We start from the raw sequence: 72,089 nt of genomic DNA, 5'->3' as shown, positions 1-72,089 counted from the left end.
AACTGTGAATTTTCCAATAAAATGGTTATTTTCCCTCCAATTTGACAGGAGGAGAAGGCCATAGATCTTGTGGAGATCATAGCGGTAAAACTGACCATCGAAATCGAGATCTGCTAGTTTGAAGCAAGTGGCCTTAATTGTCTAAAGATGGCCTTAATGCTTCTTTGAATGATGGTTCCTGGTGAAGAATTAAGGGAAGAGGTAAGCAAAAATGAAATACTAGAGGAGGTCTAGAATCATCCTCACCCACGAAGTCAAACATGGGGATTATGTGGACATAAAGTATAATATTTGATGATATGGTATCAAACGTCAACAATATGTGATGTGCATATAGCTCACTTGAGAGGCCGGTAGGAAAAACTATCAAAGGAATGGGAGGATAATCAACCATACCTAGATTCGGTGCGATCTAGGCCGAGAATTAATTAAGAAGATGGCTAGGGGAAAACTGTTATAGCTCCGATATCACTTGTTATAGATATAACCCAGAAATATATGATAATAGAAATAAACCCAAGAAATAACAAGATAGAAATAGATAGAAATTCTTCTTTATTGATTAAACCCTTAAGGTATGGAAGCACCATACATTCACTCCTTAAGGAAGGAGAACACTCCATAAGCCATATGCCTGTTCATACAATATTCCTTGACATCTTTCAATGGGGAGTCTCTAGCCTCTATATATGCATCATGCATACAATACCATGGATCATTACCATGGTTCCCTCAATACCATCTATCTAATACCATGGGCTTATTCCATTATTACTAGCTACTTGTGGTCCCTTACATGATACGGGTTAACCACCTTATTTATTACTATGGCCCATCCCATTATTACATTAATCCCTTGGGTACCTCCCTTTGTACCCCATATTATCCCCCCTAGGTATAATACATTTTGGTTAACCCTTGTTAACTTAGTCAAGGAGAGTAAGGTGAGGGGGAAAACCTTAACAATTATGTCAAAGATATATATAAACATCCTTCTCTAAAGGGACAACCTCTTCTACACTCAATAAGTCAGGATCCTTCTTATGCTTCATGAAATAAATAAGTGCCTATGCATAGTTATTTGAAAAATGAAAACTGAAAAAATAAATAAAGGCAAAAGAACAGAAAGGCTTCCTTTGTAGGGAGGTGAAGAAAGTAACTCTGTTGGGGTGCTATCCAGGCTCGTTGGCAGTGGAGAAATGCTTATGTTCCTGAAGTGACTTTGACGGGGCATTTTCTAGGCCCGTTGGCAATGGAGAAACATTAGAGATGAAACTAAAACTCATACAGTCTATATTACTTGTGCATCAATATACCCCTCACCTCCAATTGAAACAACTTAGTTGACTTGTCTTAGTATGTGTGTTGTCGATAAAGAGAATGGTAGGAACTACATCTTTAACTCAAGCTAATGAAGAAGCCATGATGATCAAAGAATCAAAAAATACTTCTGGAAGAGTTAGACTCACTTTACACAAGACAAGGTCCATATAGAGAGATAGAGTTCTACACACTTTGTGTCACCAATGTGGTAGCGTCCAAAACCAACCTCCAAAATTTTGCCTATGCTTCATTTTGGAGCCTCCCTCCTTAAATCATAGTAGCACATCTTACACTAACCCAGATACTCGTGCTTTACTTAAGTTTTATCTTCTAATTATGGATTCTATTTCCTAAATTTCTTTATTATCTAGCCCACAAGTTTGTCTCTTAACATGGTTTCAGCCCCATTGCATGCTTGCCTTAGTGAACTGTGCAATCCTTTAGGGAAACTAGCCTTCTGTATAAGAATTGTGTAGTCTAAGCCCAGAGTGAGCCTTTGAATCCAAAACTATAGGGAGCCATTTGAAAATTTTCCTTTAGCTGGGAAATTGTGTAGATCATGATAAGTAGCCTGAGCCAATCAGCCTAGGAATTGCACATAAGATTTCCCTCAGCAGCTACCTAATGCATGAGTTAGTGAGTTGTCCAATTTCCTTGGGAGCTGCGCAATGTCTCCATGAATGAATGGAAGATTTTTCCTAAAAATGAAAAAATAAAAAAGTGAAAAAACATCCCTATAAAACAAGGATCTATTTTAGCAATCAGAGTTACACTTGAGTTAGTTTTGGAAACTGCCACCAAGTGTCGCTTTTTCCTAGATTTTTGGCCTTCATGTCATAAACCATAAATCGACCAAATATATTTAGTGGATGCACTAGAGCTCATTTGTGCATTCAATCTTGGAGCTCTGACATTCTTGATGTGATCTAGGAACCTTCGGCACGGTCATCGCAAATTTTCTGGCTAAGTCTTGCTTTTCTAGTCTGTTGCTCCTTTTTCTGTTGCTTTTGTGTGCTTGGCTTGTGAGAGTGTTTTTTTACTCGTTTTATTGAATGACTGTTGGTGTTTTGATTTCTTTTATCTTATAGAAGTTTCATTTTAATTATTTCATTTCCTTTCCAAGTGTCACATGCATAACCCATTTTTTGCACTAATAGTTGTCACTGTGGCGACTCTCTCCACATGCTTCATTGTTCCTCAATTTGGTTGATTCCTACACTTGATTTGTTTGCATGCATTATCATTCACTCAAATCTACACCCACCTTCACTTCTACTTTTAGATATGCTCATTTAACGTTTCCATTGCAAAGATCTAGGCTTCCTTGACCTAGATCTAACTCTTCCTGGCATGCACGGTGCAGTTATGGATCTCAAGGCTCTGCCTTGGCTCCAGGAATTGCATAGAGGCTGCCAAGGCCTCGCTCCAACTACACACTACATAGATTTAAGAGAAAGTCCTGATCCTTGGTCACTGGGATTGCACAATGCAAAATCCAAGCTACACTGAACCTGACTGAATTACACATTGCTTAGTTCCAGTCACGGGTACCTCCCCGCTGATAGTTGGGACTGTGCAATTCATAGAACCAATTGGCAGTCAGTCACCTGTGAGAGCCAATTTTGTGAAATTCTTCCGAGCAGTTTCCCAATTTGTTATTTGGTTTGTTCTTGAAGTTCTTTTGGTTTCGCATTAATATTTTCATGCCATGAGTGTCCTCTTTGTCTCTAAGTATAATAGTTCTTGAGAAAATCTCCACACTTATAGGTAACATGGCTTCCAAGGGAGTAACATCGAAGGATACATTTGAAAATAGCATTGGGGATGTAGTTGAGTAGGTGTCAATAATTTTACCAGTTTATGTAGACACTTCATTGAGAAGGGAATGAAGTTAACATGGAAGGAAATCAAGGATATCTTTGTAGGAGACTTCAAGGAAGATCTAGAAGATCAGTAGTTGTATGTCAATATACACTGGTCAGGCTTACACAAGGTTGCATGAAAGTACCCAGCTTTCCCTTGTGTGGACATCATCCACTGGATGGTCTCACACATAGATCCTAAGACTATGACATTGAGTAGTGCTAGTGGAACACAACTTTCTACCTTCAAGACATAGACTTATCATTCGATGCACCACATACCTCAGCTGGTAAGCCGCATGGATGAACTTTTCTTTTCCACCTATAGATATGTAAACAAAAGAGATATTATAAAGAATGAGTGAAGGAGTCGTTAAAGTTCGTATACATGCCCAATCATGTTTACAAGACGAAGTCACTCAGAAAGGCCTACTAGTTCTTGATCATCTTCACATGCAGATTATACGGTCCAGAGAGCACAAAGACCTTTCTGTAAATTTGGGTGGTTACGTTCGACCAGTTGGTGAATGATGGAAAACCATTTAACTCGGTGCATCTGTTGGTTCATCAGTTGAAACTCCATGTCACTAATGTGTGGAATCCTCCCAAGGATGAGCAAGCGATATTCTACATGTCCTAGTATTTACTTGATGCAATTTGTGCCCAGCATCAGTTTCCTGGCATGGGTTGGATGTGGACACCACAGGAACATGTCGTCAATATTTATTGCAAGTTGCTTTCCAAGTGCAACTACCGAGAATTTATGGCAAGGCTATCTAAACATTTCATCACCCCCGTGTATAAGTTGAACTTTAAGCATGATCCACCTTGCATGTCCCGAGAAGTGATGGAGGCATTGCATAACATTGCAGATTAGTATGCCTTACCCAGTGGCAACTTCATCAATATGTTTTACGGAGAGAAGCCTCTGCATGATCTACCAAGGTTTTCCATGGATAAGTTGGTCATGCAAGAGGTCACATATCACATCTCCATAGGGTTATCAGTAGGGCTTCATAAGAGGAAGAAGGCACCATAGCCTGATCTTCCTTTGTGTTTTGGATTATATGAGATTAAGAGCTTGAAAGATGCATATGTCGAAGCCAAGGACATAGTGGAGTTTAGCACCAAATATTACAATCTGTATGATCCACATAAGATTTTCAATAACCACTGTGTGAGAGTGTATTATCCATGGATCCACGAGGCATGTCATTTGGTAGAGGAGGGCCCTTGGAGGTATTGTTACAACCACTCCAAGCTCAATGAACCAGTCCACATAGCCACAAAATGGAAAGTTTCTCTATAGGCATCAGTGGTTCAGGAAGAAACAACAAAAAAAACAATAAGCAGCAAACTGACGCATGATAAGGGTAAAAGGAATCTTTCCTTGAACCAAGAGGTTGAGCAAGCTATAGTTTAGAGAAGATCCTCTCATTAATAAAGCAACTTTGGTAGTGGGGGGAAGATAGAGAATGAAAGGTTGGAGGAAGTAGAAAGGAATTTGTAGGAAACAAAGAAGACTTTGAGAGAAGAAGAAGAGTTGAGAAGGAGAGAGAGGGAAGAGAAGCAGAAATGGGAATAGGAGAAAGTGCAAGGCATGATCATAGAGTAAATTGCACCCATACAGGTTGAGGAGTCAGAATAACCATCACATGAAGAAGAGGGTGAGAAGATGCATGATCAGGAGATTTCTTAGTAGATTGAGAAAATGGTTGAAGCAACAAACATGGAGTTGGGACAGGAGCCATAGGACCAAGATAATGACCTCATACCGAGAGCATCTAAGGCAACCCCTCTGTTAGGTCCCTATAATACTAGTGATTCCCCAATTACTATTGTCATTGTAGCCCTTATTGTTATTATTGTGCCCCTATTGTCCCCATATTGTTATTAGTGTGCCCCATAGAAACCCACTATTGTTATTGTTGTGCCCCTATGTTATTACTGTCATGTTGGCTTGATTATATTGTGACCCCTTAGACTCCTATATATAAAAGGGAGGTTTAGTCATTTGTATCATGCAAGAATTTTTCATTTGTGTAATTTAAAGGAGGTTTCCCCCTCGAAGAGGCTGAACTCTAAGGCTTTATCTATCTTTTCTATCTTTTTGTGAGATGGTTTCATAACATTTCGTATCAGAGCTTTGGATTCTAGGGTTTCGTTGCTCCAAACAGGTCATTGTGGAATTTTCGCTATACCTTTTTTTATGAAATGTTTTAGAAGCTAAAAAAATTCCATTTTAACAGAAATCATTCGGAACTTTGGGTCCAACTTTCAGATCTTGTCTCGCTATATTTTAGGAGATATGATTTGAGGAAGTTAGGGTTTTTGCAGACTCTTGAATACATTCCCAACAGGTGACCTGGGAAAAATCGTCATAACATTTTTTCTAAGCATCAGATTGAAATGTCATAAGAAGTTTCAGAAAGAGGACGGCTTGTAGTTTTCTGTATATCAGTTTCAGGTACTAAGGTCGAAACAATGACACGTGGTACTTACATTTGTTCTGAGCATCAGATTGAAATGTCATAAGAAGTTTCAGGAAGAGGACGGCTTGCAGTTTTCCGTATATCAGTTTCAGGTGCTAAGGTCGAAACAATGACACATGGCACTTCATACAAGTTCGCTCTACTGAACTAGTCTATAATCATGTCACCGTGGGAGATTTGGCGTAACTCTTCTTTGGAGAATCCAATATTGATTAGACTTGCGGGGTTAGAAATAGGACTCAAAGGGATACTTCACGATGCAATTTTAAAGTTTCAAGATCCACAGTTAGAGATACAATAGATTGAAGATCGAGCTCTTACAAAGTGAAAAAAAAAAGGTGTGTAGTTTTTTTTTAAATTTTGCATAACATTGGTTTGAAAAATTAGTTTCAAGGAATTCAAAGGGAATAGTGAAGAATTATTAGCATTAATTTATGCCCCAAAGAAGGAAAATGGAAACACCTAGTAAGCAACTTGAAAGCTCTAGCATGACTCGTGAAGAAGAGAAAGAAATGCAACATGATATATCAAAATTACAAGACCAAGTACAAAAAATTTCACTCTCACAAAAGGTAACTGAAGCCAAGGTGAATGGCGTGGAAGCTAATATGAATGGCATGCAAATTAAGATCGTTGGCATGGAAGCTAAGATTGATGGCATGGAATCTAAGATGAATGGCATGGACACTAAGATGAATGGCATGGATGCTAAGATGGAAGAATTGAAGATAAATTTGAATAAGTTGCTACAAGAAATGGTTACTAATGGTGAAAGGGTAGTAAAGGAAACTCATGATGAGAACAAAAGAAATGTTAATCATGATTTCATAGACTCTAATGTTGGATTGAAGACCCACCAAGTTCCAAAAATAAATATGAGTAATTTTGATGGAAAGGATCCTGGAACATGGGTACTACAAATGAAGCAATTTTTCGATCTCCATAACGTGAAAAACACACAAAAGGTACGTATTGCAACTTTATATTTGGAACCAAATCAGTTTGTATGGTATCGATGGCTTTTCTCTTGTAAACAAATTGTCACTTGGGCAATTTTACAGAAGAAATGATGGAAAATTATGAGGATACAAAAAGCAACACCTTTTTTAGCCAATTTATAAATGTCAGACAAAAGGGTTCTATGATGGAGCACCTTGAGCACTTCCAAAAATTGAACATAAGGGTAAAAGATATTCCATAGGAGCATGGGATTGATGTGTTCATAGGGACTTTGAGGTTCTCCTTTGTGAACTTGATTCAATGGAGAAGGCATTTAGGTTAGCAAGAAAAATGGAAAGAAAAATTATGGCAACCAGGAAGCCTACCATTCACAACTATAAATATGGAAGTGTTGTTGCTCCTAGCCTTCCACAACCTAAAAGGTTGACACCACAATAATTGGAAGAAAAAATATCAAAAGGGCTTTGTTACAGTTGTAATAATAAATACACTAAAGGTTATAAGTGTGCTGAGAAGAAATTATTCTACATAGATTGTGAAGAGGAGGAAGAATAGGAACAAAACAATGTCAAAAGAAGAGGATATATTCCAGGAAAAAACCCTAGATAAAGAAGAATTGAATCCGACCATATCTTGTAATGCATTGACTAGAATTACCACTCCTCAAACTATCAAGATAAAAGGACATATGAAGAAGAAAAAGGTAATAGTGTTGATTGATTCAGTAAGTACCCATAATTTTATTCATCGTATGATAGACAAGGAATTGAATTTCTTCCTATATCCAGCACCAAAGTTTCAAGTGATGGTTGCAAGTGGAGGAACCATAAATTGCTCTGGAAAGTGCCATAATATCAAGCTATCCATGGGAGAATATGTATTGAATAGCCCAATGCTTTCCATTCCAATGGGTGGTGCTGATGTTGTATTGGGAGTTCAATGGCTACAATCCTTGGGTACAATAGCTTTTAATTTTCAAGAACTTTTCATGAAGTTTTGTGTGGAAGGAAAGGAAGTTGAATTAAGGGGTATTGCAGGGAAACTGGGAAAGATAATCAGCTCTAACAGTATGACAAATCTTCTAAAGAAGGAACAACGAGGCATAATTGCACAATTATGTTCGCTAGAGGTTCCTACATCGAAATAATATCTTTCTCTAGATCTCCAAAAAGTCTTGGACAATCATTCCAAGGTATTTGAGACTCCCAAAGGCCTCCCACCTATTCGTGATCATGATCATGCTATTCATTTGATTCCAGGAAGTGTTCCTCCAAAAATCATGTCGTATAGATATCCCTATGCCCAAAAGAGTGAAATTGAACGTATGGTTGGAGAAATGCTAGAGGCTAGTATAATTCAGCCTAGTCAAAGTTCTTTCTCTGCTCCAGTAGTATTGGTGCACAAGAAGGATGGATCATGGTGAATGTGTCTGGACTATAGGGAGATCAACAAGCTCACTATTAAAGATAAATTCCCATTCCTGTCATTGATGAATTATTGGATGAATTGCATGGATCAATTTACTTCACCAAGTTGGATCTTTGTTCAGGATATCATCAAATTAGAATGAAGGCTGAAGACATTTTCGAAACAACATTTAGAACTTATGAGGGTCATTATGAATTTTTGTTCATTCCTTTTAGTGTTACCTATGCACCTTCTACATTTCAAGGTTTAATGAATTCCATTTTCAAACCCTTCCTTAGAAAATTTGTGTTAGTATTTTTTGATGATATACTAATCTACAACAAGTCTTGGAAGGATCATGTTCAACATGTTGACAGGGTGCTCAAACTAATGGAGGAGAAACAATTATATGCAAAAACCTCCAAATGTTTCTTTGGAGCACAAGAGGTGGAATATTTGGGTCATATTTTATCTCATGAAGGTGTTAAGGTAGACCCTAGCAAAATTAAATCTATTAAGGAATGTAAAATCCCCACATCCATAAAGAATCTGCGAGGATTTCATGGGTTGACAGGGTATTATCGCAAGTTTGTTAAGAATTATGGGAGAATAGCAGCACCTCTAACAACATTATTGAAGAAAGATGCATTTTCATGGACTCTAGAAGTAACAACGACCTTTGAACATCTTAAAGAGGCAATGTGCCAAGCACCGGTCTTAGCTACGCCGAACATCACAGAAACCTTTATTATGGAATGTGATTCTTCAAGAAATGGAATTGGTGCTGTTTTAATTCAAGATGGAAGACCCATTTCGTTCGAAATTCATCCAATCAAAGGAAAGTATTTACACAAATCAATTTACGAGAAGGAAATGTTGGCAATAATACATGCATTTAAGAAATGGCGACCCTACCTAATGCGAAGACACTTCAAGGTAAAAATGGATCATGATAGTCTTAAATACTTTTTAGAACAAATATTATCCTCTAAAGAGCAACAAAATGGGTCACAAAGATGTTGTGTTATGACTTTGAAATCATCTACAAAAAAGGGAAGAAAAATGTTGTGGCAGATGTACTCTCAAGAAAGGATGAGGATGTGGACGCATTGTTGTGCGCCATTTTTATTATCCAACCATATTGGATAAACAAAGGGATGAATGGAAGAATGACGAAGAAGCGTGGGCACTCATTCAAAAGTTACAACAAGATCCCAATACATCTGATACATTTAGCTAGAAAAATTATTCATTATGGTACAAATATCACTTATACCTATGTAGGAATTCCCAAATCAAACAAAAGATTCTTATGTAATTGCACACTTCTCTCTTAGGACGGCAGTCAAGATTTTTAAAAACTTACCACAGGGTTAAGAAGCAACTTTTTTGGGATGGCCTTAAATCAAATATTCAAAAGTTTGTGGCGGAATGTTTGGTTTTCCAGCAAAATAAAGTTGAAACAATTAAGACCCCAGGTCTATTACAACCTTTATCCATTCCAAACCAATGTTGGGAGGAGGTTTCAATGGATTTTGTCATAGGTTTACCCAAGTCCGAAGGAAAGAGTGTCATCATGGTGGTAGTTGATAGACTTACCAAGTATGCACACTTCTGTGCATTATCACATCCATTTAAAGCCAATACAGTTTCTACTGCATTTATGGAAAGAATTCAAAAGCTACATGGAAACCCAAAGATTATTGTAAGCAACAGAGATCCCATTTTCACTGGAAATTTTTGGACAGAATTATTTTCTTGTCTCGTTACTCAGTTAGCTCATAGCTCATCTTATCATCCTCAATCTGATGGGAAAACTAAGATAGTAAACAAATGTTTGGAAGGATATCTTCGTTGCTTTGTATATGATAAACAGACACAATGGGTCAAATGGTTGCCTCCAACTGAATGGTTGTGTTATCACTGAAAATTCTGTTGCCAAATTTTTTTAGCCTAGCTTAAAGGACAAGGCGTTTTCGCAGCGCATGAATCCTTTTTAGCAGTTTCGCAGCGCTACCTATTAGGTGATTTCGTAGCGTGCTACGAAATTGGGGATTTGCTCGAGTTTTCAGTGGAGGCCCAAATCCTAGCATGCCTATTGTACACTGGCTACAACTGCTGTGGATGAGGTTGATGTGCTTAAAGGTCTAATGTCAGATCTTTCAGATAAGATTGAAGATATCAAGGCGATGATGTCAGTTCCACCGTTGTCTGAGGTTCTTCAGGCTCTTTATAATGATAAGAACGTTTCTCAGGATAAAAATGCTTGTATAAGTGTGAATTCCTCTCAAGAAGTAGAAGCTGGTTATCGACTAAAAGGTAGTGCATATGTCATCTTCAAGTATACATGGTTGTGGGATCGTGTACGTGTCAGTGATGAGCTTTTGAAATGTTAAGATTTGGCAAACGGTACTAGCTGTTCGTTCATTAGTTCTTCCACCGACAAAGGACATTGCAAGGAAGGGAAGACAACTGATGCACTGGCACTTTTCAATTTGATGTTTCTGAAACATTTGCGTCCCTATTTGAGCAACTTCAAAATGTTGATCCCTATGTTATGTAGGCAAGACAGGGTGGATGAAGCTTTCAGGATTAAAAGACGAAATGCTGACTAAAGGATATATCTCTGGTGTTGTTGCATACAATGCTCTGATCTATGAATTTTGCAAAACAGGGAAGGCACAACAAGCAACATTGCTGTTAAAAGAAATGAAGGTGAGATCTGTCTTTGCTGAAGACTATACATATGATGTTTTGATTCAGGGACACTGTGTGGAAAACAATGTATCTATGGCCATGGAACTTTTACATTAAATGTCACGACAAGGTTTCACTCCCTGTCTTTCGACATGCAATTCCCAAGCGATTACACCTACTACATGCTCATCAATTATCAATGCGGTAATGGTGCTATCAACAAAGCTCTGGAGCTGCATTACTTAATGGAAAAAAAAAGGGCCATGTGGCAGGCAGTGTTTCTCTTAATGCCTTGATTCAAGGGCTTTGCACCACAGGCAGAATAATGGAAACAGAATATTTTTTACAAAAAATGTCAGAAAGGAGCTTCATTCTAGATGATGTCAGTTGTAATCTCTTAATTAAACAATATTGCAAACATAAAAGCTTGGGTAGAGCAGTCGATATGCGCAATATGATGCTGATGAACGGCAGCACCGCCAGTGATGGAGACAGATGTCGACAGAGAGTGTATTCCATTATCTTCTTTATTATTAAATGTTTCTCCCAAGATATTTCTATTGTTGGAAATCTATAAAATACCAATTGTGTTCCTTTGGAGAAAGATTTTCTACTTCGTAGCCAGCATTCGAGCATGTTAAATGGATTACAGGGTTTGTATCCAGTTTATGGGCCAACTGTGCGGCTTGCCAAAAGATGGATTTGTTCGCATATGTTTTCTGGAATTTTGGCAGATGAAGCGGTGGAGCTATTGGTTACATATCTGTTTGTCAGGCCATTCCCATTCTCTGCTCCTTGTTCACGAGTGACAGGCTCCTTAAGGTTTTTGCGCCCTGTTGCTTATCATGATTGGGCCTTATCTCCTTTAATTGTTAATGTCAACGGAGACTTAACAATGAAGGAAGCTCCCTTTTCAAAGGATGCGGCCTAAAAGAGAAAACGAAAAGAACCTAATCCAACAATTTTTGAGGTGAAATGTACATAATGCTACCGGGTTTCAAATCGATATGAGAATATGATGGATCTTAATGTTGAAATTCAAGGAGATGTGGCGTCTTTGGAGGACGCACTAGAGCAATTTACTGCACTTGAATGGCTAGATGGGGAAAATAGATACAAGGGTGTTGGATGTGATGCTTATGTGAAGGCATTGAAACGACTTACTGTCCATCAGGCTCTTAATATTCTTACAATTGCACTGAAACGATTTCAGACTGGGAGGTTTGGCAAGCTGAACAAGAGGGTAACATTCCCTGAAACACTAGATTTGTCACCTTAGATGAGTGGAAAGGGAAATGGTTTGCTTATATACAAGTTTTATGCTGTTGTTGTGCACGTCGATATGCTTAATGCGTCCTTTTTTTTGGGCATTATGTTTGTTATGCAAAGGACCTGCATGGATCATGGTATAGAATACTGCTCAGTCATCAGCGGCAGAACCAAGAACACTCAGTAATGATAAAGACTTTGTTGACTCCCAATTTAATTTGGCATTAGCAACAGATAATGATGTAATGTCATGTGAATCAACTAAAGATGCAGAGGAATTTCCTATTGAGGATGGCATGGTGGAGGGACTTGCAGATTCCACATCAGAATTAAGGTCATTTGAACACCAGCACTTAAAGGAACACAGTGATACATGTCAAAAGGAGCAGAATGGATGTCTGGAAAATACACAGGGTGCAATGTTAGAAGGTTCTGCTTCTACTAATGAATTTCCTGTTGGTCCACTAGATTCTGGTAAAATTGTCACTACCTGCGGTAATGGTAAACCGATCAGTACACAAGCAAAGGTTACAGCAAGAAATGCAGAGCTATTTGTTATTACAGCAGAAATTGAAGGATGATAATGAACTTTGTTTTAACCTCTTATGTCAGGCAGCTATTGAAACTCCAAGGATTCTTAATCTCTCAAGCAGTGAACACTTTAGTGGACCTTATGGGGAGGGTTTTGTTTTCATGGCCAATGATTGGCATACATTTCTTCTTTTAGATTTTGAGGTGAAACTGAAGAATGGCAACAACAGCTATTCAATTTTGTGAGGAGTTTAGAGGAAGACTGTGTTTTTTAAATCACACAGAAGTTTCGTAGCGCGCTACGAAACTGCTGTAGGGGATGTTTTCAATGCAGAATAAACAGTTTGACCGGGAATGTTAGAAGAGAGACACCTGTACATCAATACAGCCTACAGCTCAATCTGGAGACATGGTGTTTGGTAGCAGCGTTCCATACTTTGAGTTATTAAAGAGTTGGGAACATGCTGCTACATTTTCGGAGGATGGTAGGAGACAGGGACCTTAAAAATAGGTGTTTTGATCCTGATGATAAATGATCCATCAGCGCTAACAGGTATCCAAAGTTAGCATTCCTTGCATCTGTAGCTCAATCATCTTGAGCCTAACCAACAAAAGACAGATGTCAAAGATCAAGGAAGGAATCAGGCATACGAGGAGAGGAAGTTAGAGTTTTAGTGTGATTAGGACTCTTTGTAATTACAGCTCAATACTTTATGTATTTAATGAGTTTGTTTAAAAATAGATAAGGGTAGTTAATGATAGGTCATCGAGCTCCCCTCATGCTAGATGAGGAGACTCAAAGTAGTTTAGTTTGTGTTCCTATATATAGTGAAAACTCTGATGTAATGGGGGTTGGAGATTTATACAAAAAAACAGAGTTTTTATATGGACTGATGTAAAAGACTTTTGACAGTAATAGAAAGATTACTTTTTCTTCTCAAGATTCATCTTGTGTTTAAATGCTCAGAATATTTATGGTTGTGTCTCTTCCTTTCTGTTTTACAGCTCCATAGATGTGCAATCACTCTGAATTCACCTAGTGCTCAGATTTCCTGTGTATGTTTATGAGTTGAGGTTCCTTTGAGTGTTTAGACATTATATGCCTTGACTTCCATGAATGAGTAGTTGGTAATTTACTGCAAAGGTGTTTGACTCCATGAGCCCAATGGAAGAAGTCTTATTTTGTTGTTCCAACCAGCTTATTTTCATGTACTATTTGAAGAGTTAGCCATCTTTTCTCGTTATTAATTCATATCAAAAATCTGTGAGAGAGCCCTCTCTGACTAAGGAGGCTAAGCCTTAGTCTAAAGCCTGGTTTGAAATAGTTGCATGAGATCTTGCTAAGTAGCAGCCCTTAGTACACGATTTTGTGATAACAGGTTGTATAACACTTCCTTCCATACTCCAGCAAAAATGACCCCATTTATGGCACTTTATGGATATCATCCACCATACATCACATCATATTTAAGAGAAAATTCTAAGGTTCAAGCAGTGGAACATCACATTGAGTAGCAACAACAAGTTCTCCAACTCTTAAAGGATAACCTCACGTTGGCGTAGAATAGAATGAAACAATAGTCATATCAACATCACAGTGAAAGAGGTTTTGATGTAGGTGAGTGGGTATTCCTATGCCTACAACCATATAAACAAATGTCCCTCAAGCAAGCTAAGAAGGATAATAAATTATCACCAAAGTATTATGGTTTGTACAAGGTGTTGCAAAAGATTGGTACTATGGCATACAAATTGGAGCCTCCTGCAGCTTCCCGAGTGCACCTAGTTTTCGATGTTTCATGTTTAAAGAAGCTTATAGGTGACAAGCTCCTAGTTCAAACAATATTTCTAGAACTTGCTGAGGAAGGATAATCATATTGGAACTGGAATCAGTCACAGAAACAAGAACTCGACAGCTACAAAATTGATTAATTTCGGAGTATCTCATCAAATGGAAGAACTTATCCACTGAAGATTCCACATGGGAGGATGAGAATTTTATACGAAAGCATCCAGAACTACTCAAGCATTGAGGACAATGCTTTTCGGAAGGAGAGGGGCATGTTAGGTCACTATAATACTAGTGATTCCCCCATTACTATTGTCATTGTAGCCCTTATTGTTATTATTGTGCCCCTGTTGTCCCCATATTGTTATTAGTGTGCCCCATAGAAACCCACTATTGTTATTGTTGTTCCCTTATGTTATTACTGTTATGTCGGATTGATTATATTGTGACCCCTTAGACTGCTATACATAGAAGGGAGGTTTAGTCATTTGTATCATCCAAGAATTGTTCACTTGTGTAATGTAAAGGAGGTTGCCCCCTCAAAGATGTTGAATTCTAGGGCATTGATCTATATTTTCTATATTTTTGTGAGTTGGTTTCATAACACCCTCAGTCTCCACCACCTCCAGTATTAGAACCAATCCCAAGCAAGAAAGGAGATATTTTTATCCTTGATGATGATCCAGTGATGGATATGCACAATATGTCATTTGATGAGTTGCAACAGAGGATTGTACATGCACAGAGAAAGCATTTCTCGGATGATCACTCATCACCTTCATTTATGAATGAAAGGGTGGTAGTTCCAGATGTCAGGAAGCATCCAATCACCATAGTCAATGCCACTATGGGTGTTATGCTCTTAACCTGCAAAGTAATACCGAACATAGAATATGCGAAGAAAAGATACCCAGAACACAGAATATGCGAAGAAAATATACCCAGAACACAGAATAGCAATGATTTTATTACTCAGAGAGAAATGTTCACAGGCCTCTTTGAGGGGGCAACCTCCAATAGAGTAGAGCTCGATTACAAAACAAGACACGATAATCCTCGCAGGGAGTCTCTATCCTTTATATATGACTCATACATGCGATACCACGGGCCAATACCGTGGGTTTTATTAATACCATCTATCTAATACTACCGCCCATTTACCATCTATCTAATACTACCGCCCATTTGCAACTAACTGTGGTCCCGTCATTAATTGCGGGTTAACCACTTACAAATATTAATATGGGCTTTATTGACTCTTGACTATGACGTGATCCCATGACATAAATAAGGGGGTTAGGGTGGGACCCTAACATGCCCTCCCCCTTAAGACTAGCCTTGTCGTCAAGGCTGAAGCTGCGGAAACTGCTGAAGAATAGTGGCTAGTTCCCAAGTTGCATCTTCCGGAGAGGTGTCATTCCATTTGACGAGGACCTCCTTAATCATGCGGCCGCGCAGGTGCTTTTCTCGTGTGTCTAGAACCTGTTCAGGTTGAAGCCAGATTGACCCTTCTTCGTCCAATTCAAGTAGACTGGTTTGAACTCGGAAATTGTTCCCAATCACTTTCTTGAGGCACGATACATGGAAAACTGGGTGGATTTTTGCTGTAGGTGGCAAAGCCAACTTGTAAGCCACTTCTCCAATGCGCTGAAGTACTTGGTATGGTCCGTAGAATTTTGGAGAGAGCTTTTGACAACCCTTGTCTTTGACTGATGTTTGCTTATATGGTTGCAGCCTCAAAAAGACCTGATCCCCTTCTTGAAATTGGCGCTCTGAGCGATGTTGGTCAGCCTGTTGCTTCATACGGTTCTGAGCTTGATGAAGATTCTCGCGCAGATGGGCGAGCATGGTTGCGCGGTGTTGTAGGAGTTGATCCACGGCTTGTACTTTGGAGCACCCCGTGAGATAAGAAGTAGGGGAAGGCAAAAGTTGACCATAGACTGCTTCATAGGGAGTCATTTTGGTGGTGGCATGATAGTTGGTGTTATACCACCATTTCGCCAGAGGTAACCATTGTACCCAAAGGTGTTGCTTTTCTGAAGTGAAACACCTAAGGTAGGTTTCTAGACATTTGTTGACGGCATCGGTTTGACCATCTATTTGCGGATGATATGAAGTACTGAGTTTGAGTTGAGTGCCTTGTATTATGAAGAGCTCCTGCCAAAAATTACTAGTGAAGATTGGGTCGCGGTCAGACACAATAGAAGTGGGCATGCCATGCAATTTGAAGATCTGATCCATGAAAGTTTGAGCAAACAAAGTTGGTGTAAATGGTTGGGGTAGGGCGCAAAAATGAGCATACTTCGACAGTCGGTCCACAACCACCATGATGACTGACTTGTTCCCAGACTTTGGAAGACCTGTAATGAAATCCATGGAGACCTCCGTCCAAATTGACGCCGGAATGGGCAATGGTTGTAATGTGCCTGGTGTGTTGACGGTTTCCCCTTTGTGGCGTTGATAGACGTCACATTCTGCTACGAAAGTAAGGATGTCCTGTTTCATGCCGGTCCAAAAAAATGATCTTCTGGTGCGAGCATACGTCTTCTGAAAGCCCAAATGTCCTGCAATGGGAGATGAGTGCAATTCTGCCAAAATGCGACTTTTGAGGGTGGATGTTGGTGATATTACGACTCTGTCCTTGTAGCGAAGAATATCATTCTGCCACGAGTAGCCCTTGCTGGAATTAGGATCTACCTGCAATTGAGAAATGAGTTGGGAGAGCCCTGGATGTGAAAACCATTCCCTGCGAGCCTCTTCAATCTAGTCTGGAATGGGGAGGGAAATTGCGAGCAGAGTACTTTCCTCCTCAAATTGGCGCGACAATGCATCTGCTACACGATTGTCTTTCCCTTTCTTGTAAATGATCTCATAATCATATCCCAGCATTTTGGCTAATCATTTATTTTGTTGTGGGGAAGATAGGCGTTGCTCCAAAAAATATTTAAGACTGTGATGATCTGTGCGGATTTGGAAACGTCGCCTCAACAAGTAAGGTCGCCAGGTCTCGACCGCATGTAAGATGGCCATCATTTCCTTCTCGTATGTAGATTGGCCCAGATTCCTCCCACTTAGTTGTTGGCTGGTGAAGGCCAATGGTCGCCCTTCCTGCATTAAGACCGCTCCAATACCTGTTCCCGAAGCATCACATTCAAGGACAAATGATTTGGTGAAGTCCGGTAGTTCTAAGACGGGAGTGGAACACATGGCGGTTTTGAGAGCGGTAAATGCCTGTTGTGCTTCCTCGTTCCAGAAGAAGGAATTTTTCTTTAGGAGTTGCGTTAGGGGCTTCGCTATGCGGCCATAGTTGCGGACAAATTTACGATAATAGCCTGTGAGACCCAAAAATCCTCTCAAGCTTTTCAAGGTCTTAGGTTGAGGCCATTCTTGCATTGCCTGGATCTTTTTGGGGTCCACCTTGACACCTTCACGCCCCACAATGTGGCCCAAATACTCAACTTCTTCCATGCCAAACGAACACTTAGACATATTGACAAATAATTTATGCGTGAGGAGTAGTTGCAAGAGTAGATCTACATGTTGAAGATGTGCCGCCCAAGTGCCACTATAGATGAGGATGTCATCGAAGAAGACAAGGACAAATTTTCTGAGATATGGTTTGAGGAGGTGATTCATAAGGCTCTGAAAAGTAGAGGGGGCATTACAGAGACCAAATGGCATGACCAGGAACTCATAATGGCCTTCATGAGTTCTGAAAGCCGTCTTGGGAATGTTGACTTCCTTCATGCGAATTTGGTGGTAGCCTGAGCAAAGATCCAACTTAGTGAAGAATTGAGCCCCATTGAGTTTGTCCAGCAAATCGTCAACCACCAGGATGCGAAATTTATCTTTGACTGTTAACTTATTGAGGGCCCTGAAGTCGGGACACATCCGCCACTCCCCATCTTTCTTGAGGACCATGACCACTGGGGATGAATAAGGACTAATGCTGGGACGAATGACACCTGCTTCCAACAATTCCTTGATGATTTTTTATATTTCATTCTTTTGGGTGAACGGATATCTGTATGGCCGCACATTTGGGGGTTGGGCCCCTGGAACCAATGTGATGCTATGATCATGTTCCCCTCGCGAGGGTGGAAGCTCATGAGGCTTTTCAAAGACCGTCCGATGTTTATTTAAAATCTGTTGCATCTCAGGATGAATTGGCAGAGACATGGTGTCGACTACCTGGATGGCATTAAATTGAGCTACCACTCCATGATGGCCCTTTTTTAACAATTTTTCCATCCTATGCGAGTTGATGATAGAGGGGGCTCCCGCCTGTAGTCCACGGAGGGTATGTGTGGAGTTGTTCTGCTTAAAACTCATATATAACTCCTAGAAATACATTGTGATTGGCCCAAGAGTGCGGAGCCATTCCGCGCCTAGGACAATTTCGCAACCCCCCATGTGTATTGCAAACATGTGGGTTTTCAATTGATAATCCCCCATTTCAAGTTTGACATTTTCACAGCGACCTTCACATTTCATTGTGCCCCCATCTGCAATCTGGACTTGGAAGTTAGAAACTGCCCAGACGAAACAATGTGTTGCTTCAGCGATCTTTTGATGGATGAAATTATGGGTACTTCCACTATCAATCAAGACTACTACTGGGCGATGTTTAAGAAAACCCCTAATTTTGAGAGTTTGAGGGGAAGAAATTCCTGCCAATGCATTTAGCGAAATAATTGGTTCATCAGACACACTCTCCTTTTGGTTATCTTCTTCGATCGCCTTCGGTTCCTCAAGTGGTGGATCTTCCTCGGTGGAGCTGTAGTCAGTGGCATCTATTTGAAAAAACTTGGGCTCTTTGCATTTATGACCCGGGGAATATTTTTCATCACAGTAGTAACATAGTCCTTGCTTCCTTCTTTCGGCCATTTCCGCAGGTGACACCTTTTGAATCTTAAGTGTCTGAGTCGTATTGGGAGCCTGTGAGGGACGACCTTTAGCGGTGAAGTTGGGGCGGCTGGATTGGGCTGTTAATGCACGTTCCACCTTACGAGCTACCTGGCAAGCCTCTGTCCATGTGGGAGGGTGGTGGAGTAGAACCTGAGCTTTGATGGCTTCTTTAAGACCGCTGATAAAGCATTCCATGTAGAACTCATCTGTGAGACCCCTAGTGCGGAAGGCTAAGGCTTCAAAAGCAGTAATATATTCCTCCACTGTACCCGTCTGTCGGAGCTTAGTGAGACGCCCCAAAAAAGAGTCTTCCTGTTCAAAGCGACTTCGAAGAGCTTTGGCAAATTGGGCCCAATTCTGAAAATGTCCATTGCAATGCTGATGCCATTCCTTCCATTGCCATCGTTCATTGTCCAAGTACATGGTGCCAACCATAAGCTTAGTCCCCTCATCTATGATATGATTCAATTGGAAATACTGCTCCATTTGTGCTAGCCATGCGGACGTGTGAGAACCGTCAAATTTATGCATATCCAACTTGGGAGGTCGCTGACTGGGTGGTGGATGGGTGTGCCAGACGTGATGAGAGTGGCTAGACTCACCCTCATGGTATTCATGGCCATTATACGCCTCCTCGTGGGCTGGCTCCTTGCCCTTTGGGAGTGCATCATGTATCTGGAGATTTATTCCTTTAAGCTCAAGTTCAATATTCTTCACCGCAGTTTGGAGGGAGTTCACATGGTCTTCAATTTTGTCTATCCTTTCATTGGCCATCGCTTGAGCGCGAGTTTCTACCATACACTAACCTGATGAAAAATTGGGAGCGCCTAAAAAATTTTTACTAAGAAATTGAATGGTACCACCTTGCTCAGCTTGTCGTCCTAATTCTGATGGGCTAGGTCACCAATAAGCGCCCCGAAAGATCTCAGACTTTTTTTTTTTGGAAAACTCCTAACGGAGTTTTACTCCTTCCTGATCAATACTGCAGTTGCCAAATCCTCAGAATTTCAATGCCGCCAAAAGTCCTACGAAAATTATATCCAGGGACAGGAACCCTTCACAACTACTCCGATCTGGTGGATCTGAGAGATCTGAATGGTGGAACAACTGCTGTTGTTGATCTGATGGAGCTGCGGGACTGATGTCGGCTGCTGCTGCACTTGCTGATCTGGAATAGGTGATGTGTGATCCCCCGATAGAAAGGGAACTATGGTCTTGAGGAGTGTCAGGTGCTACAGATCACAATATACATAAGGGTCTGAGAGTAGTACTCGGCCCAATGTTTCAGGGCTCTAACTAAGGAGGATCGACCGTACCCTTAGCCGTAGAACCCGACTACCCTATCGTACGGGTGAGTAATCTCTTCGAGTGTTGTTCTCGGTGTACTGTAGCCACAAGACGACCGAAGGTTTATCTATGGCGAGGTTTCAAGGGAGCTAGGGGGCTTCCTATATACCTAGAGGGTACGTGGAAGACAGTCCGTGCGCGGTTCTGTCTAATGCACTACTACTCGAAGGGGTACCCACAGGGGTTACAAGGGAGTCCAACAGACGTGACCACCTCTTGTATTTCCTGCGTGCATGCCTCCCCAAATCCACAGGTTTATGCACTTAATGAAAGATCCCATGGTTTAAAGACGCCGTAACACGTCTCTAACCAAAAAACGATTTGCTAAAATTTGGAGATCCCACCGAGCCCTGGAAAGTGCTCTGATACCACTTGTTATGCTCTTAACCTGCAAAGTAATACCGAACATAGAATATGCGAAGAAAAGATACCCAGAACACAGAATATGCGAAGAAAATATACCCAGAACACAGAATAGCAATGATTTTATTACTCAGAGAGAAATGTTCACAGGCCTCTTCGAGGGGGCAACCTCCAATAGAGCAGAGCTCGATTACAAAACAAGACACAATACTCCTCGCAGGGAGTCTCTATCCTTTATATATGACTCATACATGCGATACCACGGGCCAATACCGTGGGTTTTATTAATACCATCTATCTAATACTACCGCCCATTTACCATCTATCTAATACTACCGCCCATTTGCAACTAACTGTGGTCCCGTCATTAATTGTGGGTTAACCACTTACAAATATTAATATGGGCTTTATTGACTCTTGACTATGACGTGATCCCATGACATAAATAAGGGGGTTAGGGTGGGACCCTAACAATGGGTTCTGCAGGAGCCACAAGCTCAAATGTTAAGTTATTGTTAGCAGAGAATGAACAGATGGCTAAGAACTTGTTACTGGCCAGGCAGAAAGCAAAAAAATCTGCAAGATCCATAATGGAAAAAATGAGGAAGGAAATAGTTGCTGAAGTATTATCTCTTGAGGCCACCAAGTTGAAACTTTATGACATATTTGTCTCTATGCATAAGGCAGTTGTCCCTCTATTTGTTTTTCAGCAGTGAAGCAGAAATATTTTCCAAAATCTTAAAGGCATACACACCGTTGTCGCCCATGTGCAAGAATGGACAATGAGATACAAACGAGCCCCACTTCACTTACCCAAGATGATGAAGCCACATGCCAAGCTAGAAAAAGAAAGGATCTAGATGTAGATCCAGAACTATGAGTAGCTCGCCCCATTTGTCATTAAAATACATGATTCATATGCACAGTTGTTCAAGAGTTTTGATGTGATGGTGAGGATGCACAGGATCCTGTCAATCGTTCCCTCACTGTAGCCAGGGAGAAGAACCAGGTCCGAGTAGATATCGATAAGTACATGGAGCAGCTTAGCAAGAGGCTAGCAATGATGACTTGGAGATGAGCGTAGAGAGCATGAAGAAGTATATTAGTGGTCCTGTCATAGTCAAGACCATGTTCCACATGCTTCAGGATGAGGTGGACAAAGTTTCTCAGGTCATATACCCATAAGCTATGGAGGCAAGAGTTCTCTTCTAGAAAGAAACCATCAAGTAGTATGGGGAAACAATAGCATAGTACCAAGCTTGGTATTACTACGTCACCAATAGTCATCTAGTGGATGTTGTTGAGTTGGTCTTCCCCCAGACTTTTGAGTCACAGTGTTGTGTCTTTTCTAGCTATCTCTAGCCTATTTTGTCTCACATGGGTACATGTGGAAATTGTATATTATTTGTGAATATATTGTAAGTGAAATTCCAAGTGTCTTTAGTGGAATGTGGACATTCACTATGTAATGTAATGAGTTATTTGTAAGAAGTTGAAGAGTCATGAGAGTAGTCAAAGAGTCAAAGAGGAATGTGAAGGGTCACCCCACCCTTTGTTATAAATAGAACCTCATAACTCATAGAAAGGGATTTTGGGAGCCAAGATATTGACTAGGTTTAGGCTTAGGGAAGGCTTACGAATATTGTTACAAGCCTTGGCTTCTCCATAACATATAGTGAGTATAATTTTTTGGAGGAGCAGGCAGTGTTGACTATAATGTTCCACTATTGGGGCTACTGGTTGTCAATGGCGTATGTATGGATGGAACTTTGACTTAATAATAATAACTGAGCCAACATGTTTTCATGCATATGTTGTTACTATAGTTGGACTATTTCTAGTTGCTTTAGAAATATATGTTATTTAACTTACACACTTGCTTATGAACTATTTGTTTTCAATTGTATGAATTTGGTTGAAGGTGTGTTGTTGGATTAACCCGTCATTTTTGTTTGTGGACTATTCTATTTCCAGATTGTGAGATCATACTGCTTGTGTGTTCCTTTCAGATGCGTACTGTTATAGGATTCTAAGGGACACACTTCCTTTTCCCCTCTGTGTGTTAGAACCCCCATGCATCTCACTTGACTTTCTGCAAGGTCGCACACTTTCTTCCAACCAAATTCATCATGCTTATCTCTGCACACTACCGCGGTCAAGGAACTACATTACCACCCACTATTGGGACTCCTACTCCAAACATTCTAAGGTCTAGCTGGGACTTCTTACTGAGGAGATACCGTTGAATTTTGGCGGGTACATCAGTGTCAACATTACCAGAGTTGGCAATACTGCATCAAGAATAGATGAGCCCAAAACACTCCTAAAAACCAAGAAGGAAGGAAAATTTGATGGCATTAATACATGAATTTAATACACAGTGAGTATTCACACCATAATCAAAAGCATACATGGCTAGATAAGCACTTATCTTAGAATAAAGGACCTAGAAACTGAGATTGAGACTTCAAATCTCCACCAAATATTAGATTACTCTAAAGTGTAGTATATTTTTTATAGAAAATCACCCTTGAGATAGATTTCATAGCTTGACTAAGGGTGCTCAAGGGATTATTTTCACAATCAACACAACTAGGAGTCCAAAGACCCACCTGTCACCACCCAGGAATCACTTTCTCCTAGGAATTACTGAGATCAACCTCCTATGAATTATTCCTTCCAAGAGTAATATTGCTTTGTCCTTAATATTCTACCTATGCTTTAATCCTTCTACAATATTCCCTGTGCAATTCTTCTCTCAATCTCCTTTGGAAGTTAATGCTCCTCTTCCACGAACTTCCTTCTTGTACTCTTCCCCCTCTTCTCTTCATCTAAGCTCATATTGATTCCTTGTCTCTATGTTTCAACTTAAATCTCCCTGAGTTCTCTGCTTCCCCTATTGATGAGTTCAGAAACTCTCAATGAATGGATGAATGAATGTCCCCTCTTCCAATACATATCATCTCTTTCTCCAACCCCTCCATCATGTTGTTATGTCTAGAGTGGTGATGGGTGTGTTTCTTGCCAGCGCCACCCACTCTTTTGATTAATTCCTTCTCCTTTTGCTTATGGGATTGCCCAAATAGGTTATATCTCTCTTCCATTTTTTCCTCCTTCCATAATATGCAGTCAACCCACTTATGACCTCCAATTAGCTTCCCATAACTGGCACTAGAAAACCAACTTCCTCTAATTTTCCAAGAAATATCCCTCCCTAAGATGTGAAATATGTATCCCATGTTTTAGTTGGTTTACATTTTTAGAAATATGATTACAATATTTACAATAGGGGATTATTCCAAAAGGGATATCACAAACCCCACCCCCATGGAGGAACACCGTCCTTGGTGTTCTAATCCCCAATCACAATTACATGACATGTTTGACTCAATCATAAATCATTGTTTTCTTTATAAGTACACATCAATTAAAATTTGATATTACATACGTAATTTCTTTCCCAACAACTCAATAAGCATAAAATTCTTTAAATAAACCATCTTTGAGTGGTTTTGTTGTAGTTTTTGGTGCTTTTTTGCATCAATCCAACCTAATATCCTTACCTTTCTCCTAGAGGGATTCATACTTCCACTATCTTGCAATGTTGCCCCTTGTGCTCCTTGTTATGTCAGTGAACAATCCTTACCCATTGCTTCCTGAGACACACCTAATGTGATTTTGATTCCAATTAGTGATTCCCATGACCATTTTTAAACCAAATTTCTTTCAGGCATCCCCTTCTCTAAATCCCAATTCCTCAGATGATTTGGTTCCTCTTCTATGTAGTCACTCACCTTCCAAGACTAGACACCCCCCTTCCATTGGCAAGGTTTCCACACATCCAAATATCTTCATAACTGAGGAAAGTCCCTACCTCAACACCTTCATACATGTCATGGCATGCTTCATGGTAATTGGTGGACACTATTGGGTGCTAGTGTCCCACGATGGCGTTTTTCATAAAATCTTTGACTCCAACATACTATTACATCTTTTGATACCTTTATTGTTTCTATTGTTTAATCTTGCAACCAACTCCATTCACCCAAGCCAACAGTTCTCATGCTTTCCTCATGTGCAATTTATCCATAATTTGAACCTTGCACTTTGAATTTTCTTCCTATCACAAGAAGACCAAATTAGGTCATAAACCAAACCATCTTAAATCATAATATCAAACTATGTTCAAAATTTATAAATTCATAAATGTAGGGACATGTTGATACTTATATTTGGTTTTCTCTTTGCTTCTTAATCCACAAATACTAGATTAGTTTCCAACCCTGACAAGAACCTAGTGGTATTATCTTTTCTTCTTCTCACATGCACATAAGATCAGTTTGAAGACTCGCTAAACATCCAATGCCATTCTCTTATCTTCTTCTTTCACAAAAATTGTATCAATTTCCAAACCTAGCAAGCATTCAATGGAATTCTCTTCTCTTCTATTCTACTCACACTCACTGGATCAGTTTCAAAACCTAGAAAGCACCTAGTGGTGGAGGTTTTCCAAAAAATATTTAGTCATTAATTGCTATGTACTATATTGGTTGTCAAAATTGGAAAGCATCTAGTGGAAAAGATCTATAAATCAGCCCATTCTCTTCAACGCAATTATGTGCAGTGCAAACTCCAGTTGTATTTTATAAATAGGAATATAGGTGTGTTACCACAACTTCATAGGCTCGAGAAACCCCTAAACTTGGATGGTTTCCATGTCCCAAAAAACATAGGCCCAAATAGTCCCATACCTACTGTTGTGGAGGTAAATCCTCTCTACGGACAGAGACGATCCCTACTAGCCTAGACCGGGTCTAGCAACAATCACACAATGCTATCACACAAGTTCCTAATTGAAAATACAAAGTAGATGGTGAGAACCTACTTGGATTCCAACGCTAGTGTTCGTAGAAGAGATGTCGCCCTTGTTCCTTTGCTTTGGCCAGTCACGATCCCCACGATCTCCGTGATTGGACACCTGCACATGCAAAGAACAACACAAAAACAAGCATAAAATCTAGTAGATGCAATTATATATCAGTCAGAAAAGATATAACTCAACATCAAACATAGGACAATGAGAGTGGAACCATAATGATAGTCATCTATTATTAATAAGTAACAAAGAAGAATACAACCATTGTTCTGACGTCAAATCCTCCTTTGGCTGGGTAGTCAGCTACACAAGTCTTGCAAAGCTTGCTGGGATGAGAAACAAGCCTCTCTCTCTTTGGGTGACAAGAATCTCCTTACTTAGATTTGGCCTTATGGGTGCAAAGAAGGCTCTTGCAGCTTCAAAATCTCTATCACTATGCTGGAATTACTGACTAGAACTCCTAACTAGCTTGCTCAAGGCATAGAGGCAAGATTTTATAGATAGAGAAGAAAGAGATAGGATCAACCACATTATTCATGGGATTGGCTTTATCACTTGGAAACTTCCATGAAAGGTGGCAAACCACTTTCCCTTCTATGGAGATTCGAAGCCAAACCATCCTAGCTCAACATAGATTCGGTTGGTGAATGGGTTGAAGAGAACCTTCGAGAGTTTATTGGTTGAAAACTTTACTCAATTCGGTTGGCGCGAGTGCGACTCTGAGACAGAGTGCCAATAGCGCGCCCTTTTTAGAGGATTTCCCTCATTGGCGAGGGCAGTGAACCGAGGACCTGCGCTAATGCAAAAAGAGCTATTTTCATGGAGATTTTGCAGGAGATGTCTTCAGGGAAAATGAAGCTCATACTTAGAGGAATATGATGCAAGTGGTTTCAGGTCATGCCACTTCTCACAAGTCCCAAAATGAGTCCTCCAGTGTGCGGGTGAGGGGTAAAAGGGACGGTGACAAATGGTGACAAATTGCTATGTAACAGATGCCCCCTAAAGCATGAAGCCCGAGAGAGAGAGGGGTGAAATGCTTTACAAGAACATGCGTGACTGAAAACACGGCCGCCGGAGAACTTGCGTAAAGAAGTACAACTGATAGCTCAAGTACATGATGTATGTGGTATGGGCGCAGCCATCCATAATAGAGTACATAACGATCTAGATCCAAGGTATGGACGCAGCCATCTAGAGAGGATCGATAAATAGACTCAGACATGGTTGCAACCATCCAGTGAATGAGTCATGTAATAAACATAATAAGCCACAAATCGCAGCCTGGATTCCAATAGACAAAATCCAGGGTCTCGCGCTCCATCTCGACCCGAACAGAGTACAAGTTCAAGCATGCGAATACATGAGTTGAAGTCGAACATGCATGAACATCATCTGATTACCAGTCAATGATGAAAACTGTTAACAGACGCGAGAGGTACCACCAATAATGACAATGGTCCTCAAGGTACTATAGGTACAATCTACGACGTTTGAATCAATGAGATGGCATCGAACACCCGTAGAATCATTCGATCGGAGGCTAATGATGAAAACCTCTCATCGAACACGAAGAACCTGCCATTGAGGCATGCAGGCTCCAAGGCAACGAAGGGAGTCTCTAGATCAGCTTCCTGGATAATGAGCTGAAGTCGACAGGAAGTGACCTTGATCAAAGGTGGACCATAATGTTTCCCACATCATTGACACGAGACAGAGGAAAGATGTTGTGGTGATTCAGAATTATGTGAGGTATCAGAGGGAGGTTGTAATTCTGCAGAGGTCAACTTCTCTTGAACATATCGGCGGCACGATAGTGGACTTGGCAGTATTTGACATCAAATGAGCAGAGGTCATGGTGACAAGGAAATGAGCAGATGAGAGGTCAAATAGGATCACCCAAACCCACGGAGGCTAATGTGAAACAAGACGAGATGTTCCCACCCAGACACGAATGCAGACTAGTGCCATGTTCAAGAGCGACTTACTGCCGACACGACAATGATTATGGATCCATTTTCCCCACCATTTCTGGCGAGTAACCCAGTTATTTTTAACAAGATTGACGGGGATAGAATATGCTTGTGGGCGTCATTACGACGGAATCCGATGTCATTAAGTTTTAACGAGTCTAACAAAGGAAGAACTCAGCGTCTTTTCCTGTTTAAAGAGTCTGAAAAGACAACAAAAAAGTAAACTCTAGGGGGGTCCTTTTTCGTAAAGTTGTGTCTCCCGAGCCCGAAAAAGTATAAAACAATGCTCGAAAGAACCGCCCGACCATTACGATCGAGGAGTACTTTTCATGAGTAGTGATATCGATCTGAAAAAGTAAAAAAGCGATCAACATCACGTCATTTCGTAACCATTAACGAACCCGAAACGACAAGGTTCCGACGATCTTTTCGTTTTTACATGGTCGGAAAAGGGTTTAAAGATGACCGCCTCTTATTTATGTTTAACGAGTCAAGAGGGGAACTCGACAATCTTTTCATTTTTAGCGAGTCAGAAAAGAGCTAAAAGATGACTCCATAGTGACTTTTTCATGTATTTACTGAGTCTGAAAAAGTATAAAATACAACTCGTTCCACCATCGAAGTTGCAAAAAGGACCTGTCATAGCACGAATAGCAAGCGTAAAATCCATTTTCAACCAAAAATATATTAAAATATTCAAAAAAGAACTCTTTAACCCTAATTACAAGTCAAAAATTCTATAAATATGGTGAAAATGTAAAAAATAGAATTACTTTTACTTTTTACCTCTTGCATAGTGGTGGTGGTCCATTTGGGGAGCAAACTTCGAGCAGCGATTACCGCCAATCCGGGCAACCATTTGAAATTCCGCCAGTTCCAGGTAAGAGGCGCTTCCTTTAGCTCCATTTCCATACTTTTTTTATGCATTTTGTTCCTTAATTGAGCCTCTGCAAGGGGGATTTTAAAATTTAGGGTTGCGCCCCATTGGTGCGGGTATCCGGCACGGGTCCACGCCAATGGGGTCATTTACCCAAAGGTGCCGCGCTATTGGCGCGACTGTTTTAGAAACAATCGCGCCAACCACGCGACCTATTTTTTATTTGAATTTTCCCATCATTTTTGAAATTTGTCCGGTTTGTAAGCCTACCAGGGTTTCATTAATGATGTATTCATCCTTGTGGGTGCAGGAAACAAGAAAGAATGGTGGTGGAATGGAAAGAAAGGGAGCATGATGCCGTAGATGCCTTGGCCATAGCGGATGAGGGATGTATGAATGCTTTGAGAGACTGTGGTCTCAAAAAGTTCTTCCTCACCTCTTATCTGCGAGCTCAGCCGAAGCTATTATAGTTCATAGTGGATGCTTGGGATGTTGTTGACCAAGTATTCCGCTTACGGGATCAGACCTTAGATCTGGATGTATCTGACATGTACTTCATTACTGGGCTATCACGGAGAGGGGCGAGCCCTATTTTGACCGGAAGCAGGACTTCCGGGGAGAAGATAGGTGAAGTGAAGGCTCGTGTGTGCCCAGAGGCACAATTTGGGAAAAACAGTGCTAAGGTGGATATCGCCACCATCCATGACTTGGCTCTTAGGGTGATATTGTTCATTATCACGCGTGCAGCTGGGGTACAGGTGCCCATGAGGCAAGCAAGAATCATCTGTTACTAGCGACAAAATGCCTTAGCCCCACCATTTTTGACTGGGCTACAACGGTGACTACAAATATCAAAAGGCAGCTTACAAAGTGTAAGCGCGGGGGAGTGAAACAGTTCGGGCATGGCTCGATTGTGGTGTCGTTCTTCTTGGAACGATTGCCACTTTTCAGTACCAGGGAGCTGTAGTGGCGGACCCATTGCCACGAGAGCCTAGGATGGCTCGCTAGGCAGCATTGATGCCTAGAGGAGGAGGGGGCCAACAGATGTCATGGAGGCCCGAATTCTTCATATGGCTTCGCCGTCAGCTGATCGTGGTAGAGGATTGGCCATACACGGGAACCAACTTCATGGGGGACCCAGACCTCCCACTGCCAGAGGGGGAGGAGTGGGAAGAGGAGTTAGGTATGATCTTCTCTTTTTGGTGTTTTATGTATTTCATTTTTTTTTTCAATACATACATGTTCTGATAACAATTGTATGTATATGCAGATGTGGGCCCTGAGCGACCAACCGGCTTGTCTCCTATAGCGCGGAGGGACCAACCTGCAGCTGACCCTCAGGCAAGGGGAGCCGTGGGGGAAGAGCTGGTGTAGAATCTCGAGGGACTTACCCAAGGGATTCCAGGCTATGCTAGATTGGCAGACCTGCCCTTTGCATACCAAAGGCACACAGTGGGGGTGCCAACCCACATCTATCGTCTGTTGAGACGCTTGGTGCGCGTGGTGACGTGCTATCATGAGCACCACCACGAATAGACTCCTAGGCTTCTTTTATGCATATTTTTTGAGGGACATGTTGTCCGAGGATGTATCAGGATGAACATGTATTATTTTTTGGGTTTTGTAATGCACGCGGTGCAAAAATTATGACACACATATATATACATATGCCTATGGTTTATTATTGTGCTTTTATGTGCTTGCTTGTATAATGTTTTGATTATAAATTACGCAAATGTCTATCTAATACATGATTGGCCAATGCATCAGATAATGTGTTTAATCGTCGTGGAATATGTTGATATGTGATAAAGTCAAAATTCCTTTCTAACAATTTAACACGTAAGTACAACCTTAAAATGTGACGGTCTCTGACGGAATATCGCCCATTGAGCTGATGGACGACAAGTTGAGAGTCAAGGTTAACAAGCAATGTACGAATACCGAGATTAATTGCCTCAGCTAATAATTCAATAACAACGCTATATTCAGCAACATTGTTTGTAGTACAGCCTAAACAGACACCTTGAAGATCTATCAACTCACCGTGAGGATGGTAGATCACCCACGCCGCAGAGGACAAATTACGAGTGTTGCGGCAGGCACCATCAGCGAAACCAATGTAAGGTGCACCCGACATCTGCACAAGAAGCAAACAGACACAATAAGGCGCAATCACGCTTTCACACCAAACCGAAAACATGAAAACTCACACACACACACACACATGTACAAGTCGAAGCACATTAAACTTGAGAATAAAGGGACGGGCATGCCCCCCAGCATGGTGTCTCAATTCGAGGTACATGCCCCCCAAGCTTCAGTCCATTGAAAATGGAGTGAAGGTTGACATCACTGTTATTGCGCTCGAATGGCATCATATCGCCCCGAGATTCTATCTGATGGACAGAAATTGTTTTAATAGGGGCAAGATTCGGAGGTGGGATGTGGAGGTAAATCCTCTCTGCGGACAAAGACGATCCCTACTAGCCCAGACCGTGTCTAGCAACAATCACACAATGCTATCACGCAAGTTCCTAATTGCAAATACAAATTAGATGGTGAGAACCTACTTGGATTCCAACGCTAGTGTTCATAGAAGAGATGTCGCCCTCGTTCCTTTACTTTGGACGGTCACGATCCCCACGATCTCCGTGATTGGACACCTGCACATGCAAAGAACAACACGAAAACAAGCATAAAATCTAGTAGATGCAATTATATATCAGTCAGAAAAGATATAACTCAACATCAAACATAGGACAATGAGAGTGGAACCATAATGATAGTCATCTATTATTAATAAGTAACAAAGAAGAATACAACCATTGTTCTGACGTCAAATCCTCCTTTGGCTGGGTAGTCAGCTGCACAAGTCTTGCAAAGCTTGTTGGGATGAGAAACAAGCCTCTCTCTCTTTGGGTGACAAGAATCTCCTTACTTAGATTTGGCCTTATAGGTGCAAAGAAGGCTCTTGCAGCTTCAAACTCTCTATCACTATGCTGGAATTACTGACTAGAACTCCTAACTAGCTTGCTCAAGGCATAGAGGCAAGCTTTTATAGATAGAGAAGAAAGAGATAGGATCAAACACATTATTCATGGGATTGGCTTTATCACTTGGAAACTTCCATGAAAGGTGGCAAACCACTTTCCCTTCTATGGAGATTCGAAGCCAAACCATCCTAGCTCAACATAGATTCAGTTGGTGAATGGGTCGAAGAGAACCTTCGGGAGTTTATTGGTTGAAAACTTTACTCAATTCGGTTGGCGCGAGTGCGACTCTGAGACAGAGTGCTAATAGTGCGCCATTTTTAGAGGATTTCCCTCATTGGCGTGGGCAGTGAACCGAGGACCCGCGCTAATGCAAAAAGAGCTGTTTTCATGGAGATTTTGCAGGAGATGTCTTCAGGGAAAATGAAGCTCATACTTAGAGGAATATGATGCAAGTGGTTTCAGGTCATGCCACTTCTCACAGGTCCCGAAATGAGTCCTCCAGTGTGCGGGTGAGGGGTAAAAGGGATGGTGACAAATGGTGACAAATTGCTGTGTAACACCTACATGTCCCAAACACATTACACAACACATACAAATATATACATGGCATAATACAACATATCCACATATACACATGATATAACACATGAACACTTACACATGATACAACACATCCGCATATACAAAACATCATAGAGAATCTACAGAAAACCATGTGTCTACCCACATAAGCAAAACAATTTTTCCTCTAGTGTCTTTCCATGATTGCCACGTGCATACACAACCCAACCCAAGTTCTGTTGTTCCCTTTATATGATGACATATCCTTCAACATTCCCTTTTCATAATCATGAATTAACATGAGTGTCATAATATCATGACGATAAGATAAATAGAAACAATAATTCCCCCTTGCTCAATAAAATTCCTCCTATAGGCAGAAACCTCTTTGCGTAATTTCTTTACATTATACCAATAATCCATTAATGTCTACATAAAATTCATAACATAATAAATCATCCTCTCACAAGAATGATCCCTAACAAGAACTTCTCAATCACCATGGACTTTTCATGAATTCCTTTAAACATAATCATATTGTGATTATAACACATACACATAATCACATGTGTCAAGTAAGATTAAGGTTAAGAGAACCTCATTTTTGTACCATTTTCATGGCTGCCATATCACTGCCCATTACTCCCATGGAGCTAACCATTTCACTTTTCTACCATACTATTTTCCATTTATTAATGGACAAAACACACATGCATGTGTGCTAAATAAAATTATGGTTTATAGAAATCCCTTCTATTATGCAAAGCATGCATATAATTTTCAACAACAATTGCGAATGTGGCCAAGGAATTATTTTGTCCAATTCCTTTTTAATTTTTCCACTTGTTTTTAGTACCAACACTTTTAGCTGTCATTTTTTAATATCATTCTTCATGCTCAAGAGATATTCTCCAATGGTTCCTGTGATGGCCTTATTTCATCTCATCTGTCCACTTGGTGTTCCAGTTTTCTAGGAACTCATTAGACAATCTCAACATGTTCTTTCCAATGCCAAGTACACACTACAATACATTTACAACCTTTCTCGTTTTATTCACTACTCTTTTTTTATACGTAGGGCCTTACCCCGATTGAATAAAAAATTTTAGGTTCCCCTCATCCCTTTACCTAGAGCTTCATGGCTTTCCTACCACACCCAACAAATTTTCCAAGCCCCTGAAGCATGAAAGACGAAAGGAAAGATAAAAAGGAACATGGAAAATAATAAAAATAATGAAAACAACATAAAATTAGAAACAAAAGGTAGCATGGCCATGTGTATAGTCAGTAGTTACAGAAATAAAATTAATCATGAGGACAATAGTTAAAAACATAACATGCTAGCATTTAAAAAGAAAATCCCACAACAACTCAACTCCATGAGTCTAGTGTTAAGTGTGTCCACCATCATATACAAATGTTTATATATACATATAGAAAAATTTGTCTAAGTCTCTTCCAAGGTTTATGGAAACCTTGAAATCTAAACATCCCTTAAACTGTTCATAGGGGGGATCTTTACAATATACGTATATCAAGGAACTTGAGGGAATTGTTACACAATATTTTGTCACACCTCCTGCTCACTTCTTGTTCCATATCCTGAAGTTCCTAAACATTTACTAATGTGAAACATATCCATCATTATATAGAGACCAAAGCCTCCATGAAGAATCAAAGGAAAGTTTCCCTAAATCCATTATGAAGAAGGTTGCCTAAAATCCAATTCTTAGCATCAATGTGTTTTGCCCCAATGCTTGCCCATGCTGATGGTAGGTTTCATAGATATACACTAACACTACCAGCACATGTTTAGGTATGAAAACATGTGCTAGACCTCTTCTAGTAGGTTATCCCAAATTGGAGCTTGAGCTTCATACACTAAAACCTTTGGGAACAACGAGCTAGATATTGGTTGTTTTTTATATGGTTGAGCTCTCCCATTTTGACCTCTTTATCTTATCATCACGGGCTTTATCCTTCAGATGTGGACCTTCCACCCTATTTTGTGGATCCCTAACTCAGTCTCCCTTCGTATAAATTCACTCCCCTCCATCCCAAAATGGTTGTTCATTTATTGTCGCATCCCTATGCTGAGATTATTCTTACATGCTACCCATTATAGCTTGGAGAAGGAGTGCTTGAAGAGTTTTTTCTCGAACTTTGAAATCCACCAAAAGGAGGACTCCAACATCAAGGCATAGGTTGTATGCTTCCATTTTTGGCTTATTAATATATACATCTGATGTTCACTTTCCATAATTATGTAAATGTTTATGTTATTAGCTTAATATTCCTTGATCTATAAGTAGTTTATGTTTGATGTATGCCATATATTTTTTTTTCCACTGGAAAAATCGTAATCTTTCATTAACTTTGAAAAATTACATATTGTAGATGCATTGTGCATATGTTGTAAGTTCTTCTGCCACATGTGGGCACAGTTATATGTTTATTTTGTCTGTTCAAAAAGCAAATATCATCACGCAGGATGTTCCTTGTTGATCTGTTATATATACATATTGCCACGCAAGGCTTCTAGTATGTAATACTATCATTTATGTACAAAATATTCAAAAAATATCATTTTTTAGATCTGTATCTCATGGGTTGGTTGCCCTATGATAGTGTGTATCTATGTACGGACGATGGTAGTAGTGGAAAGCATTTGTTCCTCGCTGCTCCTGAATCATCCACTCTCCTCTGGGAAGTGCTGTGGCCTCCTTGGATAGTTGGTCGGCACTGCTGTTGTGTTCCCTATAGATATGATTACAAGTGATGTCAATAAATTGTGCCTTCAGTATATTAATATCATCCAAGATGTTGTTGAGAGTGTGTGTGTGGAAAACAGTAATATTGTTGAACCAATCAATGACAATCTTCGAATCTCCATATATATGAATGTGCATGCAGTTGTGCCCCAATGCAAAATGCAAAAGATGATGGAGGGTGATAATCTCAGCGAAATTATTAGTGCCAGTTCCCAGCCCCAGTTTTACTTTGAAGAAGTGATGTTCATTAATGAATAATAGAAAACCTCCCCCACAACCCTGCTGTTGGGTAGCACCATTGAAGAATGCCCATGGAGTGCTATATTCTATATGCGGAGGGTCACATGGTCTTCTAGTTCTAGGCTGTGGCGGCTCAGGCAGTTCATTATAGGCCAATATGATGAGGGCGTTTAGATGCGGCCAGTTCATAGGTTTATCTTCGAATATCACCCGATTTCGAGCCAGCTAGAGGTACTAGCAAGTAATGATAGGCAGGCTTTGTAGCTTGGAGTTTTTGTGATTATAAAACCAAGTTTCACATGTTCTAATTATATCATCTCCTTCCCATTTGCCTGTGTGTAGAATAGAGGATGATACAGATTGCCATAAGGACATTAATGAAGAGCAGTTTATAAACAAATGGATGCTCGATTCAGAGGTACGTTTTCACAGGGTGCACCAGGTCAGTCCATAGACTGCGCGACGCATGAGGCATTCCCTTATGGGTACTACTCCTTTTAGGATACACCAAAAGAATAGTTTCTGCATGGGGGCAGCAGTGAGCTTCCATATTGATTTCCACCAAAATGAAATTGTGTTCGGAACCTTGTGCGATATCAGAGTGAGATAGCCTGTCTTAGGTGTGTAAATTATGTTCTCAGAATGATACCAGATGAGCTCGTTTGGCCCTTGTTTGATCCTGATATGTGATTCTTATAATGCATTGATATATGCAGACCATTCCTGGTGCCAGAGAGGTGGGATATTGATCTGCAATGTGGATTTCCAATGCTGATCTAATATGGAATAGTTTTGTGGATCAGCAATGTCAGCCAAAACTTTAATCTCTTGTGAGTGAAGATGCCGGATTGATGTATGCCATATATGCTCTTGTATCTTGCATAGTTATTTGATCTTCCTTGCAGGTACCCAGACTTGAAGAAAAAGTAAGGAGCGAGGCCTGAAGAAAAAAATTTAAAGTCATATCCAAAGGATTGAGCGATTAATATCAGAACAAGGTAGGTTTCTCCTTCTCTATGATATGTTAAACATAAACTATGAAAGTGTATGTTAGTTTGTTTGATTTGTTGCTAGACCCACTCATTGGGCTAGAGGGATTGCCTTTGTCCACAGAGGGGATTTTCCTTCACAACAAAATGGTGACACCACTTGGGCATCTATAGCTTTTTCATCCTCCTTTCTCAACTGATCCCTTAATCAGTTTGACCGACCATCGTGTTCTCAGTTAGTTTGGGTTCGTATAGTTTTGTGCAATCATTGGTTTCTATCTTGGAGCGCTCACTTTGGAAGAATTTGTGTAATTATTTTTATTTTTTGACTTATTCCTCACCCAAAGCATTTTTTTCTTTGACAGTCATGTTTTCAGCACACTCTTTATTAAAATAGTCGCTCTAATCCCCTGTTCAACATCAATTTGGGCATAACAACCACGTTGATCCCTAAGATGGGCAAAAAACCTAGGGTTTCTCTATTAGACTCCAAGGAGTCTGAGCCCCTGAGGTCTTGTTTTTTCCTCCATGATTGGATTTGTTTATGTTTTGATTGATTACCTCATTTTATTATCAATTTTTTCCTTCTCTGAACTTTCAAGTGTTTGAGTGCAATTGGATTGATTCTAGGGTTTATAGGTCATTTTGATTGTCACTTACCACTTGTGAGTGTCACTGAGTCTGTGGCTTGCTGATTGTTTAGGTATGATCATCTGGTAAAACCATTTGAAACATTGAATTGCATTGGTTTCAGTTTGTCTTATGCAAAGTTGTTTTTCATTTGTTCTAGGTCATCTTGCATTTGAAATCCATATTTGTCATTTATCAAGAATACATTACACTATTTGGTTTACAAAATGAAATGAGTATATTTGTTCATCTATTCAAAAGAGAAAGTGAAACACATTTTCATTGAGTGCTTCTGAATTTTGTGTTACTTTGATTGATGCCTTGTTTGCATTAGGAGAATTTTGAATCAAAATCTTCATTTTTTTCTTTATTTGAAGCTTAGTTGCATATGAGCATCTGAATATCAAAGAGAACATCATATAGGTAAAGTGCATCTTAGTAAAGTAAAAGTAATTTTTGCTTTCAATAGATTGCATGTTCATTAGTGAAAGTGAGTTTTAGTTTTGTTCTCACATTGATTCGGATTTAAACAGGAACACAACAAATTACATATATAACCATAAATATAGAGATGCAATAGAAATAATAGTTCATTTCGTTAATGTAAAATACTGAAATATTCTTACAAACAAAAATTGAAATAAACTAGCTAGGGCAATGGTAGCTTATCTGTGAGAATAGATGTGGTGGCTACATGCCTCTGAACTCTATTACAATGAGCTCAAGGGCCTATTTATTGTTGAGAAACAATGGAAAACCCTAAACATCAAAAAACATAACCCTAGGAGATGAAATGCCAAACTGTGGGCCCCGTTTGGGTAAATTGGTACATCAACTTCCCGTGGTCGTAACTTTGGCATACGATCTTCATTTGACGTGCATCATAGCTTGTTAGAAATATCTATCCAAGGAATACAACTTTGGGAAGAGAAAAATCGGTCCATGGACCCATGTTGCTCCTAGCTTTCCAAAAAAACGTCGTTTAGGGCCTCAAAACGACTTCAGAAGTTTAGGACTCGAAAAACTGCTAAAAATACTAAATTGTGCTACAATTAAGGAAACTGAAAAACTGAAAGAGACAGTTGTGGAGGTCCAATTAGGATAGGTGGGTGGCCACCAACATCCACTTGCATCATTCCTCCTCCCTTAGGAAGCAATGGTGCCCATTACGTTGAGTTCCTCCATGAGATGAGGAAACTTTTGTTGAACTTGGTCCCTGGTGAGCTATTCTACAACCCTTGTTGTGTCCAATAATGGTGGAAAGCATGGTTGAGGGTGGTCCACATTTAATACTCAGTGAAAGCGAAGGAATGGGGGAATGATGTGCTCCAAGGCATTGTTTTCCACAACCTTGGTACTGGTGTAAGGACCATATCCGAGTGGTCTGAGCCTCTGATGGGTTTTGGTATGGCATTATTTCTGCAGATGCAAATAAACTTTATCACCCACTTGAAACCTGTGTGGTACCTGATGCTGATCATGTCACTACTTGTACTTGGCATTTTACAGAATGGATCAGTGATATATTGACCCGTTGGGTAGATGTGCTCTAGGAGTCAGATTGAATGAATGCTTGACCTGATAGTGCAACGATACCCCTGTGGGTGAGGAGACGATGTCCCTGTCTTCTTTCATGACCATATACACCTGCTTCTACTGCATGGAGGAACCCTTAGCGGGGGTCATGGATGTGACAATGATCTTCCCCTTACTTTGGGAGCAAACCAGACAAAAAATGAATTTCCTAGTCTGAGAGATGAGGTTACTGCATTTCTTAGCAGTGATCAAAGAGGTGGTGGTAGGTGGGGTTACCTTCGGTATCCTGTATAATGAATTACCCAAAGAAATAATAATAGCATGAGGCCTTGACTCATACACAGCATGTAACCTCCATAAGTATGGTTGGCCTAATAGTACATCACATAATACCTCATCTGTGAAGGGCTTGATGTTGTAGGGAAGGAAACATTACTGGTGGACTCGAAGATCTCGTCCTTGGTGAAGCCAGCTGATATGGTATGGCTGTAGATGTGGTGTAGTCGGTAGGCCCAACTACTTCATGATCTCTACTGAAATGAGGTTATTTTGGCTCCCACCATCATCAATGAATTGTAGTGGTGAACTCTTCACCCACATCTGTGAGTGGAAGAGACGCTTCCCCTCCTCTGGATCTTCAAGCTCATTCTTCTAGATCTTAGTGGTGGCAATAGTGGCACTGGGCTCTACGTAAATGATCTACTTCCCTTTGTCATTCCCCTTGTTGGGTTCTAACTCAGGGTCGGAACATGCATTTTATTATGAAGTCTTCAACTCGTCCACCAGCGACTGCTTGGTTTGACACTCGTGTTGTGAGTGGGGCTCTTATGGAACTCACACCACTTTCTTATGTCCTTCTTTTACTTCGTGGTGCTGTTCTTTTCTTTTGGAATCAATGGACTTTCTTGGCTTGCCCCATCTTGGATTTGTCCTTGGTTCTGCGGTTTGGGGAAGCCTTTCCCTTGCTTCGGATTCATAGATCCAAAGTCTCGCTTCTTCTGTTTAAACTTTTGCTCGATTTCGACGGCGTATCGGTATGCTGTACCAAGCAAGGAAATGTCCAGGAAATTCGTCTCGTCCTGGATATACTTTTGTAGGTAGACATGGTATTTGAGTACCAAATGCAGCTTAGAATCCTTGATACCCAACTTTGTGTGAAGGGTATGAAAAATATTTGTGAACTCTGGCACATCTTGGTCGCTTCCCTACCACAACATGGTCCACTTTATGTATTTGTCCTCATAGCTTTTGACAGGGTAGTACTACTCCTTGACGGCATCCCATAATGAATTCCAAGTGGGTGCAGCCGAAAATAGTGAGTTCATACACTCATCCTTCTACTCGCACTAGGTTTCCGACTAGTCCTTGACATGGGGGGTTGATTTGAGAAGTGTAGAAGTGATAGTTTGTTGGCTGGAAAAATCACGAACAAAAAAATACCCTTCTAATAGATTCAACCATTTATCTACGACATCTGCATCTATCTAACCCTCGAATATGTGGATTTCAAAATTAACTTGTACCTTAAAGGGTGTGGTGGTTCTAGGGTAGCTTTTGGAAGCAGATGCGTCACCCCTGGGTAGCCGCTGAAGGATCTGGGCAAAGTTGTCCATCATCGCGTTCCTTTGTCGCTCGAGGGCTTCTTTGAGTAATATTTTGATAGGATCTCCTACCCCCTTATATTTCTTATCTTCCACCATGGGAGGCCATCGAGATTTGAGAGGCTGGTCTTGCAAAGGTTCGACCAATTCAAGCCCTAACTCCTTATATCCCGACATCGTTGGGGGCCTGCAAAGAAAAAAAGATAACAAGAAGACCCCTCTAACACCAATGATCCGGATTTAAACAGGAACACAACAAATTACAGATATAACCATAATTATAGAGATGCAGCAAAAATAATACTTCATTTCATTAATGTAAAATACTAAAATATGCTTACAAACAAAAATGGAAATAAACCAGCTAGGGTGATGGTAGCTTATCTTTGAGAAGAGATGTGGTGGCTACATGCCTCTAAACTCTATTACAATGAGGCTCGAGGGCCTATTTATTATTGAGAAACAATGGAAAATCCTAAACATCCAAAAAACTAACCCTGGGAGATGAAACACAAAACTGTGGGCCCCGTTTGGGTAAATTGGTACATCAACTTCCTGGGGTCATAACTTTGGCATATGATCTTCGTTTGACGTGCACCATAGCTCGTTAGAGATATCTATCCAAGGAATACAACTTTTGGAAGAGCAACATCAGTCCATGGACCCATATTGCTCCCAGTTTTCCCAAAAAACGTCGTTTAGGGCCTTAAAATGACTCCGGAAGTTCAGGACCCGAAAAACTGCTAAAAATAGTAAACTATTCTACAATTAAGGAAACTAAAAAACTGAAGGAGACAGTTATTGGGTTCCAAGTGGGATAGATGGGTGGCCACCAACATCCACCTGGATCATGCATGTTCCATTTAGAAAAGTTATTGGATGTATATTGTTTGATGCTTTAATTGATTGAAATTTCTTCCCTCATTAGTATAGAATTCATTGAAATGAAAGGTTTCCTTTTTCTCATATAGTTGCACTCTAGGATTTAGGTGACATAGTTTGAGCCCAAAATTGAAACATAATTCAAGAAAACATTTAAATTTACTGAATTAACGTAAGGAGCATTTGGAACTTAACGTAAACATTTAAAGGTCTAGGCTAGAGACATGTTCCGACATCTATAAACCTAAGAACTATTGTTAACTGCCTGCATTGTATCCCAAGGGTGAAATCCCATTCCATTATGGAAGTATATTAGAGGTTCTCCAGTACTCTTGGGTATATCAGAGGCACTTGGTATGGCAAGTATATGTGAACGCTCTCACCGAACGATTATGCATTAGACAACACTAACACGGACTTGTGCTCATTGTATTGTCGAGTATATATTGGGAGACCCCACTAGGTTGCTATCCTTTAGCCATAGGTAACTAAGTCAGCCACTGTGTAAACATGATACACCAAACCCAACATTCGGGGAGATCGACCGTTGTATGTTAAGTGCTTGGTTTCAGCTAAGGTGTATATAACGATTTATGGATACTTGGTAAACCCTCTTTCCTAGTACACCTTTTTTTATTTATTTCATGTTTTTAAGTTCTAAAATTTAACTTCCCATGATAACATGACTTATCTATGCAGTTATCCATGGCCTCATATTTCCTGATTAATAGTAAACTTTAATTGTAGTCTCAAATCAACCACCCCTTATTGTTTTTGAGAAAAGGTAATCGTAGCTGAACCACCCGGTTCACCTTACATTTCCCCTTCATCATATGACACTGGAGGGTCATCAGAGGGATCTCATCCTGATATTTCTCAGTCAGTTGAAGACCAAGGTCTTGAACTTGGAATTATCTTGAGTATTCAACCCCTTTCTTCTTGTCCTCCACCTTGAGACTCATCATCTCAAGAATCTGATCTAGAAACTCCTGAGAGTCAACAAAGGTTTGTTTTATTCCCTCTGAATCCACCTTTTGATCCAGTTGTCATATCTCGTCAATAGCTATATATTCCATATGATAATCCTGGTGTACCTTTGAAGTTATCTACACAACCATCTTGGATTCCCCCTCACCAAATGTTTCCACCCATGGCTTTAGAAGGTGATTTTCCAACCTCTTCTCAAGGTCCTTCAAAAGTGTCAACCAGTTATACTCCTGGTATTAACAATGATTCTCAATATGACTCTCCACCTGAAGGTTATCCATATGTGGGAAGTGTTGCACCTCCACCACCACCTGAAAGAAGTGAACCTTTCTTTCCAGTTGATTATACCTCTTTGGCTCAATTGGTTTCATATACTCCAAGTTCGTCTTCACTTTCTCACGATCCCATTTAGACATTGAGTGCCATGCCTGCTTCTGGTCCATTTGTTTCAAATGTGGCCTCTCAAAATCCTCTACTAACTGCAGTTTCGTTAGTTCCTGTACAATCAACAGTTATGGTTGGGGAAATTAATGTCCCTATAAGTTCCTCAAGTACCCCATTAAGTTGAAAATATGTGCCACCACATATCCCACTACATGGGGGGAAGTAGCTACCTCCTCCATACGTACCTCATGTTTCAGGTGGAAGTTATGTGAGTGCATCTAAAGCTCATGCTACCAGAGCTAGTCAAAATGTTGGTAGTGTACCTTATCCTAGGGGATCATCAATTCCATCTGGATCAGGCCAAATCCTATATCAATAGCCTCTTTTAGCCTAGATTCCCTACCAACAACCGTACCCTATGTATGGCTCACAATGGCCTCAAAATCCACCTTTTACTCAACAGGAATGCCCCCAAATGTAGCCTAGTTCAAATCCCTCATTTGGGGCATCTGGCCAAATTCAAGTTGGAACTTATTAGTACCAACTTGGAACTCGACAAATTCTGCAAGGAAATTTCCAACAACTACAACTTTATGTACAATAAGGACCTTATGTGAAACAAGGGCTCTATCAAAAACCATTCCAATAGAAAAACCAACCCTTGTATCAACAAGGTGAACCCATACAACCACAAGGTCAACCCCTGCAATAGAAAGGTCAACAATTTTATCACTAGGGTCAATAGTAGCAACAACAAACTTATAATCCATATGCCTTGTAAGTTGTTTATCCACCTTATTATTCTCAAAAACCCATGGCAAGTCACGTTTAACCTTACCTGGTCAAAAAGCCCCTTTGTGGGGGCAGGATCCACCTTTGTATGGTCAGAATACCCCCAAGTGGTGGAAATATGAAGCTCCTTATGGTCAAAATCTACCACTTTGGGGGTAGAACCCATACCAAGAAGGATGGAATCCACAAGTGAGGCCTTATTAAAGGCCTCCCATGCATTTCAATCCACAATTTCCTTTTTTAGCAATGTTGGAGCTACTGTATGTGTTAAGACTCACTAATAATCCAATACTTCATTCACCATACTGGCCTCTGGTTCCTACCAACATTCCTGGCGATTGTCTAAGATTTGAAGGAAAGTCCAGAGAAGACACCCAGGCCCACGTTATGACTTACAATTTATGGTGTTCATCCAATTCCTGCATTGAAGACTCTATTCGTCTTAGTCTTTTCCAGTGAACCCTAACAGGTGTTGTTGGAAATGATACATCGAGTTACCTTGAGGTTCCTATCAAGAATTTAGTTCTTTGGAAATCTCCTTCCTTACTTCCATTTACCAGTTCAAAATGAAATTAGTACCCATCTTCTTACATCTTTGAAATAGAATATTGCTACCCACATCTCTGATCATATCCATGGGTGGAGATGTCAGCATCGCCTTATCAAGTTTGATATACCTAATGAGTTGTTAACTGAATGGTTTACCAAATCATACGCCAACAAAATTGCCTAGGACATAGCTATGGTAGGTTGTGTAACTGAAGATCAATCCATCGCTCGTGTCCAATATTTGGATTTGGTATATTCCCAATCTGACACGTTATATGATATATTGTCTGATGCTATGAGACCATCTACAGATCTAACATCTTCTAAGCCTCCAGACGTACCACCTGTCGATGATATTATTGGATCAGTGACTCAAACTTCTAGTAAAGCTTCTTCGAAGGAAAAAATTGTTTCAACTATTGCATCCAATCCCCCTTTGAATTCCTCTCCAAATCCTAGTAAAACCTCTGAGGTTAATGTCATTCAATCTATCATGACAGACAAAGCCTCCAAAGGTAAAAACAAGGGTAAAGGAAAAGAAAAATATGATACCCCAGAACATGATACTCCAAAGTCATATGTTGATGATGCATCTAAATGTAAGCCCAAACATCCTTGCCTCATTTGTGAGGAATGTCACTATAACAAGGATTTTCCCTGTCATGGGGAAGTTAGTCACTTGTTAAAATTCACTCAAGGGACACCAACTATACTGAAAGAACCTTTTCCATCACAGTAGACCCAATTGGTAGAAAAACCACAATCTTCTACATATTCAGGTTCTCAAGTTTATATGAGTGGAACAATACCTTTTTCTGTTGCCACTCGGTCAAAAGACTATCCAACTCCTCCCAAACAAACTATGGAGAAAGAAGTTATTGATACACCTTATAAATCTACTCCACCCAGTTCCAGTTCTCTTCATATTGAGAAACCTAGTAATGACTCCAATATTTGACCACCTCCCAAGGGTGTCCTTCAGAAATCATCTTACAATCTGAATGCGCGAGCTACCCAACATTACAATATTGTCAAAGATTTAGCTCAAGTGCCTTCAATGATGTCTGCCTTGGAAGTTCTCCAAATTTGTCCATCATAGTAGAAAGAATTACTATCGTCTATAGGAGGAATTGACCCTACTGATTCAAGTTTGATTAATTTTGACGTGGAAAATCATGTTCCACATCTTCCCCATCAACTTGCTTTCTTAATCCAAGTCATTATTAAAGGGAAGATGATTAATCAGACTATGATTGATGAGGGTTCTTCCACCTGCATCATGTCTATTTCATACTAGAAAGATATAGGCTATTTGCCTCTCAACCAGTCTTCAAACACCTTAGAAGCCTTTGATGGCAGAGGATCCCATCCTTACGGTATTCTCATGAGCTTGCCCATCAAATTGGAAGGGAAATATGTTGAATTAGAAGTAGACGTGGTTGATGAAAATATGAATTATAATATTCTACTTGGATGAAGTTGGACTCATGTTATGTTTTGCATGGTTTGTTCTTTGATTCAAGTGCTCCATTTTCCTCATGAGGGGAAAATAGTCACTATAGATCACTTAGCCTTTTTCTTTTCTAGTTCTTTGAATGGAAATGTGCCATATGTGGGAAATAATGAATTTCCTTATGAGAGTGTTATGGCATGTCCCTTCAAAGAGTCTTCTCGTATGGGAACGTTTTCCCTCCCACTTCCAAACATCGCTTTTGTCAATGTGATCTCCACTTATCATGATCCATGGATCATTCCTTCCCCTGATCAGGTTGATTCTTTTGGTGATGTTATGCCACTCAACCCAATAGAATAAACCTATCAAGCTGTTGTTTTGGCTTCAACGACCACTTCTAAAAATCATGCTACTCTTAGTATGCATCTAAATGCATATTCATGGTCCCCTTGGCTTGGTTCTTGGGATTCTCTGGATCCCTTGAATGAGATATTTCCCACTGAAGAGAGTATTAACAAGGTTATGTCTCTTGAGGAAACTCCATAGAATGCTGCTCATGATCATTCCTCATTTCTCCCAAGGCCTGGAGATATATCATCATGTTTAGATACCTTTGTTTCCCGTACACTCACTCATCCACTTCAAACACCCATTTTGGTGCATGAAGTTTTATTTGAGGGAAACATGGGAAAAGCTACTACTACAATGTCTATCGACATTTTTGTTAAACCAGGAACTATCGAGAACATCCATGTTAGGGTTTCTTGTTCTCTAGATGAGATCAAGATTTACACTGCCCCTTTTAAGGAATTTTGTGATATCTTTTCCCAATCATATAAAGAAATGCCTGGCATAGATCCAAGTATAGTCGTGCAAGAATTCCTACTTATCCATATGCAAAGACTATTTGTCAGCGACTTCGTCTAGTGCACCCTAGAAAGGTAGCCACTATAAAGGGAGAGGTTGAAAAAAGTCTAAATTATGGTTTCATTTACCCCATTCCATTGACAGATTGGGTTTCGAACATTGTCCCTATGACTAAAAAAAAAGGGACTATTTGTGTTTGTGTTGATTACCATGATATCAACTGGGCATGTATGAAAGACAATTATCTAATTCCTTTTATCGATCAAATCATTGATGAGTGTGCCAATAGTGAGATTTTTTCTTTTATGGACAATTTTTCTAGCTACAACCAGATTAACATTCTTCCTGATGATCAACATAAAACTACTTTTATCTGTCCACAGGGAATCTTTTCCTACAAGAAATTCCCTTTTTGTTTGAAAAATTCTTCCACTACCTTCCAACGAGCCATGTTATATGATTTTCATGAAATCAAACACATCGTTCAATTGTATCTTGATGACTTACCGACTCATTCTTCTAAGTGTCAGCATCATCCTAACCAACTATGAGTCATTTTTCTTCACTGTAGACGCTACAATATTCATTTAAATCCACACAAGTTTGGCTTCTGCATTGAATCTAGTTGTCTCCTAGGATTTTTGGTATCAAAAGATGGCATCTAGACTGACCCCCTCAAAGTTGAGGCCATTGTAAATTTACCCCCTCCGTCATCTTTACATCAATTGCAGAGCTTGCAAGGGAAGGATAATTTCCTTCGTCATTTTGTACCCAATTATGCTGAACTTGCTAAGGGATTTACTCATTTACTAAAAAAGGGGATCTCATTATTTGGGATGAAATTTCTCAAAAATATTTTGATGCATTAAAGAGCACCTCAATAGTTCTCCTTTGATGCATCCCCCCAACTATCATCGTGATTACTTCTTGTACTTGGTTGCAGTCGAGAGTACTATTTCCATGTTAGTGTGCAAGACGATGATGATGGAAATGAACATGTGATCTACTACTTAAGTTGAAATATTATCGATACCGAAACTCGATATACCCATTTCGAGAAACTTGCTTTAAAAGCTGTCCACGTTGTTCAATGCTTTCGACACTATATTCTCTTGCAGAAAACTACTGTGATTTCTGATTGCAACCCCATGACCTACATCCTGACTCGTTAGTTTCCAGGGGGAGATATTCTAAGTCAATTGTTATCCTTTAGGAGTTTGATTTGGAGTTTTCTACAGCCAAATCAAAGAAATCACTAATTTTCACTGAGTTGAATTGTGACAATCTCTCCACAACCACATCTATGGATTTTGATGAGCTCATTCTTGACGAGAGTCTCTTTCTCATACCCACTCTTGATCCATGGTATGGGGATATTATTGTCTATCTCTAGACCCAAAATTTTCCATCATATTTTTCCAATTCTGAATTTCGTTGCATTCGACATTAGTCCCAACCATATCGAATCATTGGAAATAATTTGTACCGTGTTGGTGTTGATTCTATCCTTCGTAGATGTTTGAAACTCGAAGAATCTAAGAGAGTTGTAAATTAATACCACTCTAGGGCTTGTGGTGGTAACATGTCAGGGTATGCCACTGCTCAAAAAATCTTTCATGCTAGTTATTTCTAGCCTTTAATATTTAAATATTTCATTTTAGCAGTCCAAAAATGTTACACCTGCCAGATTTACAAACATAAACAGTGCACCCCACCTACACCTCTACACCCATTTGTTACCGTCAACCCCTTTGATAAATGGGGTATTGATTTCATGACATGTAACCCTTTCTCGATCGGAGGGCATGGTTATATCATCTTCATCGTTGATTATTTCACTAAATGAGCTGAGGCGGTGCCCACACGTGATGCTGATGGTAAAACTACTTCTCAATTTATTTTCAACCATGCCATAGCTCGATTTGGTGTCCCTCAAGCCATAATTACTAATCATGTATCTCATTTCTGAAACTACATGATGGGAGAGCTCACTGCTTGGTTGAGTTTGCATCACGACAACTCAACTCTTTATTATCCACAGGCCAATGGCCAAGTTGAAGAAGTCAACAAGGTCTTGGTTACTATGCTTCAATGCACCATTAGGATGCATAAATCAAATTGGCATCTTATTCTATTTTTAGCTCTTTTGGCTTACCGAACCAGAGGTAAGACTTCCACTGGATTCACAAAATCTTAGCTGGTGTATGGTCTAGAGGAAACTCTTCCAATTGAGTGTGAAATTATTTCACTAAAACTAGCTGTTGAATTAATCCCTGATACCTCACCTAAAGAGTAACATTTACTTTACCTTGAAATGCTCGATGAAACTCTCCACTTTGTAGCATTAGTAATTGACGCCTAGAAGAAACGATTTAAGGCTTAATATGATAGAACTATTTCTCCCTACATTTTTTCTTAGGGTGACATGGTCTTGCTTTATGATCAAGCCAATGAAAAATTGGGAATCAGGAAATTCGAACCATTGTGGCATGGGCCTTGCATTGTTAAACGAGTTTTACAAAAATGTGCCTATGAGTTAGTAGACTATGAAGGAAATTCTTTGGCTGAGCACTGAAATGGGCTTTACCTAAAGAAGTATTATGTGTGATTATTTGTGTAAATAATTATGTATATTAGTGTGGAGTGTGGTTTTGGTTTGTTAGTTTTCTTTTGCAAATGTTTTTCTCTGCTTACCTCGTTCTCTACTTGGTTTGCAGATGTCATCCAACAATTATGTTGATTTTTCTGATGGTGCTTGTCATAGTATATGGAATCTATCTTCCATTGCATGGGAAATATATGACCCTAATGGTGAGTTAGTTAATTTACAAGGTATATTTTTAGGTCATATGACTAATAACATTATCGAATATTGAGCTTTTGTTAGAAGGTATTACTGTTGGAATTAGAGAGTTAATCATAAAACTTGATTCACAGCTCATTGTACTACACATTAATGGACAATATTAAGTTAGAAACTCTCAAATTTTGAGAATGTATTTGTGAGTTCATCTATTAGAATGAGAATCTAATATTATTACTTAACATCACATTCCAAGACGCATGAACACATTAACAAATGCATTGGCTAACTATGTGTTAGATAGACATTTGCAAAACTTGTAAATTGTAAAGCATCACATATCAAACATTGTAAATAGAAAAACATGTATGTATATATATATATATATATATATAGATATAGATATATATATCTATCTATCTATATATATATATATCTATCTATATATATATATATATATATATATATATATATATATATATATATATATATATATATATATATATATATATATATATATATATATATATATATATATATTGAGTGTTTGAAAAAGGGTTTTCTACATCAAAATAAAAAAAATTGTGTTCTGAGACACATGGATTTATAAGCCTACAACAATAACGGAAAGTAAACTAGGGTTGGCTATTCGCCCACATGGTACTCATGATAGCATGAGACAACCCCAATGACTTGGCCCAATAGATGACACATTCTGGAGGAAACTCCTATGGTGTGTCTCTGGTAGCGTAATGGAACCTCATCAATCAAGGCATACTCTGGAATCCCCCTGGTCAAAACTTCTAGGTTACACTCTAACTCGATGATAGGATTTGCTCCTTCCTCATAAGGAGGAGCCTCCTGAATTTACCGTGCCACTCACCTAGCTATTGGAGAAACCCTTGGAGGTATCGTTGGTCTAACATCTGCACAACATCATAAGTCAAATATCAATACACATAAAAAAAACAATAAAAACATCAAAAACTAAAAAATAGTTTTTACTTGAATTGATTCACTATGCCCCTGGAGGAAGTGGAAGATCTAGATCTCCTTGTAAATTTGTGCCCACGTATTCTCAATCATTGACCATGATTAGTTCTTGATGTATCCATCCAAACAATGTCGGAGGGAATGACATATGTTGGTCATCTTCATGTTGAGGCATCAACTCTCCCCACCTGAGTAATTGTGGATCTCTGGGCACTGGTGGATTCACTTATAACCACTGATAATGGAACAATGGAACACATTCTATGATGAATGTCACAAAAATCAATCCAAAACCATTTTTTTTCAGATTCCCTAACTTGCACTTGGTAAGTTGGCACTTCATGCACACCAACAAACCCTCACTCCAATTGAAAACCATGGGATTCAGACACTCGATTTCATACTAGAAATGAGACTTTTTTCCCTCATGTAACACTTGTTCCCAGCTACTTGGTCCATGGTGTGCATGATTTTTTATAGTGGGAGGTTGGTAATGGTCTTTATGTCAATCTCCCACTGTGGGTCTTCTTGGCCTCCAAACAATGCCTCGTAATGAGCATGTTCGCGCTCTCTCCTCCAGTGCGTGATCTAGATAGCTAAACCCATTATCCCTTTCTAGGAAACTTGGTGATGAAACAAATGTCTGTGATTTCTATTTCGAGCTCTTGATCCCTGAACATGAACAATTGGCGATCTACATCCCACCAATTGATAAGGTGTTGTAATAACTCAGGCTGTGATATGATCTTAGGAATCATGAAGAACTTGAGAAATCCACATGCTCGTAGGGCATCAACACAATCTTGATCTTTCATAGCCTGATGGTCTTTAGCTTCATGACCCTTTTCTTTCCATGCAATCACCATTTTGGGCTGGTTATCCTATGGAAAATCAATAAACCAACATTTCATGAGCATCCATGGAGAGAAAATCTAAGATAAAATTTTTTACATGTACAATTTCACTTTAAGAATATTTACCTCGATGCTAGCGCATCTGTTTCTCGCATTGCCAGAGTGAGGGCCTAATTGACTGTAGGGTGAGTAGCACGAGTCTAATGGGTGAAACCTGCACTGGTCAACCACGATATGATTTTTTTGTAAATCCTCCTTGCAGCCTATCCTATGAATGAAAATGCATAAAATGTCTTCCAAAATGAAGGGAAGGGATAGATCTCTTACCTGTAATAAGCGGCTCGACGATTGGTGTCCACGATTGATCGTGCTCCTTGCCTAAAAATCAAGGTAAAATGAGGTAAAAATTCTCTCACGATTATAAATTGGTAAAATGGTAAAAATAACTTACTTTTTTCCCTATTTATAAGTTTTAAATAATATTTTTACCAAATTGCGGCATATTTCACTCATTTTTTAATATTTTTCCTCGAAATTGGTAATGTGTGTTTCCTTGTGTAGTGATAGGTCATATATTCTTGGTAACGATGATTTATCTTCACTAATTTAACGAGTTTTATTTTATCAAAATTTCAGACTCATAAAAAATAAACGAAAAAGCAACCCCTTGGAGTCATCTTTAAGCTCTTTTATGATTCTCGGAAAATGAAAATATTGTCAAGTACTTGTCGTTTCGAACTCGTTAAAGTAAAGTGTTTCCTTGTGTAGTGATAGGTCATATATTCTTGGTGACGATGATTTACCTTCACTGATTTAACGAGTTTTATTTGATCAAAATTTCAGACTCATAAAAAATAAACAAAAAAGCAACCCCTTGGAGTCATCTTTAAGCTCTTTTATGACTCTCGGAAAATGAAAATATTGTCAAGTACTTGTCGTTTCGAACTCTTTAAAGTAAATGAAATGACTGTTATCACCAAAAAATTGATCTTCTAGCCTAATTTATTAGATGGATCGAAGTACACCATGTAAAGCCAATTTGACCATAGTAAAATATCTTTCACTGTAAGAAATTACTTAATAAACCATCTTTTTTAAGTAATTTTTAATTAAACCCATGAAAAATAATTAAATAAATTACTATTTATTTGATTTTCTTCTAGGAATAATTAATTAAACCATTGTTCAATTATTATTCCTTGTCATATTTGACCCATTTATGTAAAATTAATAGACAAATCATTAATTATCTTATTTTTCTCTAAGAATAATTAATTAATCGCTAATTGATTATTATTATTCTTTGCTAAATTTGACTAAATCCCTTAGGAATGACTAAATAGATCATTATTTGCTTATTATTCTTTAACTGATTTCTTGAGATGATAAATAAATCATTTATTTATTTATTATTTCTAAATAAAAGTTTAAATACTTTTTCCCTCCTAAACAAATATAATAAAATATTCCAAGTGGTTATTCCAAGAATGGGGTTAATAATATTTTATTATTGTTCATTATTTGAGGATAACTCAATATTTTGTTATAAATAAAAGGGTTTTCCATTCATTAGTCACTTTTGATTATTTTCATTGTTACACTCATTGTTGTAACTCTGATTATTTTCATTGTCGCACACCATATTTTCACTAGGTTTACATATTATAGAGGAGAGAGACTCTACACAAGCTGAAGATATTTGAGGATAGTCAAGAATCCATGCCATAGATGGGGACTGGTAACATTTATTTGTTCCCTTCATTAGTGTTATAATAAAACTATTCTTTGTGTATCTAGTTTCTATTGGATAATTGAAGTTATTCTATTTCTTTTTGTTGTTTAACTATGATTGTGGCATAGATCAGGGCTTTGGAAGGTTTTGTTTCTATCATTTGTTGTAGATCTACAATGTTTAGCAGCCATTTATATTGTTGAGATTGTTTGTCATCCACAATATTAAGTGGGTTCCTTTTGTACATCTTTGAGAAGGAAACACTACAACAAAATTGGAAACTCCACTAGCTTTATACTTCAAATCTAGAAACTTGGGTGACCTTTAGTTTTCAGCTTAGCGTTCCCTCTTTTTTCAAGTGTCTTAATGTTTCCTAGCTTTTTAACCTTAGATCTGTTAAATTTCTGACTTCCGCAAGGTTTCTGGTCTTTTCCATAGGTCACAAGAACCAACCACGACAGACACGACAGTTTTTTCCGAGATTTTATGATCGGGATCCATGGAGCAGAAATCACACTTTTTAGCCCAAAAAGTGTGATCTGGAGGCTAGAGCGCACCTTTCAGCCTAAAAAGTGTGATCTCACCTGAAAATAGGTTAGTACCTATGATTTTTGGGTTTCCGAGTTTTTCTCATATCTGTTTTTGGGTTTTGCAAAAAGTTGTCTGTTGGATTATTTGACCTCTGTCTCATCCTTCTTAGGCCTTGATCTACTCTATTTTACTCGTTAAAGTGGAATTTAGTCCCCCTCAGGGCTTCTAGTACGCTTGCACCTTTATAGGAGGAGTTTAGCTGAGTGAGTAGTCTAAGTTTCTACAACACTTTCAACCTTACTTTTGAGATCTGTACCCTTCTGTTTCAAATATGTAAAGATAGGTTTTCACCATCCATATTTTCACATTACACTTGTTTGGCCATTGGCCTTAGGGTCCCATCAGTTTCCCTAAGTGTTTCACCCATCTCCCTATCTTTTCACAACGATATTCCTCTCTAGTTTTTTGTTGTTGCTGCACCACTTTCCAACAGCTTAGTGTCACCTGATCCTAGTCACACTGACATTCAGATATTTTGACCTTTTTAGTGTATTTTCCATCGATTTAGCCACCAACCAGCACAGTGTTTGAAAACCCAATTTGGGTGGGGTTTAGTTAATTGTTTTGTTGTTCATTTTCTATTGTTAATTTTAGTTTATTTTTAGCAATATTTTTTCTTTTTTACAAACACGATTTGGGCTTAATCAATAAATACACTCATACACACAAGCACATCTTAAGCGAAGGATGCTTGGTTTACACTGCCAATCCAAGACTTACCATAATAAATTTATCTCCCCTAATCAAGGAAAACACATATTTTTGATCTCCCCTCACCATTTCTGTGTCACTGTGTCTTACCACCATTGTGCCACCAAGGTGTTTGTCATGGATACTATTAGGCCTCATTCCCCAATTTCCACTTGGGAATATTACCCCTCCCCATCGGATTTGAGTTCATACCCCTCTGAGTCCCCATACTAAATCTTCTCCTGGTTGATCTGATTCCTCATTTGATTCTGAGCCTCCTTCACCGCGTATAGTCACCATGTCGGTATGCATATCTGGTGTAGGAACCCAACCTAGTGTTGGATCTAGTTCTATCCCAGTGGTCACATCAAGTATAACAGTCTTAGGAATTGTTCCAGCAGTCCCCATGCTCCCTTTTATGGTCGGGTTAAGACTATCAGATTTTAGCTAGTTGATAAATGACCCCATACACCACGATGCTGGTTGGCCTTCTATGCTGACCAAGCTTCCCTCAGACATCCCAAAGTTTGAGGGTAATGCTAGAGAGGATCCTACCAACCATGTTTGATCCTTCCACATGTGGTGTTCATCCAACTCCATTACCGATGACTCCATTTGTCTTTGAATTTTCTAATGCACGTTCACTGGAGACACTGCAAAATGGTATGTAGACTAGCCCATCACATCTCATTTTGTTATCACGACACTTTCTAAAACATTCCTCTCATATTTCCAGTTATCTATCCGGTATGACACTGGTACGGAGTTATTTACCTAATTTCGTCAGTCCTCTGCCACTCACCTTTCATACCATGTTCAAGAGTAGCATAGATGGAGGAGCACATGCCATGCCCCATCCTTTGAAGACCGTGTCCATCAAGATTTTTTTCTTAGGATCCTTTTAGCACCCACTGGAAAATATTTCGCGTCCCATTTTCCTCATACCAAGGAAGAAGTTCTCTAAACTGCTCTATAATATGACTTGATTTATGCGTAATCTAGTTATGTCTATACCGTCATTACAGACCTCCCTCGTCCTGGAAGCGCCAATGCACCAGGGGTATCTCATGCCACTAACGATATCTTTGGAACCCTTTCATACCCTTTGCCATATACTTAGAAAAGTTATGGCCATCTGTAGGGGGCCACTAGTTCCTTTAACCCTCATGCCCCTCCTGCTAGAAACATGCTTTTAGGACACCAATCTGTCTACCAAATTGTTTCTCCTCCTTACGCATAGTCAAGCGCTCTAACCCCTCAAGCATTAGCACTGAAACCTCCCATGTATCCTCAGCCCCAATAGCCACCACCTCCTCAGGGTCAAGTATTTTCATAGCAGATTGTAACCAATCCAAAAAAATTGAAAAAAACAAATAAGGGGAAAGGTAACAATGGTAACCAGGGTAACTAAGGTAACCAGCCTAGTGAACCCCAGGGGAACTAGCCTAACACCAAGAAATAGCAATAGGGAAGACAACCCAAGAAGAACAAGGATATTCATACAAACAAGCCTTGTGCATGTTGTGGTGTACATGGAAATTATACACATGAGTGCCCTCTCTTACCCCATATGCACCAAATGTGGGAAGTTGAAGCAGCTTCTGGAGGTCAACAATTGCCTCAAAATCATGTGTCATCTCAACCAAAAATTCTTACAAATCCTTTTACTCAGAAAGGATTTATTGTTGCTCAACTTTAGCCAAGTCAAGCAGCCCATCCTCCCCAACCTTTTGGTCCTAGTGACTACCAGATCCTTATGATGAATTATGATGAGGTTAACCCCTCCAATATCAACCTGCAAACTCGGTTGCGTCAATATGACAAGACATCGACTTTGTCCACCACTGAGTCCAAAAAAAAAGCATTTGTTGAACCTCTTAAGACACCAAGTCGTCCATTACAGATACCTTAACCTAAATTTGATGCCATTCCTAAGATCTCCAAGGGAACATTACGCCATAATGCAGCTTCTAACTGAGTTTCCCATACATACAATATATTAAACGACTTAGCGCAAGCACCTACCACCATTTCAACTTTGGAAGTACTCTAGTCATGCCCATATTGAAAGAAAGCTCTACTAACTGCTTTGGGCATAGTAGATCCTTCTGACAATCATTTGATTGTCTCCCCCTTTGATACATTATAGCATCCCCCATTGCATTCATTTATTTCTTTCAAAATATTAGTTCGAGTCTGTAATGCCATCATCTCCTGATACATTATTGATGAAGGTGCATCCACCTGTGTGATGTTCTCTCTTGTTTGGAAACAACTTAAGTCACCTGAGTTATCTCCCTCCACCATCACTTTATGTGCTTGGAAAGGACACTACTCCCATCCACTACCAAGCCAAGACTTACCATCTTTTTGCAACGATCTTCCTCTCTAGTTTTTTGTTGTTGCTGCACCACTTTCTAGCAGCTTAGTGTCACTTGATCCTAGTCACACTGACATTCAGATATCTTGACCTTTTAGAGTATTTTCCATTGATTTAGCCACCAACTAGCACAGTGTTTAAAAACCCAATTTGGGTGGGGTTCAATTAATTGTTTTCCTGTTCATTTTCTGTTGTTAATTTCAGTTTATTTTCAGCAAGATTTTTTCTTTTTTACAAACATAATCTGGGATTAATCAATAAATAAACTCGCACACACAAGCACACCTTAAGCAAAGGGTGCTTGGTTTACACTACCAAGCCAAGACTTACCATAATAAATTTATCTCTCCCCATCAAGGAAAAAGCATATTCTTGATCTCCCTTCACCATTTCCATGTCACCTGTGCCTTACCACCATTGGACCACCAAGATGTTTGTCATAGAGACTATTAGGCCTTAACCCCCAGTTTCCACTTGGGAATATTATCCCTCCCCATCGAATTCAAGTTCATAGCCCTCCAAGTCTCCATACTGACTCTTCTCCTAGTTCATATGATTCTTCATCTAATTCTGAGCCTCCTTCACTACATATCGTCACCATGTCTGTACCCATAGCTGGTGTAGGAACCCAATTTGGTGTTGGAACTAATTCTATCCAGTGGTCACATCAAGAAGAAAAGTCTTAGGAACCATTCCGGCAGCCCCCATGCTCCCTTTTATGGCTGGGTTAAGTCTATCAGATTTTAGCTAGTTGATAAATCACCCCATACACCACGATGCTGACTAGCCTTCTATGTTGTCTAAGCTTCCCTCAGACATCCCAAAGTTTGATGGTAATGCTAGAGAGGATCCTACCAACCATGTTTGATCCTTCCACATGTGGTGTTCATCCAACTCCATTACTGATGACTCCATTCATCTTTGGATTTTCCAATGCACGTTCATTGGAGACACTGCAAAATGGTATGTAGACTAGCCCGCCACATCTCATCTTATTTTTGCGACACTTTCTAAAGTGTTCCTCTCATATTTCCAGCTATCTATCTAGTACGACATTGGTACAAAGTTATTGACCTCATTCCGTTAGTGCTCTGCTACTCGCCTTTCATACCATGTTCAAGAGTGGCATAGAAGGAGGCGCACATGTCGTGCCCCGTCCTTTGAAGACCATGTCTATCTAGATTGTTTTCTTGGGATCCTTTTAGCACCCATTGGAAACTATGTCGCATCACATTTTCCTCAGAGCGAGGAAGAATTTCTCCAAACTACTCTAAGATATGACCTGATTTATGCCTAATCCAATTATGTCTATACCGTCATTCCAGACCTCCCTCATCTTGGAAGTGCCAATGCACCAGGGGCATCTCATGCCACCAATGATATCTTTGAAACCCTTTAACACCCTTCACCATATACTCATAAAATTTATGGCCATCTATAGGGGGCACCAATTCCTCTAACCCTCATGCCACTCCTACTAGAAATGTGTTTTTAGGACCCCAATCTGTCTACTGAATTGTTTCACCTCCTTATGCACAGTCGAGTGCTCCAACCCCTCAAGCATAAGGGCGCAACCTCCCATGCATCATCAGCCCCAGCAGCCACCACCCCCATAAGGTCAAGTATTTTCACAACGGAGTGCATCCAATCCCCAAAATTTGAAGAAAAAGAATAAGGGGAAAGGTAACAATGGTAACCAGGGTAATCAAGGTAACCAACCTAGTGAACCCCAGGGGAACCAACCTAACAGCAACAAGTAGCAACAATGCAAAAAACCCAAGCAGAACAAGGCTATTTGTATGAACAAGCCTTGTGCATGTTGTGGTGTACATGTAAATAATACACATAAGTGTCCTCTCTTACCCAATATGTGCCAAATGTGGGAAGTTGAAGAAGCTTCTAGAGGTCAACAATTGCCTCAAAATCATACTCCATGTCAACCAACAATGCTTACAAATCCTTTTCCTCCGAAAGGATTTATCGTTGCTCAACTTCAGCCAGGTCAAGCAGCCCACCCTCCCCCAACCTTCTGCTCTTAGTGAATACCAGATCCTTATGATGAATTCTAATGAGGTTAACCCCTCCAATATCAACCTGCAAACTTGGTTGTATCAATATGACAAGCCATCGACTTCGTCTGCCACTGAGTCCAAAAACAAAGCATCTGCTGAGCCTCTTATGACACCAAATGGTCCATTATAAATACCTTAACCTAAATTTAATGCCATCCAGGGGACCATTACGCCATAATGCAGCTTCTAACTGAGCTGTCCATACATATAGTATAGTAGATGACTTAGCCCAATCACCCACTGCCATGTCGATGCTGGAAGTACTCCACTCATGCCCATCTCAAAATAAATCTCTACTAAATTCTTTGCGTGAAGTAGATCCTTCTGAAAATCATTTTATTATCTTCCCCTTTGATACATCATAGCATCCCCCATTGCATTCATTTGTTGCTTTCTAGATACTAGTTCGAGTCCATAATGCCATCATCTCTTGATGCATTATTAATAAAGGTGCATCCACCTATGCGATGTTCTCTCTTATTTGGAAACAACTTAAGTCACCTAAGTTTTCCCCCTCCACCATCACTTTACGTTCTTGGAAAGGACACTCCTCCCATCCCCTTGGCATGTACTACAACTGTCCAGTGACCCTTGCGGGCAAGACTGTCCATGTCGAAATTGAGGATATTGATGCCCCTTTGGAATCGTAGTTACACATATGCCATGTCAGTTGTCACATCTACATTTTTATGCAAGATGTGCTCCCCTCATGAAGGAAAGATTGTCACCATTGATCAATTGACATACTACGAGCTGACATCCATGACCTAGCCTGAGTCCATTATCTCATCGATGTCAGATAAACAATCTCCAACAACTCTTACCAGTGTTTCTCTGGAAGTCTATAAATATTTCTCATTGTTGGATGCTTTCCCTGGTCCTCCCCCTCTCATCTTAGAGCCTAACTCTATGAGTGTTTGCATGTTACAAGAGTCACAGGCTACTCTCAAGCAGTCTAGTACATATGATCAACAACCAATGCCTCAACACCTTGTTTTTTCCATCCCTGCTAAGCCCTCTGGATCAACCCTCCAAGGACCTCCTCATTTGTGGGTGCCTCTCCTATGTTTCCACCAAAAACTGTTCCTACACATCTTAGCCATCCAGGAGATATTATGTCAGGACATTACCCTGTAGGCTAGATTCCTTTCTTATTCCCCCCTCCAGGATCTTTTTCTATCCCTATCATGTCTTCACTGGTTCTTCCTAATATGACTCTGGGGATCCCAGTATCGTACGTCAATCCCCCTGCAAGTTTTCCTCCTGGTCAGCTATGACCTTATCATGCTTTGACCCTGGTTCAACCAGTCCCTACATCCCCTGCCACTGCTTCAGTTCCATCACAACCTTAATAGGAACCCACTCCTATTGTGAAAGCATCTGGATAGGGGGGAAAGCTAAGAGGAAGGAACCTAAGGATAAAGCTCCCCAAGCTCCTCTAGCCCCTAAGGCCCCAAAGCCATCACCTCTGTGTACATTGTGTAAAGTTGTTGGGCACACCACCAATACTTGTCCCAAGCTTCCTCATCTCAAACCTTTGGCTCATGAAACATTCCCTCAGGCAAATATCGCTGAAGTCCATGTTAACTTACCGGGTCCAGCCAAGAAACTCAGAACGTTACGAACAAATCACCCTTGTGCCTTGTGCGATCATCATGGTCACTATTCCCATTTTTTCCCTCGCGTCCATGAATTTCGCGATTTCCTTGAAGCGCTTCACGAATACAAGGCCACTAGTAGTGGAACCCCTACTCTTCTACCCATCAATCTTGGTGCCCCTACTCAACCAAAACAGGGGGACTCTGGTCCCACCATCATGATCCCTCCTCCTAATGTCGAGATGATGGACACAATAGGCCATATCCTTTACCTATCATCATCCTTGAGTTCCTCGCAGGAAAACCTTTTTAAGGTTTCTTCATGCTCTTCTATTGAACCTCTTTCAACAGAATCTTAGGTCTAAACATCTATAGATGCTCCCTCTACCATTCAAGATGATGCGTATGTGAACCTTATTTCTAAGGTTGATGCACCAAGTAACCTCACTGCATCATGTAGACGATATTCCTCCCATTTTCCCATCTTCCATTACGACAATGACATCATGGAAGCTATGTCTACACGTGATTACCCTTGAACTTAGGCAAGGGGAAATATATTTGTGGAGGATTTTGAAGGCCATCTCCTTCCTAATTCTCGCAATGCACTCTACTTCTAGAAATTTCACTCATAGCACATCGCTTTGATTAGTGTGTCTTTATTTTCACCATGAAGTTAGGTATATTGCATCATCTCATTTGTTGTCTTTTGCACCTTTTAGATCAATCCATGATCCACACTATATATCGGTCATGTCAACAGTACGATTTGCTTGTCCAGGAATCTAGCATCAACAGTCTGGGCCATGGAAAATTTTAGGGGTGAATTTTCGTCCTTACGTGAAATTAAGGGGTTTTAAATTTTTAGGGGGCCAATATTTTGTATCATAGTACATTTTTACAAATCGCCTCAAATAGCCCACCTTATTTAAGGGAGAGGGTAAAAAAGGTAAATTTAGCCCTTGAAATTAGGAGTTACAACCTTCCATTTGCCCTAATTTTCAAGAATAGGTTTTATTTAAGTGAATCATATGGGCCAAATACCATATTTATAAAATAGGTATGGTAAATTAATAAAAATATAAATAAATGAGAGGTATGGTAAATAAATAAAACATTTTTTATATTTACTCCATAAGTCACCTTTTATACATGCAAGGGTGTAAACAAATAAAAATATAAATTAACTAGACATATGGTAAATAAATAAAACCTCTTTTTGTATTTAGTTCGTAACCCTCTTTCTATTTGTGAAGGCTCAAAAAAGAGGTTTTATTTAAGTGAATCCTATGGGCCAAATACCATATTTGTCAAATAGGTATGGTAAATTAATAAAAATATAAATAAACGAGATGTATGGTAAGCAAATAAAATAATTTTTTTTATATTTACTCCATAAGTCACTTTATATTTACAAACACTCAAAAAATGTGTTATATTTAGGCAAAATACTATGGGCCAAACACCATGGGCTAGATTATTATTAATACCATGCAAAAAACATTATTAACCCTAATATTAGTATTAATTAAAATAAAAATGGCACATAGTATTGACCCATGGTATTCACATGAAATGTAGCCTATTTAAATGGTGGAATTAAACCAACATAGATCCATCATTACTCTGGATCTACTAAGCCCCAAGACGGATCAAATATCGTGATTTGCAAACTAACATAGAGTGAAAAAATATTTGATCCCTCCCGGGGGTTGGTGGATCAAGAGTAAAAATGGATGTTGTAATTTAATGTATGTTAAACATTTTAACTTGGTTAAAATAAAAAATAAAATAAAAATCAATTATTAATTTTATTATTTTTTATAAATTACTAATAGTAATTTTTAAGCTCCAGGTTTATGATAACCCATGGTATTGACCCATGGTAATACCATGGTATTCATGTGAGCATAGACTATTTAAAGGGGAAATTCTATCATCTTAGATCCATCTTAATTCTGGTTCTACCAAGTGCTTCGATGGATAAATAGATTTCATCCCCATAAGAGTGGTAGATGTGGAGTTAAGATGGATAGGTTGGTTTTTATGATAATGAAGATATTAAATAGACTTAGGAAATTATATAAAAACATCTTAAGGTGAATGGTTAAAGCTACATTTAGTCACTTCACAAAATTTAGTAAAAAATACCAATATATCCATTAATATTTGTTTTTAACTTTTTTTGATTTAACAAAAAAAATTCAAAACAACGAAACCTTATCACTCTTTCCGCATCACCCTCGCAGAAGATTTCTCACCATTTTTCAAACATTCTCAATATGATATCTTCATGAAAAAGTTTAGGTACTGATGTTGGATTACTTGTCTGAAAAATAAGCTGGTTTGTACAACCTTTCATCTTATGTGCTATTCTTAGTTTGTCCTAATGATCTGTAGGGGTTGGAGCCACTACACCATATTTTCCTAAAAGGTGGAGATTTCTCACCAAAAAGGAAATTAATCTAGATGTTACAAAGCTGTTAAAAAATGCGAGACCTATGAGGGTAGTGAATTATGCTAATAAGCAATTTAGATTGGGAGAGACGTAATTAAATTTTATTATTTAATTGAAGATTTCCATTTAGAATAATAATAAAGCTACATTTATATATTAATATATTGATTGGAAGGATACTCACAATGGTCACTTCTTTCAATTAGATCCCCTTCAAGCCTTTGGGATACCTAATACTTTCTTATCTAATATAGTTGGGGCTTGCTACTTGTTGGCGTGTTGGGGTAAACAAACTTGATGTGTTTTTTTTTCTCATTGTTGAAGTCTATGGAATAAGAAAGAAATTTGATAACTTGAAAAAAGTGGTAGCTTGACAAAAGTTCAGGAGAAAATATTAATCTCTCCTACCTTGACAGAACTCGTTGTCAATATCAACACCTACAAGAACTTTCTTTTCGAATATTATCAAAAATAATAGAAGGATATGAAAGAGTGTATTGTAAGAACCTTGACAAACACGACCACTGAAACTTGAAAAATTATTTGTAGGAAGAGAAAATTATGTTTCTTTTTTCCAAACATGTATGTTAGTGTATTACAGTTTAATGAATATGTTTTCTTATTATCATATATGGTTTCATACTTTAACAAAACATTCGCCAAGACTTCACAATGTTTTATTATTCAGTAAAAGATTTGCCAAAATCTTACAAGATTTTATAATTCAATGAAATATTCTCCATCATTGTACAAGATAAGATAATATAATCTGGTGAGAGATTCACCAAAAAAATTATATATACATATTATGTTATTGATAAAATCGCCTCCCATTTTTCCTATGTATCATAGGGATTAGCCCATTTATTATACATATAAATTTAGGGTGGTTCTTAAAATTTTCCTTGTCTAGGGCTTTTTTACCCCCTTGCGTACGTTATTCCTTTCGAATGGCATGTGCATTGGATCTATCGCCAATAACTACTCTGCATATGATGTTGCGATAGGTTTGTTAGTCGATGCCATTTCTCATTCCATCCTTCATATTCATGTTCATTCAGATTACTTGCTACTTGTCATGCAATTGAATGGTGTGTATCATGTGCATAACAAAGTCCTATTTATAAAATATCTATGAGTTAAACTATTGGTACATGAATTTAAAACCATTACGTTCAGTCATGTTCCTAGAGCCCAAAATAACTATGTAGATACCATTACAAATAACATTCTAGATTGGAATGTATCACATGTATACCACAGAACACAACTAGTGAGCCCCAGTTTTGCAGCAATAATGCTCCAACTCCTAGAACTCCCTTCTTTAATTTTATCAACCTGGTAGTTCGTAACAAACTTGGAAGCGACGGTGCTATATGCACAAGTACTAGCTCTTTCCGCAGCTGTCACTTGATCAACTGGCACAAGTTTGCTAGGATCTCAAGCTAGCTTCTATGAGTTCTCAGAAGAAGCTTTTAATCATGATGGAAGAAAGCTAATCTCAAAAGGGCTATTCTACTTGCAGAAAGAAACTGAAAGCGGAAAGGAAATGCAAACCCTAGCAAACCCTAGTTTTACCGACTAACCCTACTGATGCGAAAAAGAGGATGCAAGCTACTGAAAGAGATGCCATTGACTTCTAGGAAGGTAAAATTCATGTGTCTAAGTTATCACTATCTGAAGAAAACATCTTTTTGTATTTTTGAATAAGTTATTAGAATTATCATGCACGCGATTTAACTGTTTTTTACTGTGCAGAGGTGGATTGGCGACAGGAAATGATTGGAGGAGGTCGAGAAGGTTCAAAGAGGGCCTAAGGGGTCCCTAACACCCTTCCAGAGAGTTTCACAGGTTTTGGCTATCAAGAAACCTCATTCGTGAGCTTCTACAGGAAGTCTGCAGGGGTTCTACAGGATGTCTGTGATTTTCTACAGGATGTCTGTAATTTTTCTACAGGATGTTCAAAAATGGGATTTTGGAGGATGGATGGAGGAAGAAAGATGAAGGAGTGGTTATGGAGGTAGGATAAGGGTTGGAAGTGGTCCAGGACTTGGTGGATGGAGTTGAGGAAAGATGTAGATGGCTGGATTTGTTCAAGGAGGACTGAAGCAATGATGCACAAAAACTAGGGTTATGTGAGAAAATGGCAAACGTAAGGCAAGAAGCTGAGTTGAGGGATGGAGCAGATGGGTTTGATGGAGTATGGGCAGGTAGAGAAGTGGTACAGGTGCTCTGCAAGTTGTTTTTCCAACAGAACCAACAAAGACTTGTAAAATCAAAGACCTAGTTACGTTGACCTAATCTGATCTAGCTGATAGTAAAGAGAATGAACAGGAGTTTGAACTACAATGAAACCATGTATACTAACTTATGCAACTAAGCAAGCAAAAATCTGAACATGTAACCAACTTCTACAAATGAAAATCAAACACTAGTGATTCCATGGCAAAGCAAAGTCAGTGTTTTTGTGGGCAGCAAGGTCACCTTGATCCCAGCTCCTGATCCCACTGAGGGCGAGGTGAAATCAGAGGTGTTTGATGACCCTTTTTTGAAGCTTTTCCCTATTAACAACCTATCAACTCAATCTGAACATCAAAATCCTTTTTAATCATCAAAAGTAACCTAAACAACAAAACAAGATTTAAATCTAAATAGCAGATTTTATTTTAAGAATGCAGCAAAAACACATAAAGATAAACAAAGGAGGTACTGGGCACTTGAGATGGGCCCAACCCCAAGAGCTACAACCTACTAAGAGAGATTTAGAGCTTGTGCAAAGCTGGATTCATCTTTATTGATCAAAAGAATAGTTACATTCCAAAAATTGTCCACAAGGAAAACTTGAAAATGTGTTGAAATGCAGAGCTAACTTACTGCCTAAAAAAATGACTAAAAGAATGACTAAAATCGAAGTAAAAACTAGCTAACTTCTGCCTACAAAGTGACTAACTAAAATGAGGCCCTAAGCCCTCTTATTTATACAAATTGAGGACCCCAACAACCCTCCTAAACTTTAGGAACTTGGCTGCCAAAACTTGTAGTTAACATCACTTTTACTAGCACTTGCTCGACTGCCCTTGTGATAATTGATTTGGTGGCCCTTGAACTCCGAGCTGATGATGGAGAATTCGAGGTAAGGGCCCATAAATGAAGGGGACACCTCCGTACAAATCCTCTCCCTTGTTCTTCCACGAATTTGGCTGCCAAGTGCTCATTAAAACCTTTGATTTTGTCTCAAAATTGACTAAAGATCTGCACAAAGCACCCATTAGACTTGTTGGCATAATGAGTAACCCAATTCACTATATTAGCATAAATATAATAAAAAAAATGCAATAAACTAGTGAGAATGGTGGATTAAGTCGAATTAGGAGGTTGAATGAGCCCATACAATTATCCATTTTTGGGGCTCATCATCACCCCCCTACTGAAAGTGTTGCTCATCCTCTGAGCAACTAATCTATCTCCTCATCTTTGATGGACCTGGTGGCCTCCCAGTAATGCCAAGCTTCTAAAGTGATGTCCTCTTCTCAGTCATGAAACCATGCTTTTCTCTCTGCTTCTTCCCACTGCCTATGCTCCTTTTCCTAGATAATTCTCACCTTCCTGTAGAACTGTCTCAGCATCCTGTAGAGAGGCCTTTGTGTCCAACATATTCATTCTTTCTTTGCAAGTGGATGTCTTCGGGCTTCCCCGTTCATAGGTGATGTGATTAGGGTGGCCAACACAGCTGCTGCCTCCCTGGCTAAAATCTCAGGTGATTTTTCCTTCTGTTGCCCTGTTTCCAGACTTCCTGTAGAAAGTCCTATGCTGACTATTTTATGTCTTCCTGTAGAAACAGTTTTCTGGCTTCTGTAGAAACGGTTTTCACTATTTTGGCCTGCTTGGCTGGAGGTGCCTTCTCTTTTAATTTTGCTGTGGTTTCCTTGGGTGTGTCCTTACTTGTTTGGACTTTTTCAGTCCTCTCTACCCTACTCTACAATCTCTTCTCCCTGGGTGTTTGTTCCATTGTTCCTCCCACAGTTTTAGGCTTTGCAACTTGGGCTTTTCCTCGTTTCTTTTCTTGTTCTCTCTGTGGTGGTCTGTCCTAGGTTTCCTGCAATTTCCTGGAATCTGAGGGTTCCTTTCTGATAAACCCTCCTGGCATGATGAAAATGCTCTGTTTTGGCTTGTGCTCTGATCAGAAGGGGAATTCTGTGTATGGTTTCCTCCCCAGAACTTGGAAGTCAATATCTCTCAGGTGTTTATATTTCACTTTGCACCAAATCCCTGGTTAGAATGTTGTTTCTGCCCAAAACTCGACTGTCGAAAGGGAATTAGGCCCTCAAAGATAGAGTGTAGAGCTTGATTTTTATCCCCAACCACATAAAAGTCACATTTTTTTATGCGCAGGTTCGCCCTTACAATGGTTTATAGTGTCGTATAGGAAGAATTTGTTAACATGAACCATGGAGGAGAATGTGACGCAGAACCAACTGGAAAAACTCCATGTATCACACAGCCAAACTACTATTCTTGACCCACAGGCAAATTTGCTTCTAATTCTCCTACTCCACACGGTTTAATTCATTGCCTTTCGAAATATCATGCATGAGAATGGTGTTTTCAGGCCTACCTCTCTCAGAACTCTAAACTCGATGAAGAAAAGTCCAGGCTTCTCTTCTTCGGAAGGGTATGCCATACTTCCTGTAGAACGCCCCTGTGCCTCTGAGCGAGCCCGATACGCAGTAGAATCTCAAAGACAAGTAGAAAAATCGGGGGAGGATGACTAGTTAATCATTTTGTGCATACTTCAGTTGAGGATGTTGCAAGTGCAAATGAACAACAGTTTGTGAGATTCAGCCGAGTCTTCTTTAATTGCTACATGATTTGTGGTGAGGTGGCAAAAACCTGCTCTGGCCCATGTAGATGGCAACGCTGTCACGAAACATCATGTTTCCCACCTGTGATCACTCTATCAATTACGTTGACGGTCAAACAGTCACCATTACCTGTTTCTCGATTTCCTCCTAAGATGGCTGAGCGCATGTGTCTTATTCACCCATCGAGGGTGGCCAGTTAGCTGGCCATCGATTTTTTTAATCCCAACCATCTCATTTCTCATGTAGTTTCCAAATTACATTCATGCAATCAGAGGAATGAGTTTTAGTCATGTACCTGGAAGTTGAATGGTTACTGTGAGGTGCTGTGGCATTTCATTTGCTACATGCATTGGTTTCTACAGTGGTTGCATGGTGGCTTGGTTGCTGATTTATGGCTATTTTTTCTTGTGCAGGTATCCTCCGGCTAGATCCATGCTGTAGGAGCTAGCTTCACGTTCAGATCTGCACCCTGAAGCTGCTAATGTCGAATTTTCATAGGACCGAAACTTGTTTTCGCCATTGCTCCCGAACGATAGATCGGATCGATCTGAAACTTGTTGAGCATGTTCCTATCATCATTACGCACCTCCCATAGTAAAATTGCGGTCAATGGATGCATAGATTTCAAGAAAAATGGAAAATGGCTGAAGATTACAAAGATCAATTTCTCGAAAACCGTGCATCGGAATCGGCTGAAACTTCTTCGGTAGGTGACTATCACCCATATGCATCTCCCCATGAAACAGGTTTTGAAACAGATGCATGGATAGGGAGAAAATGAAAAAATGGCTGGAGGTAATGGAGGCTGATTTCTTGGAAACCATGCACCAGAATTGGATGAAATTTCTCAAGCATGTTTCCATCGTCCCTATACAACTCACCCTGAAATAGTTTTGCAAATGGATGCACGGTTTTCAAGCTAGAGAAAAAACAAATTCTGTTCTATGTATTTTTCTTCAAAGCATTCTGCAAGTTTTTGCATGGTAAAAAAATGAGCTTAGGCTGTGATGCAGGCATGGAGATGATGGAGGAGGAGTTTGAATATTTCAGGAGGACTTCTAAACCCTTGAGGAAGCTATCATGTTCGCCAAACTTCCTTTTTGAAATCCATTTCTAACTTCCTCTAATTTCTATTGGAACTTCCTGTAGAAGCACAATGAGGTGGAAAAAAATGATGGAGAAAGGTGAGGGATGGAAACAGGGGTGCTTGCAGGCCTAACCAACAGATTCCAACCATCATATTCCCTTTTAAAATTGAATTTGGTTCGTCCGAAGGTTCTACAGGATGTTTCAGAACTTCCTGTAGAAACGCCTGGAACTTCCTGTAGAAAGCCAAATCCTGACCTGAATGTGACCAAATCCTAGGAGAGGTGAGTGGTCGTGGAGGGAGTGTCTAAAGGGATGTCCTGGAGCCTGACATGGACTCATGTCCTCATTTTGTACGCCCATCTTTTCCTGCAAAGCATTCACTGCAACCTGCAATTTTTCACAGAGATTAGTCCTGCTTTTTTTTTTCTTTTGCCTTTTTCTTTGTTTTTGAAAACAATTAGGGCGCCTCATGGAGGTTTTCACCCTAATTTCCTGCCTTGGGCGCCTCCAAGGGAGGTTTTCACCCAGGGATCTTATTCTCTTTTTCTTTTCTCTTTTTTCTTCTTTTTTCCAACCCATTGACCGCATCATGGAGGTTTTCAATCAATGAGCCAATCTAAGGCACCTCCGAGGAGGTTTTCACCTTAGATTTTTCCTCTTATTTCCATTTTTTCATTTTTCCTTTTTTCTTTTTCCTTTTTTCTCTTTTTTTTCTCTACCCTACCCTACTTGAGAAACATAATTATTTTCAAGTATAAGAATACTTCCAATGGAGCCATGTGCAGATCGCGATTAGAGACAAGATGATGTGGAGGCTTGAAATGCATGCTTTGAAAGCTATCTGGATTTCAGAGACCAAATGATTTGACTTTGAAGGGATCAAACATCGTTGAAGAAGAGAGTACTATTGCAACTTAGTGACCATCTGGAACCATATCTCAATATAGTTTTGATATCCTTGGTCCTTTTTCTGATCTGGATCATTCTCCATATCTTCTTCTATCATGGCCTTCACATCTTCCTCTTTGTGTTGATTTTTCTCTTGACTACATGGAGGGTTTGATGGTAACCATGAGGGAGCTTTCTTGATTTCTGCTTCTGATGTTTTCTTTTCATCAAATGCAACCCATGGTGCTTTGATCTCCTCTTTGGAATCTTCTTTTTCCTTTGGTCCTTCAATGTTGTCAATATAATCTCTGTTTTGCAACACTCTTCCTGAGCTACGGTGAATATCATTGAGCTCAAGAGGAGTCATTGGACAGGTTGTGCTTCAGCTTTGCAATTGGGTTGAGCTACTCAAATGGGCAGGTTTGGAAATGGTGGTATGGGTAGTTGAGTGGGGGTGTATATTTGTGATGGATGTGGATGGCGTTGTGGTTGGGTAGGTGGTAGAGGCAAATGAGCGGGAGGAGAGTTGTACTGGGGCCTCCACCCGTAATGAGGTGCATTCCATTGAGGCTGTGGCTGAGCATAAGAATGAAACGAATGAGCAACTGGAGAAGCATGGTATTGAGGAGGATATGACCAAGGAGGGGGTGTGGACCAGGAAGTATGAGCAGTGGGACCCTAAGAAGCCATGGAAGTGGCTTGATAGGGTTCGTAATAGGTCTGGGATGTCCCTTGCATTCCATCTTGGTAGGGTATGGGTCCATGTGGCCTCCTTTGGTTCATATAATAGAGTGATTCAGTGGTTCCTTTGGCTCTCTGATATGCAGCTTTAAGTCCAGGCAAGGAAGGGCACTGATTCATAGGATGGTATTCTTCACAGATGAAACACACTTTTAGGGAGTGCATTGGAAATTCATTCCTAGGATGCCTCTAGTGCACCTAGGACAAAAGATGAGCAAAGCGCTCTTGGATTCCTCTTGCTTCCTTTGGAGCTGTAAGGTATCCAGTTACATGGCAATAAATTGACTCATATCGCTCTTGAAATTTTCCATCTGATTTGCTAATTCATTTTTGGATAAGGTACTACTCCCAACATTTTTGCTTGCAGCCATTTACTCCAGAGGAATGTTTTCTTCTTCTTCTCCCCTAGAGGTTCTTCAAATATGTCTTGTTGTCGACCTAGGGGTCTTTAATCACAGCCATCGAAGAAGAGAGAATGTTGGCTGTGTGAAGCAGTGGGGGTGTTGTGCAATCATTTTTCTGAATTATATCTACTCCTACAAGGCATGAAAGGAAATATTTTTGGTTGATTTTTGCTTCTTCTTTTTATGCTTGTACCTACAAAACTGAAATAGATTGAACTGCAACTAACTAAAATTTATTTTTCTGAAAGGAAAATGCGGAATTGAAATGAAAGCAGGAAAGGACTAATCTATTTTGCTGAAATCAAATTGCGAGAATGAAATGCTAATCTACGCTTGTAGAATTGAAATTGTGGAATTGAAATGCTAATTTACACTTGTAGAATTGAAATTGCAGAATTGAAATGTTAATCTATGAAAGCAGGAAATGTCTATTCTACTTTTGCGGAAATGAAATTGCAGAAGGGAAATGAAATAAAATACTTAGCAGAAGGTTGTAGTAGAAAATAGAAGCAAAGCAGCAATCACCAATACTCTGACACTTCCCCGGCAATGGCACCAAAAAGAGTGGTGAGCCCCAGTTTTGCAGCAATAATGCTGCAACTCCTGGAACTCCCTTCTTTAAATTTATCAACCCGACAGTTCATAACAAACTTGGAAGCGACGGTGCTATGTGCACAAGTACTAGCTCTTTCCGCAGCTGTACTTGATCAGCTGGCACAAGTTCGCTAGGAGCTCAAGCTAGCTTCTATGAGTTCTCTGAAGAAGCTTTTAATGATGATGGAAGAAATCTAATCTCAAAAGGGTTATTCTACTTGCAGAAAGAAACTGAAAGCGAAAAGGAAATGCAAACCCTACCAACCCTAGTTTTATCGACTAACCCTAATGATGCGAAAAAGAGGATGCTAGCTACTGAAAGAGATGCCATTGACTTCTAGGAAGATAAAATGCATGTGTCTAAGTTATCACTATCTGAAGAAAACATCTTTTTTTTATTTTTGAATAAGTTATTAGAATTATCATGCATGCGATTTAACTGTTTTTTACTGTGCAGAGGTGGATTGGCGAGAGGAAATGCTTGGAGGAGGTCAGGAAGGTTCAGAGAGGGCCTAAGGGGTCCCTAACACCCTTCCAGAGAGTTTCACAGATTTTGGCTATCAAGAAACCTCATCCGTGAGCTTGTGCAGGAAGTCTACAGGGGTTCTACAGGATTTCTGTGATTTTCTAGAGGATGTCTGTAATTTTTCTACAGGGTGTTCAGAAATGGGATTTTGGAGGATGGATGGAGGAATACAGATGAAGGAGTGGGTATGTAGGTAGGATAAGGGTTGGAAGTGGTCTAGGACTTGGTAGATGGAGTTGAGGAAAGATGTAGATGGCTGGATTTGTTCAACGAGGACTGAAGCAGTGATGCACAAAAACTAGGGTTATGTGAGCAAATGGAAAACGTAAGGCAAGAAGCTGAGTTGAGGGATGGAGCAGATGGGTTTGATGGAGTATGGGCAGGTAGAGAAGTGGTACAGGTGCTCTACAAGTTGTTTTTCCAACTGAACCAACGAAGACTTGTAAAATCAAAGACCAAGTTACGTTGACCTAATCTGATCTAGCTGACATTAAAGAGAATGAACAGGAGTTTGAACTGCAATGAAACCATGTATACCAACTTATGCAACTAAGCAAGCAAAAATCTGAACATGTAACCAACTTCTACAAATGAAAATCAAACACTAGTGATTGCATGGCAAAGCAAAGTCAGTGTTTTTGTGGACAGCAAGGTCACCTTGATCCCAGCTCCTGATCCCACTGAGGGAGAGGTGAAATTAGAGGTGTTTGATGACCCTTTTTTGAAGATTTTCCTTGTTAACAACCTATCAACTCAATCTGAACATCAAAATCATTTTTAATCATCAAAAGTAACCTAAACAACAAAACACGATTTAAACCTAAATAGCAGATTTTATTTTAAGAATGCAGCAAAAACACATAAAGATAAACAAAGGAGGTAATGGGCACTTGAGATGGGCCCAA

Source organism: Pinus tabuliformis, chromosome 7, assembly GCF_031772625.1.
Source record: "Pinus tabuliformis cultivar Carrire ecotype Pingquan chromosome 7, CPIR1, whole genome shotgun sequence".
Taxonomy (NCBI): Eukaryota; Viridiplantae; Streptophyta; class Pinopsida; order Pinales; family Pinaceae; genus Pinus; species Pinus tabuliformis.
The sequence above is the reverse complement of the archived record's forward strand: the minus strand, read 5'-3'. Positions refer to the sequence as shown.